The 71,688-nt window shown below is 34.4% G+C and overlaps 7 protein-coding genes and 1 non-coding gene across 10 annotated transcripts; 3 read left to right on the forward strand and 5 right to left on the reverse strand.

Annotated features, from left to right (window-relative positions):
• The first annotated feature begins 5,646 nt into the window (after positions 1–5,646).
• On the forward strand, positions 5,647–13,118 carry LOC133287177 (putative phospholipid-transporting ATPase 9). The gene is made up of 11 exons (XM_061484736.1): positions 5,647–6,039; positions 6,796–8,126; positions 8,969–9,079; positions 9,180–9,456; positions 9,542–9,630; positions 9,718–9,826; positions 10,253–10,465; positions 10,593–10,718; positions 10,827–10,925; positions 11,518–11,709; positions 12,178–13,118. Exons 1-11 carry the CDS (start codon positions 5,647–5,649, stop codon positions 12,808–12,810), a joined length of 3,573 nt encoding a protein of 1,190 aa, XP_061340720.1. The 3' UTR covers positions 12,811–13,118.
• A 1,293-nt stretch (positions 13,119–14,411) lies between these two features.
• TRNAM-CAU (transfer RNA methionine (anticodon CAU)) lies at positions 14,412–14,483 on the reverse strand. The gene has a single exon. It is a non-coding gene; the product is annotated as a tRNA-Met (tRNA).
• Positions 14,484–14,612: 129 nt separating this feature from the next.
• On the forward strand, positions 14,613–17,032 carry LOC133287187 (CRS2-associated factor 2, mitochondrial). Its single transcript, XM_061484750.1, has 5 exons — positions 14,613–15,145; positions 15,661–15,788; positions 15,907–16,132; positions 16,255–16,382; positions 16,492–17,032. The coding sequence occupies exons 1-5, from the start codon at positions 14,641–14,643 to the stop codon at positions 16,615–16,617; spliced, it is 1,113 nt and encodes a 370-aa protein (XP_061340734.1). The 5' UTR covers positions 14,613–14,640; the 3' UTR covers positions 16,618–17,032.
• Positions 17,033–19,386: 2,354 nt separating this feature from the next.
• On the reverse strand, positions 19,387–25,017 carry LOC133287157 (proline-rich receptor-like protein kinase PERK9). The gene is made up of 8 exons (XM_061484714.1): positions 23,483–25,017; positions 22,812–23,222; positions 22,640–22,726; positions 21,101–21,171; positions 20,938–21,014; positions 20,670–20,817; positions 19,949–20,110; positions 19,387–19,849 (listed from the first exon to the last, which is right to left on the reverse strand). Exons 1-8 carry the CDS (start codon positions 24,555–24,557, stop codon positions 19,670–19,672), a joined length of 2,211 nt encoding a protein of 736 aa, XP_061340698.1. The 5' UTR covers positions 24,558–25,017; the 3' UTR covers positions 19,387–19,669.
• Positions 25,018–34,882: 9,865 nt separating this feature from the next.
• On the reverse strand, positions 34,883–42,570 carry LOC133287183 (5'-deoxynucleotidase hdd1). Its single transcript, XM_061484746.1, has 8 exons — positions 42,172–42,570; positions 40,580–40,704; positions 39,408–39,445; positions 38,543–38,653; positions 38,383–38,462; positions 35,606–35,642; positions 35,356–35,397; positions 34,883–35,256 (listed from the first exon to the last, which is right to left on the reverse strand). The coding sequence occupies exons 1-8, from the start codon at positions 42,445–42,447 to the stop codon at positions 35,171–35,173; spliced, it is 795 nt and encodes a 264-aa protein (XP_061340730.1). The 5' UTR covers positions 42,448–42,570; the 3' UTR covers positions 34,883–35,170.
• A 6,250-nt stretch (positions 42,571–48,820) lies between these two features.
• LOC133287178 (transcription factor FAMA) lies at positions 48,821–51,600 on the reverse strand. 3 transcript variants are annotated; one of them, XM_061484738.1, is made up of 5 exons: positions 51,461–51,600; positions 51,167–51,293; positions 50,243–51,037; positions 49,493–49,930; positions 48,821–49,406 (listed from the first exon to the last, which is right to left on the reverse strand). In XM_061484738.1, the coding sequence occupies exons 2-5, from the start codon at positions 51,188–51,190 to the stop codon at positions 49,317–49,319; spliced, it is 1,347 nt and encodes a 448-aa protein (XP_061340722.1). In that variant the 5' UTR covers positions 51,191–51,293; positions 51,461–51,600; the 3' UTR covers positions 48,821–49,316. The 3 variants fall into 3 exon arrangements, with proteins under 3 accessions (XP_061340722.1, XP_061340723.1, XP_061340721.1); XM_061484739.1 differs by lacking the exon at positions 51,461–51,600 and having other exon boundaries at positions 50,243–50,575; positions 50,627–51,291; XM_061484737.1 differs by lacking the exon at positions 51,461–51,600 and having other exon boundaries at positions 50,243–51,291.
• Positions 51,601–55,542: 3,942 nt separating this feature from the next.
• Positions 55,543–55,932, reverse strand: LOC133287164 (uncharacterized). The gene has a single exon (XM_061484728.1). The coding sequence runs from the start codon at positions 55,930–55,932 to the stop codon at positions 55,543–55,545; it is 390 nt and encodes a 129-aa protein (XP_061340712.1).
• Positions 55,933–71,255: 15,323 nt separating this feature from the next.
• Positions 71,256–71,618, forward strand: LOC133287165 (uncharacterized). The gene has a single exon (XM_061484729.1). It carries the CDS (start codon positions 71,256–71,258, stop codon positions 71,616–71,618), a length of 363 nt encoding a protein of 120 aa, XP_061340713.1.
• The last annotated feature ends 70 nt before the right edge of the window (positions 71,619–71,688 follow it).

The raw sequence follows: 71,688 nt of genomic DNA on the forward strand, positions 1-71,688 counted from the left end.
CCAACATCCCTATTGTCATACAATTCCCCAAAATCATTTTATAAGGAACAAACTCATAGAAAGCATTAAAAACAGATAATTTATTCAATTATAAAAATAACAGGATTCGAAGACAATTTAATTCATAAGCATAAAGATTCAATTGAGTTCCTTCTACCCTTAACTACATAAAAGACTACTCTAGCATACTGAATTGAAAAATAACAATAAAGAAAAGAGAACCCCAAGCCTCAATTGGTGTGATGTTGACTTGGTTCCTCAGTGTTCCTATGCTCCGCAACAGGATTCCTCCTCTATGACTTGAATGAGTATGAATGAATTGGTTTCTGAATTGGTCTGATCCCAAGCTCCTTATTTATAGCTCTTGGAATTGTATCTATCATTAAATCTCCCAATGAATCCATATCAGATTTGTGGTTGATTTTGTTTCCTTTTTGCATTTGATATCTTGGAGATTGGTTGACGATTTTGAGTTTTGAATCTTCGTTGCGATCTTCCATCATATCTTCCCATGGATTTATATCAATTCTCAATCAAGATTGATGTGTTTCTTCCTTGTATCTTATAGAATCCTGCTGCATATCTTGATCAAATCTTTTCCTAGAGTTCCTTTGACCGCGTATGGACGTTTTAGCGTGCTGTTTGCGCGCTAAAACGTGCTTGATGTGTATTGTTGTCTGCCTCTGGGAGTTTTGGCGTGCTGTTTAGCGTTTAAACGTGTTGTTTAGCGTTTTGGCGCGCTGTTTAGCGTTTAAACGCCCTCTTCGAAGGGAAATTGAGGTTGTCAGGGCGTTTTGGCATTCTATTGAGCGTTTAAACGCTCTCCTCCAGTGAATTTTGGCTATTTTACTTTTTTAGAGCGTTTTAACGCTCTCCTGAGCGCCAAAACGTCATCTTCGAGCTTGTAAGTAATTGTAATCTTGCTTCTTTAAGGCTTCAACTCATCTTGTTGTATTCTTTTGGTTCCCAAGGGCCATAATAGGTGTCAAAAGTCCATTGAAATAAGAATTATCACAACATGTTAGCAAGATATTCAATTATTGTGACTTTACAGTATAAAACCCTAATTCCCATGCAATTCATGATATATTTCAAGTATAATTAAGCCTAAAAACATGGTAAACTAAGGGTTTATCAGCCGTGTTCTTCAATCTTCTTCCTCACGTTGTTCTTCGTCGTTCTTGTTGACAAAACCTTTGTTGGAGACCAGAGACAACGACGATAGGGGATTTGGAATGCATGGTGCAGACTTTGTGCCTAGAATAGTAAGCTTTAGCATCACTCAAATATACTTTTATAGCCTTCAACTTGACACCTAGGTGGCTGAGTCGGTTGAACCGAAACACCTCTTCCTTTCTTTGGACCGGAGGTGGCAAGAGTAGCTAGACCCACATCCTCAAAGTAATTTTTGTGGTCGAATTTCAAGCCATTGAGGGACTTGTAAGATGAGTTGGGCGAAGAGGAGGGTGGTGGTTTTTGTTAGCTTCTAAACCCATTAACTCAAGGTATGTGGTGGCTAGAGTCCATTCATTGTGATTGAGAAAAGAAATGAGAAGGGTGTGTATGAGTATGACTATGAAAGAGAGAGAGGTTATTCAACAAAGGAATGGCAGTGAAAGAGTAAAGTGGAAGAAAAATGAGAAACTTGATGATGGGCTATTTTGGTAGTGCTCAGTGTAACGTGTAGAAACAAAACACCCTACCTCTTCTCTCTCTCTCTCTTTCTGTCTAAAACCAAAAATATTGGATATTAAAAAAAACCAAAAAATAATGGAGGTAAAGAGCTAGCCACGAGATAGATTGTACCACTTTTATGTTTTATATTTTCTTGTGTCCTTGATGAGTGTATTAAATATAAATTATATTACATATATTGAAATTATTATTTAATATCAAAATGTGTCTAACGTGTTAAAATTTAATATTTTTTGAAATTAACGTGTCAGCGTGTCGTATCGTGTCGTGTCTCGTATCCCGTGTCGGTGTCGGTGCATCATTGATGTGCAGTCTACGAGACATTAATCCAACTGTAGGTCGAGCAGTGTCACTCAAAAACATTCTAAAGAAGATTTTTTTTTCCGACTAAAGTCTCTTTTGAATCCCTAACAAAAAAAATACTATTTATATTTTAGTTTCTTACCAAAAAAAATTATTCCTGAGATTCTTAAGAAATTCAAAGTAAACCTATTTAGTTGAAATCATGGTTCCTCACAAATTCAAAAAAGACCCACATTAATCCTTCAAAATGACTAAAAAACCTATTTAGTTGAATTTCATAGAGATCAGACTACTAATTTTTTTTTTAAATGGACTAAAGTAAGGACAATATTTTTTGTTAGGGACACAAAATTGACTTTACTCAAATTTTTTCAAAAGAATTTTACATACAAAATATTTCATATAAAAATATGATATAAAATTTTTCTGAGAAATATTAGTATTATATTGTAGGAGATTAGTATTTCATGTCATACACACAAAGCATGTAAGACCCATTTATTTATTTTAAAAGAATAAATTCCACATACTTTATATCTATGATATAAGATATTAATATCTTATAACATGTCAAAATAATAATAATAAAGACAATAATAGTTTAGTACATATCATTTTCAAAAATTAGATTGATTAGATATTAATATAAATTTAAAAGTAAGGACATAACTCAACCAGAATTTGTGTTGTATAGTGATTTAACGCACTTCATCTCGAGGGTTATTTATGTACCAAACTTAAATTTTACAAGTGACCTTTTAAAAAGTTTTATTTTTCTTTAATAAAACTGATCAAACAGATTCAGATTTCAGACGAGTCATAATTATTTGCAGTTAATGTCAAAATCAATTAGAAGACATTAACATTAAAAATTGAAAACACAATTCTTTTATTTTGTTTTTTTATCCTACAATGGTCAAAAAGCCTTGCAATTGATATTTCTTTGGTTTGTAATTTTTGTAGGGTTGTTTTGAATTGATTTTTCTGTTTGGGGTGTTTCTAACCCTTCTAGATTACAAAAAAAAGAGAAGAAAAAAAGCCTTGCAATGGTCCTATTCATTATTATACTTGGCTTCTCCTCACTTACAAAAAATCAACACGTAATCCTTTGCATTCCTCATTAAGCTTCATTTTTGTCTCTTCGGTTGCTTCCCATCTCATGCAACCTAGCAAACCATAAACTTCCCCCCAACTCAAAACGAAAAAAATTAAAATAAAAAATTTGTCCACGTACAGAAGTAAGCTAAGATAATTGAAGAAAAAGTATAAAATACTAGTATAATATTTTCTAACTCACTTTTACATATTCTTATTACTAGTTAAATTTTATGTGAGTTTCATTTAAAAATAAGCTCAAATTATTTAATAAAATTTACAAAAAAAATTATTCGATGATAAAAATAAATTTAAAAATTTATCAAAAATTTATATGAATAATATTTTTTTTATTGGAAAATTATAACGTACCTAACAAGGACTGGGTTAAGATTTGACGCACTATGATACTTGGCACAACAGGTTGTGATTTTCCGGCTATGACGCGTTTCTTTTGTTGATCAATTAATTATTTATAAAAGCAGCTTCCCAATTTAATTTTCTTTACCTTTTATAAGTTCACAATAGTGTCCAGTTATACTTTATTAACAACGATGGCTTACCAAAAAAATAACGATCAAATATGAAAAATCTTATACTTAAGCTAATATTGTTATATTATTTTTAAAATTAGATGATATCACATTCACTAATTTATATGTAATTATAGATTCTCGTATTTTACTTTCCGCATCTGGCTTTAATACTAGAATCTTGATAATATATCTCTTTATGACACTCCATCCATATTTGAAATATTAACTATTTCTTTACTTAAATATTTATATTTTCTTACCTTATTTAAGTCAAATCAAATCGCTCTGGATGTTTTTTTTTTTATAAATCACATATATTTTTTTGTTAGATCTTAAAAGACCGTATTGCTATACTGAATGGTATACATTTAGAAATAGGTAGTATCTCAATTATCGCTCACCAGCAATAGACTTATAGTCAAGATGTGAGTGTGTGCACAATGTTAGCCGTAATAATAAATAGGTCAAAAAGTATGTATATGAGATCTTTAATCTCTTATTTATAAGGGTTACTTCTAGAATTTATGCAAATCTCCCAGTTAACTTCTTTTCTGTTGAAATAACGACTCTATCTTGAGTAGCTTTACTACATATTGTTAAGATAATTAAATATTTATTCTTTAGTAGATTCATTGATAAGTAGTTAGAATATGATATATATATATACAAACATTTTTTAATGAGGCAATTTCACGATCAAATCTTTAAACCCTCTTAATATCAAAAATAATATCGAGGATGATCGAATATATGTTATTATTCTCACCTGTCTAGCTTTTCGTGCCGATGACAAAAACCCATGTTTTGTTTCCTGTTATCTGTTATTACGAGCTTATTTTTATTTTTATTATTTTGATTTACACCACATTATTATCATTATTATATAAAATTAGCATCTCATTTTTCTTCTTCCTACGTCAATATTAGTTGTGAAGTTTCTTTGATTAGAGAGAGAGAGAAAGACTTGTCTGACACCATTGACGAACACCATTGACGAGCTCCATACATAGCTTTCCCGCGAAATAGACAGAAAACAGAGATTTTTATTTTTTATTTTTCATTTCATTTTATTTTATGAAAAGAACATTCTCTGTTTACATAAGAAAGTCGTTGTCTTCTCTTCTTCGTGTTTGTCTCTGCATCGATTAGTCTTTTTTGTTTATATACTTTTAATGAAAATGAAAATTCGGTTTTGACAAATTCCAATTTTTTCAGCTTCTCCTCAAAAATTTTTGATGTCCCATTTTCTCATGGCACTGTGGCTTCTGGGAAAGTAGCAAAATTTGAAATTGTCACGGTCCATTAAAAAGAGGGGTAATGCGCGTCCACAACAAACGCTTTTCAAGAATCGAAATGCGAGATCTAATCAGAGTCTTTGTTCAAAGCTATTATCTTCTTCGTCTGACACCGTTAGAGAAATTATCAACCATGATGATTTTTCACTCCTTATTATTGTTTTCGTCGAACATTCTGTTCCCAAGCTGATTCTTTGACCGGTTTTCTAGGCTCTTTTGGACGTTGTCTGCTTCTGGGTATTTTGTCTTTTCAACTCACATTTAACGTTGCTTTTTCCTCAACAGTATATAGATTTTCTCGCAGGCTTGAACGTTTCAACTTATTTTGTTTCAACCTGCATCATCATCTTCTGTTATTATACTAGCCTTTTTTTCTTCTTCTTTTTTTATTCAGTTTCGTTGTCATTCCTTGGTTATTGATTACTGGGGCTTTGAGACTTAATTTTCATCTACTGAGTATCTGTGATAAAGGGGTTCTGAGTTTTTTTTTTTTGGGGAGGGGGTTGTGGTTGAAGAGGTTGTGGTGCATTGAGGGTTTTGCACTTGAAACTTGAAAGTGAGCTCCTTTTAAAGTATTCTGAGGTTTCCTTTGAGACTTGAGAAAGTTGTAAGTTTTGGTAATTGTCTGTGGTGGATGCTAGTTTCGGGAAGAGCACTTAGCTTATCTTGGTGTTGCTCTTTCTTGAAATTGGATTAAAAAGGTTGAATTGAGTTGTAGAAGAATGAGGGGTGAGAGGAGAAGGAAGCTGCATCTTAGCAAGATCTACTCATTCGCATGTGGGAAAGCATCTTTTAAGAGAGATCACTCACAGATTGGAGCACGTGGCTATTCCAGGGTTGTGCTCTGCAATGAACCAGAGAGCTTTGATTCTGTGAATAGGAATTATGCAGATAATTCTGTGAGTTCCACAAAGTATACTCCTGCCACTTTCTTGCCCAAGTCACTTTTTGAGCAGTTTAGGAGGGTTGCTAATTTCTATTTTTTGGTAACTGGCATCTTGGCCTTCACAAAGCTTGCTCCTTACGCAGCTGTCAGTGCTATCCTTCCTCTGATTGTTGTTGTTGGGGCAACTATGGTTAAAGAGGGTATTGAAGATTGGCGTCGGAAAAAGCAGGTACTAGATTCTTCCCTTCCACTTTATCCTGTTGTGAGTTTCATTCTATAAAAGTAAATTTCTTGAACCTTTTTGTACTCCACCCTGCAGCACATGTGTGTGGATTCCACATGAATCTGATTGGTCTTCCCTTTTTAAATTTGATGTATATTTTTTGGCAAGTCAAAGTGTCATAAACTCTCTGTTTGTGTGTGTGTGTAGTAATTTTTTTTAAAAAAGTTGTGGTTTTCTTACAAGGTTGAGGAAGTGTTTGGTTATAAAAGGGAATCGATATTTCTATTTTATGGTAGTTTTGTTAAAATTCTGGACAGAAAGAGTATGTCAATTTTCATGACTTATTCTAGCTTTTTTGTTTAGAACCTTGGTATGACTTGTTGTAAAAGGATGTAGTGCATTTACCAAGCGCTTTGTTCATAAATTCCAGTATTTGTTAACCTTATCTCTCAGATTCAAAAATAGAACGTCCAAAATGGATCTATATATTGTTTTTTCTTCTACAATGTTTCCTACATTTAAGTTCTGTGCTAATTTGATTATAATTTTTACCCTTTTTTTTTTTCAAAATATCTCCATGGAATTCAAATAATAAACCACCAGTTATGTATATTAAGAGGAAAAACCTAAACTGGTAATCATTTAGCATTGTCATTTTGATGGCCAAAGAGAGAGGGAAAAAAGGGGGGGAGGGATAAAGGTCTGTTTATTGAAAGCTATCATGTCAGTGTAAATAATTTAGCTAGTGGAATAATGTTGCAGGATAGTGAGGTGAATAATAGAAAAGTTAAAGTGCATAAAGGGCATGGAACTTTCGAATATATTGAATGGAAGAATCTGAAGGTGGGGCATATAGTAAAGATAGCGAAGGACGAATTCTTCCCTGCAGACCTCCTACTGCTTTCATCCAGTTATGAGGATGCAGTCTGCTATGTTGAGACCATGAACTTAGATGGGGAGACAAATTTGAAGTTAAAACAAGGGTTGGAAGCAACTTCTTCCTTACATGAGGACTCTGAGTTCAGTGATTTTAAAGCTACAATCAAATGTGAAGACCCAAATGCAAATCTATATTCATTTGTTGGGAGCATGGAGTTTGAAGAGCAACAATACGCCCTTTCTCCTCAGCAACTTCTTCTAAGAGACTCTAAACTTCGTAATACGGACTACATATTTGGAGCTGTCATCTTCGCTGGTCCTGACACGAAGGTTATTCAAAATTCTACTGATCCCCCTTCAAAGAGAAGCAAAATTGAGCGGAAGATGGATAGAGTTATCTACTTCTTGTTTTGTATTTTATTTCTAATGGCATTTGTTGGATCTATTTTCTTTGGCATTGCAACTAAAGATGACTTGGACAACGGGTTGATGAAAAGATGGTATCTAAGACCAGATGATTCTACAATTTTCTTTGATCCTAAAAGAGCACCTGCTGCTGCTATATTTCATTCTTTGACAGCCTTAATGTTATATGGCTTCTTCATTCCCATCTCATTGTATGTATCAATTGAAATTGTCAAAGTCCTTCAGAGCATCTTCATCAATCAAGATATCCATATGTACTATGAAGAAGCTGACAAACCGGCCTATGCCCGCACTTCAAACTTGAATGAGGAACTTGGCCAAGTCGACACAATACTTTCTGATAAAACTGGAACTCTGACCTGCAACTCAATGGAGTTCATCAAATGTTCCATTGCTGGGGTAGCGTATGGCCGTGGCGTTACAGAGGTTGAAATGGCCATGAATATAAAAAATGGTTCTCCTTTGATAAATGACATCGGGGAATCTCCTGATAGAAATGCACCCATCAAAGGTTTTAACTTTACAGATGAAAGGATAATGAATGGAAACTGGGTTAATGAGCCTGATGCAGATGTTATACGGAATTTTTTCCGCTTGTTGGCAATCTGTCATACAGCCATTCCAGAAGTGGATGAAGACACAGGAAATGTCTCATATGAGGCTGAATCTCCAGATGAAGCAGCATTTGTGATTGCAGCGAGAGAAGTTGGTTTTGAATTCTATAAAAGGACTCAGACTAGTTTATCGATGTATGAATTGGATCCAGTCTCTGGTGACAAAGTTGAAAGGTTAGTTTTTATTTATTGCTCTGTCGGTTTAGTAACTATTGATTTTGACTGCTGCATTTTTCAGTGATAATCAACATGAAATGTTTTAGGATGAAATCTCACTGAGAAAGGCACATGCAATTGCATATTAACTAGTCTCATTATGGCAATAATTAATTTTCAATAAAAAGTAGCAACTTTTACATTTTGCTGCTGCTCTAGTCAATAGCTTATGGCTGCATGGGGATGTGGAGTCTGATATTGATATTTTTCAAGTCCTTCGGATATGACCGACCAACTTGAACAAAGCTGCAATAGAATAGGTGAACTTGTATCCTTGACTTACTTCTATGGTCCCCAAGTCTTGACTAGACCTCCTCTGATGGGATCTAGAGTGTAATTGATGCTCTGATATTGTTTTAAAATATAAATGGTCGAAAAAACTATTTTGGTTTACATGGATAAAAAACTGGTTAAACTTTTGTCCTTGCCACCTTTTCCACTTTGAATATCTATTTATTATTTTGTTATGGTGTTTAGGGATTTCACTTTATACACGATAACTAATGCTTATGTGATAACTTATAACTTTCAAAAGCAGTATCCCTAATTCGGTTATTGTTTATGGTTACTGCTTTTTGGAATTACTTGCTTCAAGTCAAGTAATGCTGAATGCAACAGATGTACACTAACCAATTTCACTTTATACACAATAACTAATGCTTATGTCATAACTTATAACTTTCAAAAGCAGTATTCCTAATTCAGTTATTGTTTATGGTTACTGCTTTTTGGAATTTACCTTCTTCTAGTCAAGTAATGCTGAGTGCATCAGATGTACACTAAGCAATTTCATTTTGCAGGGTGTACAAACTTCTCAATGTTTTAGAATTCAATAGCTCAAGGAAGCGAATGTCAGTGATAGTGAAAGATGAAGAGGGGAGAATTGTGCTACTCTGTAAAGGTGCTGACAGGTTTGTGATAATTGAACCTGTAACTGTAACCTTAGTATTTTGAGTCACTTATCTTTGCATTTGACCCTATTGACATGCCTTATGTCATACTTTCATGCAGTGTCATGTTTGAAAGGCTTGCCAAGGATGGGAGGGAGTTTGAAGAGAAAACCTTGGAACATGTGCATGAATATGCTGATGCAGGTCTAAGGACCCTGATTCTGGCGTACCGTGTACTAGATGAAGAACAATACGAGGAGTTTAATAATAAACTTTCTCAAGCAACAAATTCTGTTACTGAAGATCGGGAAACACTGATTGAGGAAGTATCAGATAAGATTGAGAGGAATCTAATCCTTCTTGGTGCCACTGCTGTAGAAGACAAGCTCCAAAATGGGGTGGGTTAGGAAAAAATTGTTTACATGTGAAAATTTATCAATTTGAACAGGACTTGAAATAATGCTTCTCATTTTCTTTTGCTAGGTACCCAATTGCATTGACAAGCTTGCCCAAGCTGGAATTAAGATCTGGGTTTTGACTGGGGATAAAATGGAGACTGCCATCAATATTGGGTATAATATTGTAATCATTGCTTTTCTACATTGGCTTCAGCATGAGAATTACTTCTCAAGATGTTTGACATCAATATACGATTGCAGTTTTGCTTGTAGTTTGCTTAGACAAGGAATGAAGCAGATTATAATTCAATTGGAGACTCCAGAAATTCGAGCATTGGAGAAGGGCGGAGACAAGACAGCTATTGCCAAGGTAAATTAAATATCAATCTTTAGTCTAGGTCCCCGGAGCATGTTAACAAAATGGTTCTCTTAACTTATTACAATATCGAAATAAGTTCTTCTGACATGGACAGTGACGTGTGTGTGGAATGTGCCTTACATTGCTGATAATTTGAGGTCATATTTTGAGGAATCTTCACTTCTGATTTTGAGAGCAAAGTAGCTTGATAGTCTGGTATTAATAATTCCAGTAAATGCAGTTGCTTGGCATTATTCACTTTTGTTTCAAAAGATGCGAGAAAGATGGTGCATGGATTGTGTTATCTGTTTTTATCCATTTGTTTTTACTCATAAACTTTTGCCTGTGTCAGAAGGGATTGCCTGGTGTGCAAGTATCTTAAAAGCCATTTAGTTAAAAATTAGGGTCCTGATATTTTTATGCTGACTCATGTTTTAGGCTTCAAGGGAAAGTATCCGCCATCAGATATCTGAAGGTGGTCAACAGATTACTGCCTCCAGAGGAACCTCTGAGCAAGCATTTGCTCTAATTATTGATGGAAAATCACTTGCTTATGCTCTAGAGGATAATATGAAGAACATGTTTCTAGAGCTTGCAATTCATTGTGCATCTGTTATCTGCTGCCGCTCGTCCCCAAAGCAGAAGGCACTGGTATGTTTCAATCTATTTGGTGTTTCTTCTCCTCTAGTTGACATCATGTCCTCATTTTTGTTTTAATTCTGATAAGAGTTCTGGTTAGCTTTCAAAATTGATTTTTTTATTGGTTCCTCTCTTTAAGGTCACTAGACTGGTCAAAACTGGAACTGGTAAAACTACTTTAGCTATCGGGGATGGAGCTAATGATGTGGGAATGCTTCAAGAAGCAGATATAGGGATTGGAATCAGTGGCGTGGAGGGAATGCAGGTACTCAGAAAATTGATAAACTATTCATGTTTTGCTCTTTAACTGGTTTCTGCTTTCTTATCTTGTTTTGTTACAACTTTTTTGTTCCTTATCTTCTCTTCCCCCCAGGCTGTTATGTCTAGTGATATTGCAATTGCACAGTTCCGTTATTTGGAGAGATTACTTCTTGTACATGGACATTGGTGTTACCGGAGGATCTCATCAATGGTATTGCCACTCTCTTATATCTGGATCTCAACATTCTATGCATTTACGGGGTATTTTGGAACTTCAAAAAACTAGATGTCTAAGTGCAATGGGCTCATTTTTTAAATATAAGCTGATTAGTAACTACCTAAATTTTTTAAAATTGATTCTTATGGAAACCAATTTTGTGATTCATTAGTTCTTAAAAAAACCATTTTAAAGTTGGTTTTTCGTCTAACTTTTTCCTATTCTTTCTCTTCCTTTTCATTCTCCCTTTGTCTATTCTTCAGCTAGATTTAATGGTGGTTTTTTTTGGTGTGATATAATTTTTAGGGACCACTCGTTCATCTGATGGTCAATAAGCATGTTAAATTTTTTGAATTTAAATGAATTTAAAAATAAATTAGATAAAAACTAATTTAAAACAAATTTTAACCAAACTAAGTTTAAGTTAAGACTAGTTACAAAATAACTTTAAATTTATATGACTAGTTTATCTTAAACAATTCTAAACCAGTTTTAAGAGTTGCCAACTTGCCCCTTAGGCTCTAAAAGATGATCTGAAACCTTTGTTTTGTATTTATACTAACTTGTTCATTCTTTCTTCTGACAGATCTGCTATTTTTTCTACAAGAATATCACATTTGGCTTTACTCTATTCTTATATGAGGTTTATGCATCATTCTCTGGACAGCCTGCTTACAATGACTGGGCTTTGTCGCTCTATAATGTCTTCTTTTCATCACTTCCTGTGGTTGCCCTTGGGGTCTTTGACCAGGATGTCTCAGCTCGGTACTGTCTGAAGGTAATCTTATTGTTCACCTAATAATGGTTATGAAATTAAAATTTTTCACTATTGTCCTGTTATAAACTAGTATGCTGGTTGACGGAACCACAGAGAGAACTCACCAAAAAAGAAAAAGAAAAAAGACTAGACTAACATAACCTTGCAATAATTCATATGATTATGATTACATCATTCCTACATTAGACATTTAGACCTACCTTAACCTGTAGACATAATTGATTTTACTCCCTCATGGCGGCTTTTAGCTGCATCTTGACATTGACAACACTTAAGAAGCCCATTGTAAAGGGTAGCAATACTGTTTAAACACAGCAGTCACTTATAAATAATTACAGCTTAAATAAATCCCCTTTGGCTGTATCTGAACCCTGAAGTAAAATGTAGCAAGCATTGATTTTATTTATCTGGGGTTCCTGGTTTACTTCTCTGATAATCATTCTTTGTTATTTGTGTTTAATGTGGCAGTTTCCGATGTTATATCAAGAAGGTGTTCAAAATGTCCTCTTTAGCTGGCGTCGAATACTCAGCTGGATGCTTAATGGTTTTATGAGTGCCATAATAATTTTCTTCTTCTGCACAAAAGCAATGGAGATTCAGGCCTTTGATGAGGAGGGAAGAACTGCTGGTAGGGATATACTAGGAGCAACAATGTATACTTGCGTGGTTTGGGTTGTAAACTTGCAGATGGCACTTGCTATAAATTACTTCACCTTGATTCAACATATTTTTCTCTGGGGCTCCATTGCTCTCTGGTATCTTTTCCTCCTTGCATATGGAGCAATACCTCCGAGCTTTTCTACAAATGCTTACAAAGTCTTCATTGAAACTCTGGCTCCAGCTCCTTCCTATTGGATTGTGACATTGTTTGTGGTTATCTCAACACTTATACCATACTTCACTTACTCAGCATTGCAAATGCGGTTCTTTCCTATGTATCACGAGATTGTACAATGGATAAGGCATGAAGGGATGACAAATGATCCTGAGTTCTGTGATATGGTGCGGCAGAAATCATTGCGACCGACAACTGTTGGTTCAACAGCTCGCTTAGCTGCTAAGACTAATGACATAAGAGACAGTTCTTCTAACCATAGATAATATATTATATTTTGACACATTCTTGTTTCAACCAGCATATGATGTAGTTTGTGTATAATAGCCTGAAAGTATATTTATTATGGCCCCTCTCAACCAGAAAGGTATGTTGCTTGCATCCACTTTCATGGTAATGGCAACATGGCATGGCGCAAAAAACCAACATTTGGCTGTGAAGTTGATCAGGAGAATAAAATGTTTATCTGGTTTTTTGGCCATTTGAGGCTGTACAGCGTTTAATGTATAGTCTGTTTTTTTTTTGTATCATAGATTATAGCAGTTACTGTGTAGTGTTTATAGCTTGAATTCTTTGTAGGAATATATAACGTTGCTTACTATTATAGAAATCATAACAGAGTTCCCTTGTTCGCTTTTTGAGTAATTCTTTAATTTCACATAATCATATCTTATAAATCCCTGCATTACTCCTTTATGATTTTCTTCATCTTATACATCACTATTTAGCAAAATAATAGAATATGAGAGCTTTTTTTCTAACATTCTATATCAATCTCAATGTTAACGGTTGATAGTAGTTGGATATAAGATCAATTCAAATTCTGCTTTTTTATTTTTTTATTTTATTCGATATCTGTTTTTTAATCCGTGTAAATAAGCTTAATACTAGTTTCCTTTACATTTTGATTAAGAGGAATAATTTTTTTCATATATATTTATAATTCAATTGAGAGAATAATGAATTAAAAAATAATTAAATTGAAAAATGTCTGATTTAAAAAAGAAAAAAGAGTGGGAGAAAAAAAAGAAAACTCACCAAAGTAAAATAATTTCATTGAAAGGGTTCGCATAAATTTGTGTTTTGATTGGAATTGGGATATATTAATATGCGTGAATATGAATTTATGTTTTGTCTTACAGAATATCACAGGTTGAGACAAAAAATGAAAACGAAAATAGGACAAGTCCTCTACGATTCTCAATGTTAATATTTGATAGTAGTTAATGTAAGGTCAATTAAATTTTAACTTTTTGATCCATATAAATAAGCTTAATGCTTAAGAGTTGGGGTGGCAAGTGGCAACATTTTCTTATTCGTTCATTTTAATTTTATCACTTGATTAAGAGATGAATAGCTTTTTTCACTTGCAATTAGATTGAGAGATGAATAAATTAAAAAATAATTATATTAAGAGATGCTGATTTAAAAAAAGAAGAAGAAAAGGATGAAGAAATATAAGAACTTACGAAAATAGAATAATAAGAAAGCAGTATTCCTTTAAATTAAATTTCTTTCTCTTTAATTTCACAATTTAATGTTATAAAATCATTTTTTATGAAACTATTGTATCTAATTATTTCTCAACATTTCACTTAATGCCCTCTAAAATAATTATATAACAAACATTAAATAAAGAGGTAGGATCCTTTGACACCGGTGTCAAATTTGAAATTTGACACCTCATGTAAGAGCCATTAGATCAAAAAAAAAGCAACGGTGTCACATGCTTACAAATCAGAGCCGTTGATTTTTCTTGATCTAATGACTCTTAGATAAGGTGTCAAATTATCCTGCCTCGTAAATAAATATTATTAATTTATGGAAGAAAAGAGATTGAAAAAAACACAACAAAAGATCAACTTCATATCAGAGCCTGGTTTCGATCCAGGGACCTGTGGGTTATGGGCCCACCACGCTTCCGCTGCGCCACTCTGATATTTGTTATGAAGTATACTTAAAATTTAGTCTTAAAAGATTAATATTATCTTTTCACAATCTTCAATATTATACATAATTGTAATTACAATAACGCAACGCAGGTCGATGGTCAGTGCAACCAGAAAAGACTTTATTGAAGAATACCGTTTTGCTGAATGCCGAACCACCTCTTGGCGTTGTCACGGCATCGTTTACCACTCTCTCTCCGTCGTTTTCTCAGTCAATACATTCCCGATGACCAATACGACCCACCGTTTCCCCCCTCTCCAAAGCCCCACAAAGCAAAGGAGGAGGAGGAGAAGAAGCAGAACAAGAAGAAGAAGAAAAAGAACTTCGACAATGGAGCTCCGAATATGAATGGAGACCCGAATCTTCCTCTAAAATCGGACCTTCCATTCGACTTCAAATATTCTTATTCAGAAACCGACCCCTCCGTAAAACCCATCAGCTTCCGCGAATCACCCAAGTTCTCTCCTTTCGGACCGAGCCGGCTCGACCGGAATTGGACCGGGACTTCCGCCCCGGTTCAGCAGGAAGTGGACCGGAAGCGAATGGAAGAGGAGCGGAACCGGGTCGTCGGAGCCCCGCTTGAGGAGGAGGAGGTGGCGGAGCTTGTCGAACGCTACCGTCACAGTGACTGTGCCAGGCAAATCAATTTGGGTATTCCTTAATTCTCTCAATTTTTTTTTATTTATGAGAAAAAAAAAATGAGAGAATTTTGAGAATATTAAATGATTACATTGTGATTCTCTTTCTCAACATTTTTTTATGTATATATGTATGTGTATATACTTGTGTACATTGTTGGTATGCTTGTGTAAATGCTTGAAATTGGGAAGAACAATGTGAACCCCATTTTCTCTTTCTTTTATTTTGTTTTTGTAAGGATTGAGAAATGCCCAATGTTAGATTTTTTACATTTTTGTTGACGGCTTATATGCATGCCTTGTTTTGCTTCATTATTGTTTTTGCATTGCTCCTATTTTTAATTGCTGTCATTTTTAACATATCATTTTGTTCTTGCTTCTATATGGTTTCCCTTGTACCGATTAGGATAAAAGTGATGTTGATGTTGATGTTGATATTGATTGTAATATATGGTTTTGTTATTTAATATAGATGAGTTGTTATCCATGTCTGATGGCAAGAAGCTAATGATGTTTATGTTGTGCTAGGGAAGGGGGGAGTCACTCACAACATGTTGGATGACATCCATAACCATTGGAAGAAGGCTGAAGCTGTGAGGATTAAGTGTTTGGGTGTGCCAACTCTTGACATGGACAATGTTTGCTTCCACCTCGAGGTCAACATTCTTGTTTTTGCATTTTTTTTTTTTCTGCTAAAGGAATGATCTTTCTAATCTAGACTTTCGGATTGCCCTTTTGTTTTGTTCCCTGATGTGTGTGTTGCTGTGTCTGCAGGACAAGACTGGTGGGAAAATTATCTACCGCAACATTAATATACTGCTTCTTTACAGAGGACGAAATTATGATCCCAAGAACCGTCCAGTTATTCCTCTTATGCTGTGGAGGCCTTATGCACCAATATATCCTAGGCTTGTCAAGAATTTAATCGTGGGCTTGACGAATGAGGAAACAAAAGAACTTAGAAACAAGGGATTGAACTCAATTCCTCTAATGAAACTCAGTAAGTGAATCTGTGTAGTAGAGACTTATTACAAAAGATTATCGTTTCGTGACTTTTGTGATAATCCAGTTTAGAGTAGTATTGGATCGTAACATATGTTGAGTTATGATTTCCATGTTCAGCTAGAAATGGTGTTTATGTAAATGTGGTGGAGAGGGTGAGGGAGGCTTTTAAGACTGAGGAGGTTGTGAGACTGGACTGCACCCATGTGGGTTCAAGCGACTGCAAAAAGATTGGAGTGAAGCTAAGGGTAATTGGTGCTATAGAATTATCAAATTCAATGTTTTCTCATCCTTAAAGTTGGAAGATAAAATGTGCAATTGGTGCTTAAGTATTTAATGTTGTTCCTATTAGTGCAGGATTTAGTGCCATGTGTCCCTATCTTGTTCAAGGATGAGCAGATAGTCATCTGGAGAGGAAATCAAAATCAAGAAAAACCTTCGGACCCCCAATGGAGTATTGAAATTAGAGAGTCTACAATGTGAATCAGGAAATTTTTTCCAAGATGCTATACTACTGACATTTTGATTCAGTCTATGATATGCCTGTCTCCCACATGCCAGGAGGATGTCACTTGACTTTAATGCAAATTTATCTTCGTTGTTACTTGAAATTGTAGTATGGGTACCATAATCATTTCCTTGACTAATGAATCTGGCTTAGATGGATTTGTTTATTCAACTTTTGTATCCATTAAATCATTAAGTAAATACTCAAGTCCAGGTAATCTTTCAGGGGAGAAATGCATTGGTTCATGATTGAAATCACTCAAATCAGCTTGCTACCACTCGGGGAAGGCTTTATGACTTTTATAGTTGATGTTCTTTATCCGAGAGTTGATTATTCAATATATTTACAGTGTTAGATTGCAGGATCCTCATGCCAATACGGGTTAGATTGCAGACTATACATTACAGATTTACAGTGTTCTGTAGTAGGCATCCACTATGTACACTGCCTATGATGAAATGTAATACTTCGATTGCTGAATCAACATTCAACATCCCTGACCATGTAAGAGGCTAAGTCCTTGCTTTCCTTGATATTTAATAGTTGTCTAAGGCGCGGAACACGTTAATAAGAAGACAAGAGACCCGTGCTACATGATACAACACAGTACCTTTTCAAAACGATACTTTACTGAAGAAAGGAACCATGACAAGTTGTTGTCGTACACATTTTTAAGGGATCATTCAGTATAAAGGAAGTGAATGCAATCAATAGCTGGGTTGAACAAAAGAATTGTCATTAAATGGATGGGACAATTAAAGTAATATTTTAAAAAAATTATTATATTTATGTTGTAGTTTTGTTTTACCGCAGGCTAAAGCATTACTAAACAAAATCATAAGCGTGAAAAGAAACCAAACAAAATAGTAAAGTGTTGAATTCTGTTGGTGGAAGTGGATTAAAAACATACAATATGCCTTTATTCACCTATTACGTATAATTGCTTTCAAAACTGCATAAACGGGGTAAGACCTCAAAGATAAAATCACAAAAACTGGTTAGTCCGAAATTAATATCCCATTGATGGAGTACAGAACGCCTTAATAGTGGAGCAATCATTTCAAACACAGAACAATCCAAGGCATCTTGGGTAGAAGTTAAGTCATACTTTCTTTATTTATTTATTATTTTTTTTTAATATCAATTCTAATTATCTTTTTAAAGCGAGTCGATCCAGAATATCTCCCCAAACTTCAACTCTTTGAGCCATAATTAATACCAATAGGGAAGTTGTGACTCAAATTAGATAACATTAAAGTGGAAAACATAAATGAACAAATTAGATAACAGTAAGAGTAAAGATAATTAACAGTGTTCTCGACCACTTGAATCTGAACCTATTTGCCAACACCTAAAATTAACATGACTCCCTATTCAATTGAGAATAAAGGGAATTTTATATAGTAGCAGCAATTTTCACACTTCTTTTTTCATTCCTTGGCACAAAACCTCTATTCTTCATACATCTGACAATGTAACATTCAGTTCAACAACAGGGATCAAATTCTGATGATTTGATTTGAACACAGCAGTTCTTTATAAAGGAGCATGTATAAGCAAGAGCCTTTAAGTCGGTAAAATTTGATTTGTGCTTTTGGTCAGGAAGCACGTAAACTGAACAAATGCGTTAGAAAACCACTCAATAAAGAAGTTAAACACAGCAGAACTTGGCATTGTTTAAGAAACACAATCCCCTCAGGAGTAATTGTTTTAACCATAAATCTTGGGGGGATTGAGGTAACAATTCTTGCATTCAAAGTTACAAGAACATGCTTTGCTCAAGGAACTTGATAGTAGACTCTTTACAAAAAAATATGTTTCAACCATTCAATTTCATGCTTAAAATAATTACAAGATTCTACAAATTAAATAACTCAAGAAAGTAACCCTACACACTCTGAATATAGAATTCTCCCATGAAGTAAGATTTATGGACTTGATTCCCTTACCAACATTAAGTGGGGATTGAAGGACCAGGCTCAAGTATTGTGTCCAAAGCTTTACTCCGAATTCCAATACATAAAAAGAATGCTAAAAGTATTGATTGGTTTGTCAAGTCAATTTGACAAACTTCCATATTTCCTGTAGTAGCTCAAAGCATATATTTGGTTAATGACAGTTTCCAGGGTGGCAACAGGAGTGCTAGCTAGGTCCTGAGGGCTGCTCCTAGGTAGGAGAAGAGGCAGCTGGTTATACTATATTCAGCTCCAAACATTCAATTTTATACTTTCATTACTAGGTCATCTCGGAGGGCGAGCCTTGTGATACGGGTTCGAGTTTGGAAACCAGCTTCTTTGCAAAAATATAAGGGTAAAGTTGCATACAATCCACCTTCACTCCTACTTTCGCGAGTCAGGGAATCTTGTACAGTGAGGGTTTTCCCTTAATAGGTCATGTCAAATCTAATTTCCTTCAACACCATGTCCATAAATATCATTTTTTTATATATATATAACCCTAAACCCCAACTAGTTTGGGATAAAGATGTTGATATAGAAAGTCCATATAGTCACATAATTAGTTTGTTTACCTGGTCAGTGGTCACTAGAAATATTTTCATACCATACTTTAAAAAAGAAATAAGAAAAGGTCATATCTCTAAATTGTTACTTATTATCAGTTCAAATATATGTTGCCAATGTTACAACGAAGTCCATTCCCCCACCTTTCAGATTCACAAAAACATATAACTTCTTTTCCTCTCTTGTTAGAAATTCAAGAGATTATGTAAAAGTCATCCCAAGAGCCACACATCTATTTTATCATTATGTTAAATATGTTAATCTTTATCATCATGAGTATAAAGAGTAACTTTTTACAAATTCTAACTACAAAAACAAAATTGCTGCCAAAGAACAGCTAATGAAAAGAAAAATGAAAATTGGTTACAAGAATGAGGGTTTGAACCTGATGCAGTCAATTCCAAAATCAGAAGCAACAACGCACCTCAGCCATATCTACAACCAACAAAACTCAACCAGTAATCTTTTGGTCCAAAATAAACTCTTCCAGTACCTACAGTGCCTTTCATGTATTTAAACTAGCATGGCTAAAAAAGTCCGTGCTATAATTTTGACTCCCAAATGCCATCCTCCGAAATAATCTTATTTCTTCAGATTGCTGCGCAGAATCAAACGCCTCGCTGTCCCCAAGTCGCATTCCATTAGTTAGATCTGAACCTGCTAAGCTGTCAAAAGCTCTAACAACCTGTGAAACATGATAATTCAAGAAAAACAACACTATTAGTTTGTATGTGTTTGCTTGTTGATAATCCAAGCTAACTTTTTGCTGTTTTCCACTATTTACCTGTCCCATGCGAGGTCTCTTTGCAGCTGAATGCCGCACACAAGCAGCAGCAACTTCAATCATGCAAAATAATTCACTTTCAACATAGTTCTTTTCTAGCCTTGGATCTATCAAACTCTCAAAATCCTCAGTATCAAGTGCATTACTCAGCAAAGGTCGAGCCTGAAATAAAAGGTAGCATCTTTAGCTACAAAAGGTTGATGACCTGAGAACATTGAAGAATGATTTAATTGAAGAAGTTTAACTAATACACGTTCAGATTCAGATAGTAGACACCACAGCCATATATAAAACTGGCAATTCAACTACTCGTTTTGATCCTTTTAGTGTGTCTTAACCTTCCCGGGTCAGTGATTCAATTCTCAACAAAGATGTAACAACACCTAATTAATTAGGCCCAAGTTTGTAATTAATCTCATGTCATAAATTTGAGATTTTCACTCAGCTTTATGTGTTTAACAATATGCCATTCAGATATTTCATTCAACAGCAGATACAGCAAAACATGTATGCAATTTGCAAGATGAATTGCAATTATGGCTATAGTGGAGGTTCACAAAATACTAAGCATTTTGTCATCCTTTCCACACACAAGTTACTATGATAATAGATGGAATTTTGAAAGAGAAGAAAAGCATAATCATTCTCAAACACCAGATTAGCAGAAAGATAGCTACAGTAGCAGAAGAATGATCACAGCAAAACTGGCATCTATATATACCCATTCAACTAGACTCTCGTCTCCCAAGGGTTGGGAGTCATCTACTGGCTTCCGTCCGGTAATTAGCTCCAAAAGCACAACTCCAAAAGAATATACATCAGATTTCTCAGTCAATTTTCCACTTGACGCATATTCAGGGGCGACATACCTTTAAGAGGGAAAAAAAGCAATCGATATGATACAGTTTTTTGAATTAAAAGATTACTAGTCTTGGTGCAATAGTAAAAAATGTAAAGAGAAGTTTGTAAATATACTAATGAATACCCACCCAAAAGTTCCCATGACTCGTGTGGTTATATGTGTATTTGCATCAAGAGCTAATTTGGCTAGCCCAAAATCTGAGACCTATAACATGAAAAACAGGAGTACTAAGATTTGGATATAAATAGAACAAACATTATCAAACTATGAATAAGTGTAGTAGTAGATACTCGAGCTTCATAGTTGTAATCCAAAAGAATGTTTGATGACTTGATATCCCTGTGAATAATCCGAGGATTGCCTGAAATGTGCAAAACATTCAACAGCATAAACAACAATACAACATCTAAAGCATTATTCCACTAGATGGGATCAGCTACATGCATCAATCAACACCACTGTGTTCTAACATATATACATGTCATAAAATATCCATATTCGACCCAGTTTCTCATTGGCTGCAGACTCCCTAACACAGCCCTTCTATTTTATCCAGTCTAGTTCATGATGAATTAGATTTTGGTATTTATAGATTAAAAATCTCCATATTTTTTATGTGATTTTCTCCCTCTTTAATGTTCTCCATATACATCTGTGAACATATTAGCTACATTAAAAATATGAGACTTCCCTTTTTCTTGTCATGCACGTTAGGTAAACATACCTTCTTTGATTCACACATCTGCTTGAGGGAGAATTATTGTATTAAATTTCTGTGTCCACTACACTATTGTATTTATAACAATCAAATGGTACCTCGGATCAGCCAATCAAACATTACCAGAGAATGAGTCAAACCTAACTAGAGATTTTATACAAAATACTTTAAGGGGCCGTTTGTTGGAGGGATAAATAGGAAACTCACATTAGGAATGCTAGTTACCCACGTTTGGCCCAAGGATTCTTAAAATTTTCCTAGGAAAATGAGATTCCTGGGAATTAAAGTTGTGAATAAGAATCCTATGAAATAATACCATCAGGTGAGTGGTATTATTGAATTCCCACCTGGTGAAATTTTTTTACATAATTTATAGGACATAAATAGTCCTACTTTAATATTTTCTTGACTAAAATACCCTTTGTTGTTAAAGACGATTTGAGGGTTGAGAACAATTTGGGGTTGCTCTAGTTTGAGAACGAAACTGATTTAATAACGGTCAAATTCGTTTGAAAAATTTGGGTTAAATCTCCAACGTCGCGTTTTGACCATTTTGTGGCATATCAGAATTTTTTTTCAAAAATTCATCAAAGGTTAGTTTTGTAAAATCAGCCCACATTTCCAGGAATCATTGACAATCAACCAAACATAGAATCAGGAAACTTGAGCCAACATTCCTGGGAATGTTTTAGCCTACCAAACAGCTTTTTGGTAACATTATTGGAAAATTCACTTTTCCTGGGAAATTCACTTTACCCACATATTCTCAGGAATCGTGATTGGAACAAAAACATTTCTCCTCCACCAAATGCCCCCTAATAACATCCTTATTTGTCAGAAAAAAACGTATGCATAAAGTCCAATCTCCTAGCCAACAATTCATATCTACAGTCTACACTACTCAGTATCTATGTCCTACAATTCTGTTTCAAATTATAAAAAAAAAAGGAGAACAATGTTTTTCTAGCACCCATCATCAGTTCACTTTAATGCAAATTCCGATTCAGTTTGTTACTAATTCCAAAAATTCGAATTTCCAAAAGGAAAGTGGACTGATAGGCATTCATGTGCATGTCAAGACCCAAGAGTAAAATAAAGGATTGGTGTTTACAGTCTTCATGGAGATAAGCTATTCCTCGAGCTGCACCAGCTGCGATTTTAACACGGTTTGCCCAGTCTAGCACAGGCTGACCTGCCCCTGCAAATTTAAATTTCAGTTTAGCACAATCAAAGTTAATCAAAATATCATGAAACAATCTTTCATAACTCAGAAGTAGTTTTACCATGTAGATGAAAATAAAGGTTATTGTTAGGGACATATTCATAGACAAGTAGTCTTCTGTTATCTTCAATGCAATATCCCGCTAAAGAAACCAAATGGCGATGATGTACGCGGCTAATAATTTCCACTTCAGCTTTGAATTCTCTCTCCCCCTGACCCCCGCCAATTTTCAGCTGTTTGACTGCTATCTCTCTGCCATCAGGTAGGTATCCTTTATATACAGAACCAAATCCACCCTCACCCAAAAAATTTTGACTTGAGAAATTATTTGTGGCCTTGATTAGTTCTTCATATGAAAACCATGACCTTGAGTTGCCTAGTCCACCAGACTCAGATGGTGTATATACAACATCACTGCCAGAGCCACTTTGTACTAGAGGAGCTGAGGAATGTGTCTTAAAATAGGATGAATCTGGACAAAGTTACAAACTTTAATTAATTTGATGGCATGAAATTTGCCAAGGTTTAATTTCTCATGCAGTCTGGAATCATGGGCATGATAAATTAAGAAAGTCATACAAAGTGGTTCAACAAACCTTGACATATGCACCAAAAATAAAGAGAGCTCGGTCATATTAAATTTCAAAAGTACCAAACCACCAAATAAAGAAAGGTGAGACATAAAGACAACCTATGAAAGAAACAACAATGTCAAAGCATTTGCAAGTTTACCTGATTCAGGTGAAGAGGCAAGATTGGATGGTATGACATAACCACCATTAGCAGGCACCTTTTTCTTTTGCCTCCTCATGCACCAAATAGCAACTCCAATGAAGCCAATCAACAGAATTCCAGCCACTATAACACCAATGGCCACTGCACCACCAGTGCCAATTCCACCACTACCTCCAGTTCCAGAGCTTGAGTTATCTGATACATTCTGTGATGGTGGTGGTGGTGGTGAAACAGGTGAGCGTGGAGGAGGCGCCAATTGAATGATAGGGGGAGGTGGCTTTGGTGTAGAATTTGAAGGTGGAGATGGTTGAGAACTAGGTGTGGTAGGAGGACTAATCTTAGGAGGAGGAGAAGGAGGGGTGGATGCTGGTGGTGGTGATGATGATTGTGATGGTGGTGATGCTGATGACCTTGGTGGCGGCACAGCCACCGGCGGTGGGGTTGAATTCACAGGTGGAGTTGAATTATTCACCGGTGGTGATGCATGCGGTGGAATTGAGTTTCTGGGAGGTGGTGCAGACGGTGGCCGTGGAGGCGAAATTCGGGGTGGCGGTGCTGCGGCTGGAGGAGGGGATGAATTATCCGGTGGTGGTGGAGGAGATGGGTTGTTAGGTGGGTTTGATGGCGGTGGAGCTGATGGTGGTGGTGGTGATGGAGAGCTTCTTGGCGGAACCGGTGATTGAGGTGGCGGTAATGGACGTCCCGGAGAAGATGGCGGCGGCGGTTGTTGTGATGGTGGAGGAGCTGATGGTGGGGTTGGAGGGGTAACTACAGGAGGCGGCAATGGAGGTGAGGTTGACAAAGGGGGAGCTGCAAGGCTAGGCGGTGGTGACGGCGGAGGCGGCGACGGCACGGCGGGAGGAGGAGCCGAAGGGGTGGCCGGAGGTGGGGGGGACTGAGATGGTGGTGGGGTTGATGGCGGTGGTGAAGTTGAACTCTTAGGTGTAGGGGAAAAGGATTGTTGCGGTAGTGGGGTGGCGGCGGTTGACGGTGGCAGACTAGTGTCGGAGGAGTTAGTTTGTGGTGGTGGCGCAGCGGTGGAAGATGCCGGAGACGGCGACGCCGCTGACATCTTTAAAACCAATCAAATCCAACTAGAACCTCGCATGTCACGTGCAAATCTTAAACACAAACCGAAGTTGCAAACTTTTAAGATACCATAAATCACAACGTATGGTGCAAGACCAAAACTTTATGTGCCACAGATCAAAGTCTTGGACCTTAAGATTGAAACTTTATAGTTGATGTCAAAAACATCCCCAACCGAAACCAATGTGAAGTGTCAGAACCAAACTAATATTTTCAGCAAAAGAAAACCCGGTTCACTGAAATCTTGTTACAGCATAACCCAAATCACAAAAAGTCTTTTTGATCAATTACCCAGATCACACCAATATCAATATTATGTTTTGAGGACAAAATCCCAGATGAACAAATACAATCACGTGCCAAATTCTGGATCACCAAGTCATTGAAAAATGTTACCTTTATTGTTCCATACAATCCATCTAGATTCTAGTACTGTTTGTCTGATTTTGTTGATACAGACAGAGTTTCAGAATCTTCTATGTGACTACACCTAAATATGATCACACATTATTATTATCGTCAACGTACTCTACTTGTAACATGAAAACCAAAAGGTCCCTTAAACATCAAAATCAAATACCTTAGTTTCCTTTGAATAGTTCTAACACTTCAACGTGATTTTCTGAACCGTAGCTAATATTTCATAAATGAATTTTCCTCCTAGTCTTCTCATGAACACGGTTACACCACGACTTGTGGGGGGGCCCCAAATCCAAAAACCACGCGAAAGCGACTCCGAAGAATGCTACCTCAACCTCAATAATGTAGAAAACTGAAATTTTCAATCAATTTTCCCCCATACTCAGCATATTAGTAATGTTTATATAAATTATTGTGTAAAATCTGATCTGTTTTTCATCAATAAATCTATTTTAGAAGAAATAATAAAAGACCATTTCTGTCTTCTTCCCATTACTCCCTACTATGACGTAAATTCTGTTCAAGCTTGGACATTAAATTATAAGCAAACAATAAATAAAAAGTGTCACGTAACGTAAGTGCGCCGTTCATAGAATTGTCAGCTATTCCATTTTTCTATATATTTATCATAACATCAAAGTATATGGATTTGCCGTGACCAAAGCTCAACAAGGAAAAAAAAAAAAAAATAGATTAATTTAATAGAGATAAAAAAGAAAATGACCCACCACGCACAACCCATTAATGTTGAATTTGTCTTCAAACTGGATGCAGCGTAGGATACTATTATTTATTTTTGCAAGATTTGTTTGATGCTATGAACAAGGAGTATAAAATTATGTAATTATTAATAAAAAGGTCACCATAAGACACCATCAGAAATAATGCTAATTAATGTCATTTGTCATTTCTCATGACCTTTTGGTTCTTTGTTGCAATTTTTTAGTGCATACTATCTAGCTTTGGTTTTTATACACAGCTTTTATGCTTGTAGGGTTATGTAATATTGTAATAATAACTAAATGCTTTTTTTTTTTTTACTAAAATTTAGCACACCAAGTGGGAACTTAAAAATGAACTTATACATGGATGAGCTTAAGAATAAAAGATAAGCTCTAACGTGAATATGTTTTAACCATTAATTAATTTAATGAAGAGAATAAGTGGGAACTTTTTATTATCTTTTTATTTTTTTTCTAAAATTATTTCACATGTGCACTTAAAATTGGTTATAAATACCACCAAATAGTGGATCAATTGGCAAATAATTATTCTAACTTAATTCGTAGTCTCGAGTTTGAATTCTTATATACAGCTATATTAAAATTTAGTAGGAAAAACTTTGTTCTCTTTATAAATAGTTTATAAAAAAAAAATTGCTTATAAATGAATTAGTATCAATTATTGTAAAAATTGATTCAATAACATCTTTCCAGTAAAAAGAAAAATTAATACTGGTTTCAATAGTGGATAGCCTTGAGATTTACATGGAGAAGAAGAAAGTAAATTATGATTAATAAGATCATTGAAGTGAACCAGACTCCAGAGGACGAGGATTTCACATTCAGGTAAAATTAGAACGTGACCCACAGGCCATGTGGGCCAGCTTGTCCCATCAACAATGTTTGGCACCCCGTGAAGATCAAAAGCTGTTGCAATTTAAATAAGGATACCTCTTTTCTCTAGGAAAATTCTTTTTTTTACTATAAATACTATAAATATAAGATGTAAGGGATCCTATCTTCCATTAAAAAAAATAAAAAATTATTGCATATATTTTGATGTATCATTAATAGCAGAAAAAATTCTCCTTTAACATAATAATTGTTTTCCGCTTTAAATAACGGTGAGATTTCTGGTGAAGAGCTTAAGAACATTTGTCACTGAATAGAAACCTTCAAAAGTGTCCTACTTTTTCTTTTCTACTTTTACTTTTTCCATTCTCTTTGATAGTTATATTTCTTTCTTTCTTTTTTTCTTCATTTTGTATTTATATATCTACAAAAAATATTAAAACTGAAAATGCGAAATTAAATCCTCTTACTGTGGATTATATAAGGTTTTTTAATATTTAATAAATTTAAATTTTCATTAAGTATATACCCATGATTATATTTTTATTTTTCAATTATATACAATCTTGAATATAATTTTGGTATAGTTTGTAAGTACAAATATATTTCTTTAGACGCATCTTAAAGAATAAAAAAATATTTTCACTTATTTTAATTATTTAAAATACTATAAGATTTATAAAATTTAAAAGTAGTAAATGATTTTATTTAACTTAATATTTTTATTTTTGTTTCTTGATCTATGCTGCAGGGGTATACATTAATAGAATCTTTATAATATATTATAAACATCTTTTACATAATTTTTCATATATGATTTACTTTTTTACTGACAATGTTATATTATGATAAAAATATAAATAAAATATATTATTATTTGTAAATTTATTAATTTTATTTTATGTTTTTTAACATATTATTATTATTATTATATAAATAAATAATACGCGGATCAAAATATATATATATTTTTTATTTTCAATATGAAGTTTTTTGAAGTATTTTATTGTAAACTTTTTTCAAATAAAATAAAGTAATTTAAACACGTATTGATTTAAAATTTTAAATTAATAGATATACCATACAAGTAAAAAAAAATAAAGAGTCAAAGTAACGATTAATAGTTTATTATTTAGTGGCTGAGGCCTTGCCACCTTTACCCCATATGTAATTGTCGGTGTAAACGATGAAAAAGGTGACCACTGGATGAGGCGCATGTTTATGCCCTTTCCACGGCACAGATTCACTCGCCATATTATATTTATTTATGCACAGTTTAACACGCAGATAACACAAGCATGAGAATTTTAGACCTGAAAAATCAATGGTTGGTGAATAGTGAATGGTGATTGGTGAGAATTGGGATCCTCTAGTTTTAAAAAGAACATTGGAGGATGTTTTGCTTTCAATCCAATTGTTTATGTTTCTTAAATTATATATTTTAACTTTGGGATAGTATCATGTAACAGTAGTGTCAAACCTTTTTAATTTAATTTCACACTTTATCTGAATGGTTGATTTTGATAATAATTTATTAATAATTAATAATTAATTAATGAATATAATATAATAAATTACAATTATTAGATCGACAAAAATCAATAATTTTGATGAAATGTCAAAAAATTTAGTTCGACACCGATATTAAATGATTCTGTACTTTTAACTTTTATCTTAATGTAAAATAAAACATTTTTTTATGGCTGAGATCTCATACAATTTTTTTAAAAAATGTAAAGGATCATGATCCAAATGGTAAGAGAAGGGTGCCCTGCTAATGCGTATAAGAGGGATGAGAAGATAAAGAAAGGTATTGGGGAGAATCTAATCAGAATGGTATCATAATTAGTACTGACTAGGATTAGCAGCTAGCTACTTCAATACCAAGAAAAATGCAAATGGTCATGACAAGGTCATATATTAAATTATTTCAGACCAGGTGCTGAAGTTTAATAGCCAGGGGAATATTTTTTGCCTGTGGCTGAATATATTCTCTTTATATGCATAAGAAGCAATCTAAAAACGCTTGTAAGTTTAAAAAAAAATCAAAAAATATCTTTGTCGAAAGCAAAAATATGACTCGGGTTTGTATATGATTGATTTTTAATTTGATTTTTTATATATCTTAGCAGATTAAATTTAAGATAACTAAATTATACATCCGGAAATGAATCCGTTTAATTGTTAAGAAAAAAAAAATACAAGTTTACTTTTGTTCGTTAGTCGTTATCTTATTTTACAGATGATATAATAATTACAAAGTCTAAAATTCAGATTATATAAGAAATATTGTGTCGACAGTATCTGAAGGAACAGTAACTATTGTGCCACTGTTCCAAGATTTTTTTACCTAAATGTCACGCCTACGGACTTTTTTTTCCAAACTGCCACGTAGGCAAGTTCGCTGGGAGTGGTAGCGAACTAGGCATGCTGATGTGTCAGCTTCCTGATGGTGCTCAAGTTCGCTACTGACAGATGCGAACTCTGCAGCAATAAGTGCTGACACGTAGGACAAGTTCGCTGCTCTACAGAGCGAACTCTGTGTGCCACCTGTCTGACCCGAACGTAGTTCGCTGGGGTCCAAGCGAACTTCTTACCATCTGTCAATTGGCACACAGTTCGCTGAAATGGACAGCGAACTTGGTGCCAAGTGGCAGCCATTGACACAGTCCGCTGGACCCTGTAGCGAACTCTGTGTCACGTGGCAGCTCCCTGAAAGCTCGCTGCATGGGTAAGCGAACTACCTGCCGATAATTACAGTTCGCTGGCCTAGGTAGCGAACTCAGTGCTATTTAAACACTCCTCCCAAACCCACTGTCATTCTCGTCCGTTTTCCTTTAATGTTTCCATCGTTGTTTTTCTTTTTACTATTTCAGTACATAATGAGTGAGAGTAACAACGATGTAATTTGTCTTCTATATTACAATGGGAGAAGATATTTTGGATCGAACGGTCAAGTGTTTGAAGGAGATACGAAGATGTTCCGTATGAGTCCGCGTTGCAAATATACTGAGCTGAAGAAAATAATATACAAGAAGTTGAGATTACAACGAGGTCAATTCCTGTCTCGACTGATTGCTAGATGCGCTTCTGGTAACCCGGTGCAATGGGTTGCTGTGGAGGTGGTGGAGGATGAAGATGTGTCATTAGTAGTTGATGCATTTCGACAGCATGGAGAGTCCTCATGCATCGAGTTGTATGCGGAAGTAAACACCGGTGGAGAGGCAAGCACGCAAAGTTCCGTCCCTACCAGTTACTCCATAGACATTAACAGGGAGCCGCAAGTAACTCCGGATGATATGCATGTCTCACCCCCACCACCATCACCCCCACTAACAATGCCTTTAGATGTGATTCCTGCCAATTACATGTATGATCCCTCGTGGCGTACTAATAGTTCCAAGGAAGAGGTTGATGAAGGTCTAGTCCCTGACAGTGACTCATCGGATGCAGACGTTGATGGTGATTTCGAAATGGAGCCGTCTACTGCATTGTTTGAATCGATTCCATCACCGGGCATTGTTGGTACGTATGACCCACCACTTGCTCCAGGTTAGGTTATTTACCGTTGTTATGTTGTCTTTTTTTGAAATGGTATTAGTAATGAAATGCGAACTTGTGTCAAACAGGGGAGGATAATGTACCATTTTGGTCGCAAATACCACTTTACACGAACATTAACTGGGCACACCCTGATCAAGAAATTGATGACATGCATGGGGCACAAGTACCAAATTGGCAAATGGGTCAAGAGCTCTATAAGGACCAGCAGTTTGAAAGCAAGCAGGATATACAAATGGCAATCAAACAATATTGTATGGCCAATAATCGCACAAATGTCGTGCTAAAAAGTGATACGAAAAGACTGATAATGATTTGTCAAAATCACAAATACGGTTGTCTATGGAGGATGCAAGCATACCTGAAAAAAGGCGGTCATGAATGGATAATAGGCATATGGAACAACATCCATACATGTGTTACTCAAACACTTTCACAGGATCACAAACAACTTAACTCTAATTTCATTTGTTCATTGATCATCGGTAAGTCAACCAGCCTCTATATGTTTCAATAAATACCGTCTTCATAACATTAATGTGTTGTTGTTTGTCAAACCGCAGAAATGATACGTGAAGAGCCTAGCGTAAAAATTGGCTTAATCCAGGAGAGGATTGCATCAAATCTAGGATTTCATATATCATACAGAAAGGCCTGGAAAGCAAAGCAGAAGGCAATTGTGAAGGTTTTTGGGGATTGGGATGAGTCGTACACGTTTTTGCCGAGATGGTTGGATTATATGTTATTGTTTTCTCTAGGGTCTGCTTATAAACTGGACGTGAATGAACATAGGATTGATGGTCGCCTCGATGGATCGCACAAGGTGTTCAAAAGGGTTTTTTGGACATTCAAATAGGGGTGGCAATTCGTGTCAACCCGACCCGACCCGAATTTTACACGACACGAAAAACCTCAACCCGAACACGACCCGATTAATTATTCGTGTCAAAATTCTCAACCCGGACACGACCCGCTTATTTTACGGGTTGACACGACACGACACGAGTAACCTTATAATATAACCATGACCCATTATTACACATGTTAACACGACTCGACCCGACCCGATCTGACACGAGTTTTAGAATGCTCACATTCAAAACCTGTATTTAGGCACTGATTTTACATCCAATAAAAGCATATACATCCAATAAAGCCACTGCTGAGTGAAAAGGGTTGTTTGAAACCCTAAGTTTATGTTATTTTTTTTATACCACTCCCTAAAATGACTATAATAACCTTATACAAAAATTATTTGCGGGTCAGAGCGGGTTAACGGGTTGACCCGAACCCGACACGAATTTTTTCGTGTCATTTTTCTTCAACCCGAACACGACCCGAACAGTAAACGAGTTGACCCAAACACGAAAATTTCGTGTCGAGTCCGGGTCGGGTTAGCGGGTCGTGTCAGAAATTTCCACCCCTACATTCAAATAGTGTTGTGATGCATTTAATTATTGTAAGCCTATGCTCCAAATCGATGGGACACATTTGTATGGAAAATATCGCGGAACCCTATTGATTGCTACAGCCGTTGACGATAACAATTTTGTCTTGCCTGTTGCTTTTGCTATTGTTAATTGTGAAAATATTGAAAACTGGTCCTGCATGTGACTCAGAAAGATGGAATATGTCTTGTGTTTGATCGACATATCAGTATATTGACTGTTGTCAATAATGTTGACCTAGGGTGGCAACCACCCAAAGCTTACCATGTTTTTTTCTTGAGACATGTGGCAAGTAATTTTAATCATAAGTTCAAAAATATGATGTTGAAGAAGCAGTTAAAGAAGTTAGGTATGGTTCTTGCTCTATGTTTGCTATTTGTTTCCAATTGCTTGTGTGTATATTACTAATTTAATGTTATTTCCAATTATGTGTTGTGATGCGAAGGTTATACTACATCGCGATTGGACTTTGACGCTGGTTTGGAAAAATTTAAAGAATCTAACCCTTAAATTGCAATATGGATTGATCGAATTCCGAAGGAAAAATGGAGTATATCTTACAATGCAGAAGGAAGACGATTTGGCCACATGACTACAAACTTGTCTGAGTGTGTTAACAAGGTTCTTAAAGGTGCCAGAAACCTACCAATGATCGTGTGACGCAACGTGTCTGACATTGAGGACACGATCACGTGCATTTGCGTCATCTGATGCGTTCCACACATGCGTGGAGATGTGTTTGTCCTGCAATGTCAGGAGAGAACGCATGGATGGACCAGGGTCAATGAAAGTCTGGTGCGGGTCCTGCTGCTCCATTGATCTATTTACAAAAAATAAATAATTACTAAGAAATGAATAAATATTCAACATTATTTAATTATTCTATAATCCATATATAATTAAATATTACATACTAAATAATAAATAATAACAACATTAATATACTTAGCACAATTAATAACACTAGTAATGACATACTAAAATTTGGATAATAATGCATACTCAATAAATAATATAACACAAATAATATTCTACAATGGTATTTTCAAACCTATAACAAAATAATGTTATTTGATTATTAGTAACAACAATTGCATAATAAAAATTATAAAATACAATGATTGAACAAGATTAATTGTGTAACACAAAGATTATATAATATATTAAATTATAAAATACAATAATATCCAAATTGTTATACAAAAATTAAATAATATATAAAAATTAAATACTAATTACTAAGAAATAAATAAATCAATATTGTTATTTAATATAATATATTATATTTAAATTATATTATATTTAAAAAATAAATACTTGCATACAAAGAAATATATTATATTATACAAAAATTATATAATAGCTAAACATAAATACTAATTACTAATAAATAAATAAATAGAAACATTATTGTCAAAAAATTTCTAACCTATTTTTCAATCCTATAACTAAATAATGTTAATTAATTCAAATATATTAATTATTGCATAATCAAGAATTTATTAAATACAAAATCTAACAACATTAAAATAAATTTTCTAACCTAGATTTCAACCCTATAAATAATATCAAACAATTAATATTATTAAATAATACATTAATATAAATTACTACTCCTAATAAGATTATCATACATATTATAAGCCAATGTCAAAATTTTCTAACCTAATTTTCAATCTTAGAACTAAATAATTTTATTTAATTCAATATTATTTTTTATTGCATAATTAACAAATTATTAAATACAAAATACAACAACATTAATTTAAAAATATCTAACCTAAATCCTTTAAATAAATAATGCATATAAAAAAAGTTATTAAATAGATTAATTACATTATAAAATATTTAACTACTAACATTAACATGCAATTAATTACTAAACTACTAATATTAAACTAATTAAAATAATAAAACAAATAATATGTCATCTAACCTAATGTTTCATCCTATATATAATATAATTAACAAATATTAAATAACAATAAAAAACTGTAAAAAAAATTAATGAAATCATAAATGACTAACCTCAAATGAAGAAAAAGAATGGAAATGAGAGAAAAAGAAAATTAAGAAAGGAGGAAAGTGAGAGAAAAAAAATGAGAGAGAGAGGGGGGGTATATAGGGCTGTGAAAAATAGCCGTTACACTAAGTTCGTTGCCCCAGCGAACTTGGTGCATATCACCCACGTGGCATTCTAGCCGTTACACAGAGTTCGCTGATGTGGCCAGCGACCTTCCTTCCATGCAAGCCACGTGGCCTGACAGGTGAGATATTAATTGCTACGGAGATCGTTGGTGACTGTAGCGATCTACGTGTCCACCAGAAACGTGACACATCATCACACAAAATTTGCTACGAGCCTTGGCGAACTTGCCCTCGTGACATTTAAGTATATTTTACTGTTGATGTGATATTTAAAAAAATTAGTTATGGAACGGTGACAGTTTGGTCAATCTGAACGTAAGCTATACGCCTATACCTACATTGACATAGTCTGAGTACCCAACCCTTTTCCAAGTAAAACACTATTATAACGAGAGAGAAAAAATTCAACCCAAATCAAATCAAAATTCTCACGAACAACTTTTTGCATGAGAAACGTACACACTGGACAAAATAATATATGCAGGTTTTATTAATAAAAAATAAATTTAAATTATTTAATTAATAAAATAAAATAAAAATTATAATTCGAGCAATTTCCTGAGGAGAAAGGATTAGAATTCATCGTCTTATGCCACAAGCGCTGCAACACCGCTATTTCTTAAAAACGTTTAATAGATGATAAATTTTTCTTTTATTCTGGAATCACTATTTTCAAAAATCTGATGAGAAAATGAGTTTTCTAAAAATGTTATCAAACAATTATTTGATAGACTAACGTATTTCTGAGAATATTAAGTTAATTTTCTTAATGCTATATTTAGTTGTATTAAATTTTCTCTTGCCATAGAAATTCTAGAATACCACCTCCTGAATTATATTCTTGGATGATTTTTTCAAAAAACTTTACACACAAAATAAAATCTCGAAAAAATCAGATTCACGAAAAAAATTTAAAAATATTATACCAAACGTAGGTAAATAAGATTACCACTTTCAATTTTTCGAAAATCCTAAAAAATCCCTTGTACCAAACGCTCCCTAAATTTAGCTGGTGTTCTGAATTACTCTATTGTTACTTCTGTTTAGTAATTTTCTTTTTCTTTTTTCCACTCTGCGAAAAAAAAGAAGTAAAAATCAATAGGATCCAATAATTACAACTTCCAACTCTTTCTTAGAGAACAAATTACAAGAAGTATAGTATTTGCCGAAATATATGATAGTAATTTACACTACATTGTTAACAAAAAAAAAAAAGAATAAAAAGGAAAAGCTAAGTTTAAATGAATCCAAAAAAAGAGGGGGGAAAATAACTTATTACTTATAAGGCAGGGACAACAGAAAGATATCATCCCAAATAATGTCAACTCCAGAACCCTGTTATGCATCAAAGAGTGTTTATTGGTTGGTAGTTGAGTTAGCCATTGTGTCATTCTAACCAACCACAATCACTCAAGCTACGATGGCACCACTTGTTAGCCACTATATCAACTCATCCTATTTGCTGATAAAGATTTTCTTCTTGAAATGATCTCAGCTGCCCAATTTTTTCCTATTTCAGTTTGAAACTTCCCTGAAGACCAAATAAAAGATGAAGTGGTTGACACAGGTTCAAATAAAGATATGATCATTCATTTATGAGAAGAGAAAAAAAAAAGGGTTTCATCTCTACCTGCAGTTGAAAGGAAAAATTCATCCAACACTTTTCCATGTTCTGCCACAAGGTACAATATCATTTGAGATACTTAGCATTATAAAGCATATAATGAATAGTATTCAGTAAAAGTAGTATTGACTTTAGGAAGAACTATCAACTTGTCAAAAAGCTTGAGAAGTTCAACTGTTTTAAGAATTCCAAACTTAAGGTGGTATCATGGTATGAATTCAAAGGCCACATGCAAATGTATCCATCTATAACTTACCCATTTCATATTCCAGCGCTTGTAGAATCATTTCAACCTGATCAGAATTTAGAGGAGCAAGGCAATGCAATTAGAAAGCAACCACAAGATCAAGATATTACAGTTCCATGTTATGATAACAAAAAAAATAATGGGCAAATTACACTTTTTTTTGTGAAATTTTTGTCTCAATAAATTTATCACAAAAAAGTTTCCTTCTCATGTTTCAAAAACATGTACTTTACTCCCTTGAACGTCTTGAAGATTAAAAAACACTGGGATATTAAAAAACTGATCATGTAGAGGTCATTTGTAATGTCAATGAAATCTTTTTTGCCAAAACTTTGCCAATAGAGTACATAGCCTTTTTTTGTGCTCTGTAATTTATTTTATACAACCGGTATTCAGACCATTTCCCACTTTTTTTTGTATTGTTTATGCATGGAACTTACCATTCTCCTAGTCTCCTACCAATTCACTTCAAAAGACAAATCTAAATAAAAACCCACTCCCCATTAAACCCCGACTAGCGAGATTGGGGTAAGAGCAATCCTTGTACGCAACCTTACCCTTGCATATTTGCAAAGAGGCTGTTTTCCGGAACTGCAACCGACAACTTGGGTCTTTCCAAGTAAACATGTCCAAAACCAAACCCATGTACTAACATCCCCTCTTTCAGAAACATCTAAGATGATAGATTTCCTTGGTCTAGATAACAGGATGATAACAAGATCTAAAATTCAAAATTCATAACCAAAATAGTTATGGAAAAAATTAAAATTTATAACAATCAGCCCTAGGTTAGGCTATCCTAAGCTCATAAGAAAAATCAAATTCAGTTCAAGAGAGCATCCACAGAATTATCATCGGGTTTAGCTCCACAACTGTTATCTATGAAGCACATACACTTCAAAAAACCTAAAGAGTCGGTGTCGGATATCCCGACACGATCCGACATGCTGCGACACATGGTCAACATTTCCAACACGTTGATAGATCCAGCATGCAAATTTGTTTGTGTCCGACACGGTCAAATGTCATTTTTGTAATAAAATTATAATTTAAAAAAAACTAAAATACATTAATAAAATTATGATTTTGAAAAAGTTAAAATACATTTAATAAAAACTTAAAAAAATGTTTATCAAAAAAAAAAAAAAAACTTAAAAAAGTGTTAATCACTTAATCTAGATGAAAATGCTCCATGAATATAGTCTACATAATTTATGGTTTTCTATGGATATTTCAAATAGAAGATTAAAAAAATAGAATATTAATAAAATAGAACAAAATTGGAATAAAAATATATAATTTTATTACACATATTAATATTGTACATATATTATAATTATATATATATACAATCAAATACAATAATAAAAAATGCGAATTCAAAAAAAGAAAAAATATAGTGAATTTTATTAAAGAACAAAATGTTTGTTATGCTTAATATCTTTAATTTTGTCTGTATTTGTATTCACCCTACTCTTTATCCAAGTAGTTTGTTCTTGGCTAAATTACCCGAAGCCTACACTTTTTTGAATCCAGTTGTAGATATTATGCCAGCAATACCCTTACTCTTTTTTCTCTTAGCTTTTGTTTGGCAAGCTGCTGTAAGTTTTCGATGAGATTGTTAGATTTATTAATTTAAATAATGTCCTGGACAGCCTGAAAAATAGACATCCACCGGATTTAAATAGCGCCATTGCAACACCCATCAAAGGTGTAGTCCCCCACCCCGGAGCGACTTTACCATATTCTGAATTCAAAGGTTTTAATAAATCTCCTACAACAGTTTGTCTTGGACCATAATTTATGGTTTTCTATGGATATTCTACTCTTTTTGCTTTATATTAACGTATCAGAATTGTGGAAATGATTTATTTTCTTTGAATCTTTTTTAGTTAAATTGATGAATATTATCAGTTTTGTTTCATTTGTTTGTTAAGTTATTAAATATAAAATTGACGTGTTTGTTAAGTTATTAAATTCATTTGTTTGTTAGGTTATTAAATTGATGGATATTATCAGTTTTGTTTCATTGGGTGTGCCCTTATATATTAAAATGTGTCCGAATATGTTGAAATGAATTGACGTGTCGGAATGTCGTACAGTTTCATGTCGTGTGCTAGTGTCTTTCATCTCCTTCTTCAATATTAAGAAGTGACTTTGGGCCATATATTGTTAGTTTGGTCTTGAGTTAGCCTTTTTGGCTTTGATTAAAGTGGAAATTTCATAGGTCTCACTACTTTTTGGGATCCCTAGCGAACCATTGCGTGTGCCCTTATATATTGAAGCAGTTTCTGATGGTTTGCTATAAAGGTTATGGTAAAAACAAAGCCCAAAATTTTATGGGTCTTTGGTGCATTTGGCTTTGGAGTGAATTGCCAGCATCTTTAAATGGGTAGGATTATGTTCATGCGTTCGTTTTGGTGATGGCAGTTTTAAGAGAGCTGCCCTTTCTGACCAGCAGAGAGAAGGGGCCTACTTACATGTTTTTATTTTCTCAATTTTGTTCTTCTATTTTTTTTTTTACATCTTCAAGCATACCTTACCTACTTCATAGTTGATATTTCTACTTTCCTTCTGTCTCTAAAAACCCAAGAAAAAAAGGAACAAGAACTTCAATACATCTATTGCCCCCCTCCTTGTTTTCCTGTTGCCAATATTTAGTTTTTCTAAATCTAACTTTTCTGCTACTGCCAAATAGTCGACAACCTAAGAGACATGTTAATTTTAGTTACAATATCCATGCTCACACATGAAAGTTCCCTCTGTATCAGGTAGCACATGTGTACCTTGTCAAAATCTTTAACAAGATTAGCCTCCAAAGAAGAATTGTTTTCATATTCCGACCACAGTTCTTTGATCTCTTCAGCTGCAAATAAAAAAAAAAAAAGTGACCACAAGTGAATTTGATGCCAAATTTGGAAACTCCGTGAAAATAATTTGCAATACCTCTCATCCCTCCACCAAGAACTTCACACATTTTATTCAAAGCTTCCTGCTCCATTCTGCTCTTCTCAGCCTTGGGCACACCATCAGATGGTGTTATGTCTCCTACAATAGCTATTGAAAGCAAAACCAAAATCAGACTTCAATATATATTATAAATTAGCAATATATCAAAGAAGACTTGATGCCTCAGCCAATTTCCTTTTTATCTTTCTCTTAGAAATATAAAGGGCAAACCCCGGAGCACTTTCTCTTAGAAATATACTCGAGGAAAAACAATGTGTCCAGTGTCCACAATCACATAAGACTAAGTCACAATTTGGGGAAGAAAGTCAAATAATCCAACACTCGTTTATGGATTTTTGCCTTCTTTATACATGTTATAAACTCTAACTTCCACTGAATAACAAAAATTAATACAATCAGTTTTTGGAAATGTTTATCTAATTATTCCAGTTGGATATTTTAGCATATTCAATCATTTAATAGGCGGAGTCAATATGAAGTAATGATTACCTAGCAACGTTCATTCAACATGATGTTATTAATCCACTGATTATCATTAAGGTAGAGAACTGAATTGTACAAAATTGACAAAGCCTTGGAAGTGTTCTGCCTGGCAGAACAGGACGGTCACATAATATAAAATGAACACACATCCTCTATAATTTATGCTACAGAGCCCTGTGAAAACTATCAATTATTGCAGCTTTCAAGGACATGACTTACCAGCCAGTTATTTTGATGAAATTTGAAAATTTTGGTTTTGACTCAGTACAACAGATAGCAAATCATCTAAAATTTGATGCTTAAGATTTAATATAAGTAACTGCAGAAAAAATTCTTTCAGCGGGAATAAGACAGATACCTTCTGCAATATCATGCACGAGGGCTATTTTAATACATCTGCACAGCAGGAAACATGAGTTTAAAAGAAACTCAAGGGGATTACCTAAAACAAATCCGGTAAATATAAGTAACAGGAGCAGGGGCAAGTAAACAAAGTAAATTACTCCAACAAAGATAATATATGGAGATAAGGAAGTTTGGGACCAAAATCAGTGAGCTGAGATATAAATATACTGACTCACACTATTAGACAGATAATATTCACAAGGTCAAAAAATTGTGTTATTTTGGCTAACGACCATAGTGCATAAATTATATACTCTGATACAATCTAGACTGAGTACAGATTTACAAATCTCACGGACAAAGAAATATCTCGCTAATCTGTGACAACAACAATTACCTAGCTAGCAACTTTGCAACAATGATTAGAGGAGCTAGCTTGAACAAGATTTTTGAAACAGGCAATTTACTGTCCAGTCACAATTAATGCCAGATAGAAGTGAAGTGCCACGCTTTTTTTTTCCTTTTTTTTTTTTAAATAAAAAGCAGGAAGCAGTGAAATTAAGCTCAAGAATGGACCAGAAGTGGAAAGATGTGGCCCTTACCTAAGTCAATGTCTCTAGCTGCAAGAGTTATTTCTATTTTCAAGTTGTTCTTTCTAAGAAACACATGACCCAAAGTCACCTCCCTACCCACCATGAAAAAAGATTATTTATTGCAGGATGTGCAATATAAGCCTGAAAACAAGCTCATAAGGTTCAAGTGTTATTAGTAGCTACAACTGTTCCCAAGATTGGATAAGTGCAAGAAACCTTTTAGTCTTTATTGATTTTCTAAAATTATATCTAAAATATGCTAATATAGTAAACCATATACCAAACTGCATATCACAAATTGTGTAGAACAGAAAGATAGTAGTGGAAAATAGAAAGGCCACAACTATGTAACACCATACACTCCAATAAAACCTTTCAACTCACGCCAAAAAGGTCACATGATCCAAGCAATGTGATCTCAATATCCAACCAAAGTCAATAATACAGTAGGATCAATGTACTCTATTTTAACAGTTTCACTTAATCATGGAATCTAAGGATGCATCTCAAAATATAACAATCCAAGGGACTGAGACCAAACAGATATAAGCATCATACAAATTCAAATAAAAAAAGAAATTCAATGTGAAACCTTTCTCTATTCAATCCAGGAACATCGCCAGCAATTAACGCCATTAAAGCCATGCGATACATATGGTCAGCAATTGATTCAGCACCTTTTATCCCATGATTAACCCATCCTTTCCTTTTTGTGGTCTACAAGGCACATATGTATGGCAAGAAGAGAGTATATTATTATTCAATCAGAGTTGAAGAACCAGTCTACATCCACAATTTGTCAATTCATATTGCAGCATCATTTTCTTTCAATATGAATAACAAACCTAATTATAAACAGTCTACACAGTAACCAGATACAAAAGTATAGTAAGAATGAATGGCAAAAACTCTCAAGCTTCGAAAGCCAGCACATTCATGAAGATATGTATTGAGTCAGCGTATGTAAACGAAATTGGTAACAAACAGTTCCCCAGGATAATCACTCTCTTCTTAATTTATGGGGTTTTAGCAAAAAGACATCTGCCCCATTTCTCAGGCATGCTGATTAACGAATATGGAAAAAGTCTACAATGGAAAGTTGGAATGAATGTGCAAATAGACTAGTCAGTCAGATGCTAAGGTAGGAACAGTAGTGGACGCCCAGTCGGCTTTTCCTCTCCCTTAAGAAAATTTCATCTCACTTGAAATTTATAGAGGAAACAAATTGTTCTGGCCAGTCCACATAGGCCCAGTAAGATGGGCACAATAAGGGTCTAGCCCATAGCACCCCACAGGTGAGCTCATAGACCTCACCTTAGGGAATTCCCCTCTTCCTACACAACTCACCACCGTACACACCGTGGTGAGGCAGTGCCTCACTGCAAGAGTGAGGCCTGAGCTAACGGTTTTTGGCTCATTTTCTCTCTCTCTCTTCATTAGGGAATATTTTCCCACCTATATAAATTCTTCTTCTCCCATAGAAGTGGTACCCAATATTACACATTTTTATAAGCTATTATTCTGTGGGATTTTAGAACCACCGCGACCGTCACAACCCCCCAATTCACAGCCTCCTTTGTGACTGTTTACGGTGACTCTCTTTAAGCTTTGGTCTATGTCACTGCCTCCTTGAGCACCCATACTTTGAGATACCATGCCCCTTGAGGGATACAGACCTAGTTCTTATTCCGCAACAGTTCACAAATGTTGCTGTAATTGAATATCTGACAGAGAGACTTTCCAACCTCTCAAGTTTGTTCTCCTTCACCTTTTTCAACCTTCATGCTTATAATCCAATTAGCTGTAGCCAAAAATCCCCCTCCTCTTCATGTATGATATTACAAATTAACATTGCATAAACCTTCCCTGACAGAAGCAGGTTTTTCCTTTGCTTTTAAACCAATAGAAAAGTTAACTAACCTATCCAACAGAGGCAGCCACCAAGAAATATCATCATATCTTTGATCACATTTTCCTCTCACAGGTTTCAATAACCACCAGAATCGTAGTTCTTTTTTTTTTACTCTCTTTTTTGTCATAAAAAATATCAAACTTTCAATACAAAAAAGAAAGAAAGATCAAATTGGGAATTTTAGGATCCCAATTCGAACCTTAAAAAGTACCAAACTTTCAATACAAGAAAAAAGAGAGATGAAGAAAAGGTGAGTGCTTTAGCGTTTGTACCTTGAGCCGGTGGCAGAGAGTAAGAAAATCAATCACAGACGAAGACGAAGACGAAGTGGAGAACCCAATGGAGGTATGAGAGTGTTCCAAGCCGAACCGTCTCTTTTGTGAACCCAACTCCTCCGAACCGGGTGCGTGGGACCGAACCGAGACGAGCCTCAGGGTCGGAGTTTGGTGGAAGAAGATGGGTCTGGAAGTGGGTGCGAGAATGGAGCGAAAAGGTAAAGAGCGATGCAGAGATGGCACGCAACAACGAGCTGGTGAATTAATCGCCATTTTTTTTGTAATTTTTTGCTTTTCTAAATTTTGATATTATATTGATCAATGAAGAGAGAAAGAGAGGAGGAGGATGGAGAATTGAAGGCAACGACAGAAATGAGGACAGTGTTGTTGTGTGTTTGGTCTCGTATGTTGTTTGTTGCTATGATGTTTGATGATTAGTTTAAGATGGATCCCTTATTTTTTGCGGGTTCACCTGTGGTCCCGTTGCGAGTCGTTGAATATACATGATATATAACGGATCCCTTACAATTCACTTTAAATCCAAACAGGATGGAAAGAAAGAATTCAACGGGAATCAATTATCTTATGCTTACCTAACTTCATATTTATATAATGGAAAATATGGGAATATGACTCTGATTAGTTCTCTCACACTACAAAGAAAAGTTAATACGGACCTACTATTAAAAAAAGCAAAGAAAAATGGAATTTTTTAAGTAAGAGAACATGTAAAATGAAAATAGTATTTGTCATATAAATTATGAGTTAATCTTTTTTCATTTTACATGAAAGAAAAAGAATTCATTCACAAACATATGATGGGATCCACCAATTTTTCTCATTTTATTTTGTGTGTAGAAAAAAAATTTCTCTTATATAACATGAAAAAAATTAACCTATAAATTAAAGGGTTATTGATTTCTCATGTTATAAGAGAAGATTTTCTTCTACTGCATATACACAACCAAACTGAGGTCCACTGCATAAAGGCAAGCATTGTTGTCAAAAACTAGTGTGAAAACGTAAAAATTTACGTTTTTACTAGAGTGATGCGTGTTAAAACTCAAGTAAAAACTGTTATTGATAAAAACTGGTAGAAACGCTGCGTAAAAAATTAAAAATAGTAAAAACTTACGTTTTTACTTAAAACTAAAAATTAACAACTTTTTTTTTTTTTTTTTTTTTTGATAACAAAATTTTTTTTTTTTAAAAAAACTAAGTTTTGTTTTTTACAAATCATATTCACAGTATTTTAATATCTTTTTATTTAGATATATATTTTTTATAATTATTTCTTATAAAGCTGTAATTCTATTATAAGTTATGCTATGAGAATCGTTTTGTGTTTTTGGATCATTGTGTGCATTGAAAGAAGTGGAATTATATCATTTTTTGTTTTTGGATCATTTTGTCTTTTTAATATCGGTTTGGAATTTTTTTCAAATCTGATCCGATCCAATCCAATCTTTTTCGGTTTGGATTGGATCGGTTTTCGGTTTTTTGAAAATCCTAAAATTTGTTTTATGATTTTTGTACAAATAACATTTTTTGTATATATTGGCTTTGTAATTTTTTTTTTAAATACAAAAGCATCAGTAAATAATAATATAGTTTTTTTTGGACAATGAGATATGAAGCTCTAGATAGATGAAATTTTGTTGATGAGATGTGATTAGATTTTTTCTTAGATTTAATTAATGGATTTTGAGTTTAGAAATTTGTGGCCTATGATTGGGAAAAGATCTAAGTAGGTATAGGGAAATTAATATATTGGATTGGATCGATTTTCATTTACCAATCCGAAAACCGATCTAATCCAATTAAAATTTGCGATTTTTTTTTCGGTTTTTGGTTTTTCGATTTATTCGGTTATCGATTTTTCGGTTTGGTTATTGCAGTTTGAATCGGTTGATGAGCACCTCCTAGAGATTGGACGTGAAATCATATTTATAATTAACAACTTTAGAAAAGTTTTTTTAAAAAATAATTTAAATATTTTATAGTTAAAAATTATCATAATGTGTGTATTATACTAAATGAATAATAAGTGTGTCGAATTTAACAGATCAACTCTCTAAGGGGGCATTTGGTTGAGGAAATTTTTTTGGAATAGTAGGGAAATGTAATAGATAGAGAAATGATCGGAAAGATAGATAAAGTGAGATAGGTACAAAAATGTAAAAAAAAGTTGTTTGGTGGGGAAAAACTTTACTGGGAAAATTAGGTAACTTTATGAAATCAACAGTGTATTAAAAGCCAGATAACCGGTTTTCCGAAAAATCCCACCTTCAAATTGGGTTTCTAAACAGTGCGGATATCTATGTTTCTCATAAATCCATACAAATTGGATAGATAGATTTTTGGTGAAAATACGTTGAAACAAACATGGTATTTCTAAAAGCCATACTTAAAAAACATAGATATCCGCTGAAAAGCTCCCAACCAAACACCACCTAAAGCCTTTCTCACACTCGTTGGCTTCCCGTCACACATGGTGAAGAGAGACACTCCATATCATGCAAAGCCCAACTCTTAATTCTGTTCGCTAGATGAGGAAGGTTACAATTTAATCCGGAAAAGAGTCTTTTCTTATCAAGGAACATGGACCTTAAAGTCGCTTTACACCTACTCGTTCAAGGGCCACAACCAAGGCCTTACACCACTTCGTGGAACATGGCTAAACACAAAGACCATGAATGAGCTACGAGCCAAATTGGAGAAATATATTAATCTCCAATAATATTTCGAGAGAGCGAAGAGGGAAACAACAAACCCAATAGAAGAACAAAATGGTTAATGCCACCAAAGGAAGATACGAAGAGTTTACTTCCCGAAATGATAAGTAGAAACATTGCAAGTTCCATGAAGCGGTATAGGCATAACAGAGAGGAGTACATTTACTTGAGAGTCACATTGAAAACCTAGTCTTGGATAGACACTTGAGCACACCGTGAAGCTCAAAATTCTGAAAATATAAATGATGAAGTTCGCAAGCACGACCCCCACCCTATAACAAGAAAAGAACTTCACCAAAGAGCGAACCCTAAAAAGAAAAATCCTCCATTGTGGACAAATAATTATAGGAATGACCACAGAGTGACAGAGCCACGTTGAGACCAATTGAGGCCTTGACACTGGTTGATTTCAAAAAATGATACAGTTTTTCTTTAAAACCATAATCAATGGCTAAGTTTTAAAAAATGGTATAGTCTTGACACTAATTGGATTTTATCTAATTGGATTTTTTTACACGAGTTAATATTATTTCTCATTTCGCCACTAAATCACATCCGTAGGAATTAGGGATGTGCATGGGTCAGGTCAGGTCAATTTTTGTGCCGATCTGACTCAATTTGGTTTTTATAAGTCAGGTATTTTGACTCAACCCGATTTAATTTGATCCAAGTTAGGTTTAACATAGTTTGAATTTTTTGGAACTAGTTCAGAAACGGGTCGGATCTAACCTGACTTGGTTTCTAAAGTGAGTCTGATTTGGTTTCAAAATCGGGTCAAATCCAACATGACCCATTTTTGACTTTGGTTTCAACATATGTTTTTAATTTGATTTTTTTGTATACTTATTGATTTAATTTTTAAAGTCATGTAATTTAGTTATTTTTTAAAAATATATAAATTATATAATAAATTTGATATTTATTGAATAAATAAAAGAATGTAATTTTTTTTAACAAAAAAGGTTATTTAATTTTAAAATCCAAATACAACGAGTTACATCAGAGAGAAGATGAACAACAAAATTCAAGAGGAAACAAAAGCTACGATGTAAAAACCATTAAAATAAAATAAAAAATGAAGAAATAGTGAGAAAGAAAATCTAATGCTTGTTATGAAAATGAAGGAGGCGATGTTAGGCGATGTTGGAAGGATCAGAGAGTTAGATCCAAAGCCAATAACAAAGACCATTATAGCAAAACATGACAGCAATAAGGTATTTAGGCATATTATACCATATGAGCTTAAATCAACCAATCAGCTCGAGATTGAGCACAAGAAAAATTGAGAAGCATACCTTGAACTGCAATTGTAATTGCGGTGGCTGATCCTCTTGGTGGAGTGGAAGAATGTCGACAGAGAGAAGAGAGAAGTGAGAACCCTAAAAATGAAAACTACAATTGTGATTGTTTTTTTCACATAATGGGTATGAGTCAAGTTTTGGGTCAATGGATCAATTATTAAAATAAGTCAGGTCTAAAACTGACCCAAATAAAAGTGGATCAGTATTTAAAACTAGTTCAAAAAAATAGATATTTATGAATCAGATCAAGATCAGATCAAGAACAGATCAAGTGAGTCAGATTTTTTGCACGCCCGTAGTAGGAACCACCCAATACAAAGATCATTGGGAGACCAGGTAAAACACATGGCATTATTGGCTTTATTGGACAAGGCTTTGCTGGGGTGGAAAATCTAATGTGGTTAAAAATAAATACCTAAAAGTCATTAGGGTAGGGACCTCTTGGCATATCTAAAATAAGACGCATACCAAGGAATGCCCCACTGTTGACTTTGAAAGATAAGACTTTGATCATACTATCCTTTGACATGATGATCTATCATAAGAAGCATTTTAGCCAACTTCAAAGTTTGGCAAATTCTTGTAAATAAGGGGAGCTCAACATATGGATCTTTTCAAGAAGGTGGGGGCAGGAAGACGTAATCCACACTGTAAAGAACTTTGGAATACACTACTTCAAAAGTTAGCTTAAAGAGTGAGAGTGTCCAAGACACATAAAACCAATATGGGACTATATATCTCAACACGACCCCTCACACGAGAGCCCATTGGGCTTGAAGAATGGAAGATGCAACAGGCCCAGCTACCTGTGCTAAGAAAGTCTACAAGAGAAAGTGGGGGACGGCGAGACTCTGATACCATGTTAAGAACCTTAAGTAAGAACCATGCATCACCCCAAAAGCTAGCTCAAAGGGTGAGAGTGCCCAAAACCTTACAAACTTCACAACACATAAAACCAATATGGGACTATATATCTCACCACACACATTGGAGAAATGATTCGATTCATTGGTATGGAGTCAAAGACAAAATATAACGATTAAAATAATGATAAATTAAATTAAAGGACCCGTCTCGATTTTTAATGAAAGGTATTTTCATATCTATTTTCGACAGAAAATTTTTTGATCGGAAATTTCTTCATTATTTTCAATGGAATTTTGTTCCGTCAAAAATTTCTGTCAATAATAAGTCAATTTCTAGTTGTGGATCTTATTTTTTAACTATGTGAATAATACCCTAAGTCTTAAATATATTCAATTATTGATTTTAAAATTAATTTCTTTTAATCGAATCATCATTCGAGTAATAATAAGGACATCGTTTTGCTACATATATAAAATTACAAAAATTCTAAAACTTTTTTTCTTTTTCTGTTTTTTGATTTTAGCTTACAAGACTTCTTAAAAGTATCTTTTTGAAAAATGATTGTTCCGCAACATATATATAATGCACGCTAAGGTAATGTAAAAGAAAATTTGTATAGTTAAAATTTAGATTGAGAGAAGAACGTCTCTCCAACCTCAAACATTTCATAAATGTAATAACTATTCATAAGCCACAGAACCTCCACGCAAAAATACGATTTAACTAAAGAGAGACCCTACAAAGGATGGCTATGTCTGAATCCAGCCTAATAGCATCAACATAGTCACTTCTGAGTTCTGACAAGTCAAAAGACCAAGGGCAAAAGAGATGGTACGGGACACACGTTGACTTTGCACCTCAGAGTCATGTACTTGCAAGCTAATAACTTCTGAATCTGATAGAAACAAACACCAAATTGAAGATTTTGTCTCGTAGACTTTCTGCCACTGGCCATATTTCCCACGAGCTGACCAGTGATGGAGTGAGTGCATGAAAATTTAGATAAGTCCATCGCCAGCACCAATCATAAGCACAGGATAAACTGGTAAACCTCATCTCTAGGATTCGAATATGTGATTGAGCTAAATGATGTTTTCCTAGATATTCTTATGCATACGTACGTGAATTTGTGTGCTAGACTAATGCAAACATATATACTAATTTAAACTAATCCTGCATGACAACCCTATATATATATATATATATATATATATATGGGTAGGATCTTTTGATACTGGTGTCAAATTTAAAGTTTGACACCTCATTTGATAGCCGTTAGATAAAAAAAGATCAATGATGTCACATGATTATAAATCAGAGTCGTTGATTTTTTTTTTATTTAACGGCTCTCAAATGAGATGTTAAACTTTAAATTTAACACCAGTGTCAGAGGATCCTACTCCATATATATATATATACACACACATGAAGTATGATCCTTTGACACCTCATTTGATACCCGTTAGATAAAAAAAGATCAATGGTGTCACATACTTACAAATCAGAGTCGTTGATCTTTTTTGATTCAACGACTCTCAGACGAGGTGTCAAATTTAAAATTTGACACCAGTGTCAAAGGATCCTACCTCTACCCCTCTCTCTCTATATATATATATATATAAGCTAAATAAATATTAAATTCTCATTGAATGGTCACGAGTTTTTTTTTTTTTTCTTTTAATTTAGGTTTATCCTATATACTCATATTAGAGGTATTCAAAAACTATACGTACATATGGTACTAGTAAATTGAAGCTTATTATTTTTCTAATATTTGGTATTGAGAATACATGTGGATTGTAGGGTGAGGGAGGGGGATAAGTGCAATGAAAAGTACATTAAAGCATTCATTTCAACATTGTGGTATACTTGGTTGGAGAAACCAAAAAAATAGAGAATTAATAATATAAACTAATGACGTCTATATAATACTACATGCCTAAATTTTATTACTCCTCTCTAATCCTTCTTCTGCTTTAAAATTAATTCATCTTCAACGCGTCCGTAGTTCTGGTGCAATGTGATACTTTTCGGAGAGAGGAAGATATGGTAGAGTCTATAGCCATCCCCTAATTTAAATAATCTTGTTCAAGCACCACTTGCTTCACTGCGACCATAACAATAGGAAATCCAAACGACATATATAGGGTGAAAACAGCAGTGAAAGATCAGTATCAGCAACTTGTAAAGACAACAAAATATAGGTTCCAAACAACATAATAGCAACATATAATAATTATCACATGCTAGTGTTTGCATGGATAAAACTGAAAATCTGCTGAACGGAGCTGGCTATATCTTCTGCACTGAACCTTGAATCACTAGCCACCTGCACATGCATTAGACAAATTAATTAACACAAGCATCTCAAAGTAAATACCATATTTTAATTTCTAGGTATCATCATATATAGACCTTGACATTGAATGAATAAAGAACAGTTTGTTCAATGGTGGTGATGTTGGTGTGAAGGATAATTAGCTGGAGATCTTCAAGTGCAGCAATGGTCTTGATCAACTGTCCTGGCCTCCTCCTTGATAGGATCTTGATCATGGCATCGAAACCTAGAAGCTTCACTTCTACATCAGCCAAACAAGACTTGCTCTCCGCGGTTTCTTCTCTAAGCCCACTCTCCAACTCCACAAGCTTCATCTGATCATTTGGCAAAGGTGGAAAAAATGGAGGCTGAATTAGAGGTTGCTGTGTTGCAGCATTAACACCCGAATCCCCAACCTGTCTTGATTGTGCTTCTCCGAGTAATCTCCTCCTCTTTTGTGATTCCAAACACTGAAGAAGTTGCTCCAGTTCCCTCACAAACTCTATAGCTCCCCCAATAATCGAAGCTTGATCTCCCTGTATATATAAAAAAAACCACATTAGTTAAATCCCAACTAATTAATGTGGATAGGATGTAGGACAATTTCTGTACGCAGTCTTATTCTTACATATTTGTAAAGACATTGTTTCTCGGATTCGAATCCGTGACATTTCAGTCACGAACAGCTTTACCATTACTCCACTCTTTCCTTATATATATCAAATAAAATGAAAAGACAAACTAGTTCACTATTACATGTGAATTAGAGTTATGTCACGAATCATTAAGTCGTTATGAAGACATGCGTGAATGGTTTTTTATATTATGTTTTTAATATGATTACTTACCCTTTGGACGTATGAACCAGGCATGAGGGATCTGAGGACACGAAGATGCTCATTCATTTGCTTCCTTCGATTCCTTTCAACTGCGATATGAGTCATGCGCTGGCTCTCAACTTCTTCACTTGTTTTAACGGTTCTTGGTCTCTTCCTTTTGTTCTTGTTTTCCTGCACTGTAGAATTCTTTTGGAGGTCTTCATGGCCAAGAAAACGAAGCTGCTGCACCGAGTTATTGTCATCAGAAACTCGAGTTTCTTCTTCTTCTCTGATTATTCCATCTTCTAATTCTGCTGTTACCCCTACCCTTGACTTATCTTCCATGCTCACCAAATTGAACCTCTCATCATTTTCTGCTTCTCCATCATCACCACCATCAGCATCTTGGTTCACCATCAAGTTTTGTTCCTCCATCTTGTCGTTTAACACAGGGAATTTTAGAAAGTAAACCGGGTCGATCCCTGATTCTTCACAGTTCTTGGCTTGGTTTAAGGCCAACTTGGGTCCAAAATCTGCAAACTGCATCACATCTGCAAAACTGAGCTTATCAAAAGAAGTGTTGCCATTACCATAAAACCCTGATGATGTTATATGTGACGGAGGTGGTAGTGGTGGCGGCGGTGGTTGTGTTTGAGGCATGTAATCCACCATTATGTTGTTGTTTTCTCTTGAAGTTTCGCCTATGCGAAACTTCATAAGCTGTTGCTGGTGTTGTTGATGTTGAAGTTGATTTTGTGGATAAAGATGTTGATGATGATGATCAAGAGAGTAGTCTAGTGTGTTGAAACTTGAGGGTATGGCTGCCTGCAGTGATTCGAAATTGGAGCAAAACAACATGGTGTCTCTATATGAGAGTGATGAAAAGATCTAACATAAAAAACTTGAATGGAGCCAAACACATAAAAGAGCCACGGAAGAGAGATATGTTTGTACCGAATAGTCGTGATCTTTCTCCATTATTATTATCTTATAAAGAAGATAACTTTAATCGAAAGAAACCCTAAGCAACCTCACTTCATGTAAGACAAAACCCCACCAAAGTTTCTTGAGGGCCCTCCACCTGAAGTATTGGTAAATCACTAAATATATCAAACATCATGTTACAAAGTGTGTTAATGATGAAGAACAAAGAAAAAGACAACAAATTTATTAGTTTTTATCTTATGTAAATGTATAATTAACAACTAAATGAAACAGTTGTAAATGATATGAGCTAAGAAAATAAACCTGATAATTTGGAGTGAGGGAAATTGGAAGAAGACAAGGGTGAAAGTCAAGTGGGGTCTTGAAGACTTGTGTAGAAGAGAATCATGAAAGGGTGTGTACCCCACATGAAGAGGACGATGGAAATGGGTGTTTTGATTGAAGGGTGGTGGTGGTTTTTTGTGTATATAATGGGACAAGGTGTGGGGCGCTGGGGATGATGGGTTTGACTTCTTAATTGTCACAGAGAAGGACAAGAGAGAGAGAGAGAGACAGAGAGAGCCTAAGGATGATTAAATTTACACCTCACAGGTTCACCACCTTTTATTAATGTTTGTCACAGGCTAGCAACGCTCTTGTGCTTACTTTACCGCCTTGTTTCATGAGTTTATGCTGAACATTGTACATTTTTGTTATCTAAACTTTGAACTTTGAATTTTCAATTAGGGTCACATTCAGGTATGCTACGTAGTTTCTTTCTTTTTCTTTTTCTTCCCCCAAATTTTTTGGTGGATGAGACTCACGTGGCCACATGAAATAGTTTTAACAAAATAGCTAGACAAAGCATTTATATGTTTTAACATTGTTTGCAGATCTCACAGTTTTATCCTTAGAATTACCTCACATTGGAAAATTGGCCTCCTCTATGCAATTTTCAAAACTAATATTAACTTCAAATAAAACTGATCAATTTTGTACGTACAATTGATTAATTGTAGTATTCATGAATAGCAATAACTACTTTTTTTTGCAACTACGACTTAAAATAATTGCTATCACAATATTTCGTATACGTAGTATGTGACGGAAGGCCACAATTCAATTTGGAGTGAAAGTTGAACATAAGCATGATCTAGATACCTTAGATTCGTCTTAAACAAAGTGATAAAAATATTGACATGGATAACGCACATAAAATTCAAGCTACGTGAATGAAAAGGGAAAAAAAATGCTTCATTTGTAACTTTAGCGGTAGAAGGAACGGAGAGGACATTCGAATCTCAACAAATCGAGAAATTAGTCAATATTCTTAGGGTTTAATTAATAGGAAATAAATTTATATATATATATATATATATATATATATATATATATATATATATATATAGGGGAGAGATCATTTGACTCCAAAGTAAGACTTATAAATCTTACTCCTCATCCTAGCCGTTGATTTCCGTCCATCCAACGGTTATAGTTTAAGAAATTAAATTAATTAATTAATTATTAATTACACCATAAATGACAACCGTTGATTTTCGTTCATCAACGGCTGAGATGGGGAGTAAGACTTAAAAGTCTTACTCTAAAGTCAAAAGAATCCTCCCCATATATATATATATATAAGGGGAAAAAGATTTCTCATGTTGCATGAGAAATCTTCTCTCCTACCACTCTCACTTCGATGTCCGTGCCAATCATTTATCTATTTTTTATTTTTTTCTTTAAGGTGGGCCTCACCCCTTTATCTCTCTGTAGGAAAACTTGCATTTCTCATGCAACATGAGAAATTGCAAGCCCTTATATAAGTGTGTGAGGTTTATGTGGACTCATACGAGAAAAAGTGAGAGAGAAAAAATATGAACCTCACGCACTTTAATGTGTGTAGGCCACGAGAAACATTAAACCCATGTCCTATTCAAATTTGGATCCAAATCCTATTGTTATATAGTTATGCATTTTTCTTAATCATTGATATGACTAGCGGCGGACCTGCACTTGTGTAAGTGACCGTAAGTGCAGACACAAACTTTCTTTAAATTTTTTTTTCGTAAAATATACTTGAAAAAGAAACTTACATGTGAATTCTATGAAATAATGTCCTAAAGATTAGAAAAAATAGTGTATAACACAGCTAAGAATACGAATCTTGTACTCATGAAAACATCTTGTAAGTCTTTGCAGAAAGAATAATTGTTCGAATTCCTCCTATAAGTGCAAGGGTTGCTATTAAAATGCCAACAAACGTGCAAGGGTTGCTATTAAAATGCCAACAAAAAAAAATATTAACGACTTAGATATCTATAAATTCTTTGCTATGAACATTGAAATCAGTTTAGTATGAAAATTGTACCACGTACTGATGCAATCCAATGGAAGCTCCATCGTTTTGGTTTTTTCAACCCAAGCCATAATATACAAGGTATATGCATCAAATGTTTTAAAACTTAGTAGAAGAACACTAGTAATTGTAAGATTTAAAACACAGACACAATTTTTCCTGAGTCTGCCACTAGATATGACTTATGAGGTATCCTTACAAATATCACTCAATATTATAAGACTAATTATTTAGGTACTCTTTAAACCGAGTATTAACTAAGAGGTCCTTCAAATAATCATTGTTTTCAAAGTTCGAACTTTTGGTCCTCCTACTTTAAAAATGTGTATCTTGATTGAATGGTTTGATTTCCGTCAAAGAAGTAACATAAAGGGTAATAAGTGATCACGTACGTACGTGATTAATAATAGCTTCCATTTAATCACCCTATATGAAACATATCTGAAACACATAGTTAAAGTATTGGAATAATGAGGAAAAAGAACGCAACATTGGTATCCTACGCATTGTACGTGGAGACCTTCTTACTTCTTTTCCCCATTGGTCATTGCGGGTCACAATGATTGTCCTTGTAAGTTTGAGTTTATTTGTGCTAAATATGAATTAATGAGATTTTAATATGAATCTACAGAAGTTATGGACCAAACTGTATTTTGGTCTCTAGATTTTTCATATATTCAGTGCATGCTAATGACATTTGTTTAGGTTACTCTACTTTTGGAAATTAAATGAGTGTTTCAGACGATTTTTCATAGTATAATTAGAACAAATTAAGAAGGAAATCACATGATTACTTAATAGTTTCTCTATGAATTCCTTGACAAAAATCAGAAACTAAACTAAGACACACTTTCGAAGTTAGAGACCACTTCTTCTTCTTCCTTTTTTTTTTCTCCAGATCAAATCCTACGTATAAATGGCTACAATAGAGTTTTTCCTTTTCTTGTAGGACGGCCACGTACTTAATTACGTTTAGCATTTGGACTTCGACTACTCCACACATTGATTTTAAAGTTTTTAGATTAAAATGCACAATTAATAAAATTAAAAGTACCGGCTTCTAGAATTTAAATTCTCAAAGAGATTGAGGTTTGTCCTGATTCTAGTGGAATACATGTGTTTAACATCACCTAAATTTTTATGTACCAAAATAAATTAAAAGTAGTTTTTTTTATTTTTTAAATAAAAACATTTTTGTGTAATTTTTTTAATTATATATTATAGTAAATGAGATTAAAAAGTGTATATTATTGTGATTATCTCCTTTTTTGATAGTTCGTTATTTTTAGTTATACCATCTTGATTTTGACATTATTGTTTTTAATATAAAAATAAAATAAAAGATAAGAAAGATAAGCGAAAAATTAGAAACATGGTACTAATTAAGGTTCGAATTTATAAGTTCAAATAAACTACATGTTGGTGAGATATTATCCCGCCTTGTAAGGCTTGGTGTGGGTAGAGTTAAATTGAATCACGTACGAGTCATTACACTTCACTAGGTATTAAAGCTGATCGATATCACGAATTCGATTCCTTGAAATGATACTTTGTGGAAGAAAGATGTTGAAAAATGGTTAGTAATAGTAAGAAATAAATCTTTGGTATTAATGTTGCATCAAGATTCAGTGCATTCCATCAATGAGAGTATTACACATTATAGGAGAGAAAAAAATTTGGCAGAGAAAAAAAAAATTGGCTGACATATAATATTTCTATTGGTGGGATATACTGAATCTTTGGTGCAACAGTAGCAACAAAAATTTATTCATTGATAATTAATAAGGACTTAGCCTTCTTAGTTTAAAGGTGTGATAGTGACCCTTCTTGCTAACGTGTTTACACTAAGGTGGTGTTTGGTTTATGGTTTTTGGAAACTTTCCTATGCAAATGAAGCAAGTATTTCAGTTTGGACTTGTTTGGTTCGAGAGATTCACTCAAAATTCCCATCCATCCAATTTGCATTGCTTTTTCAATTTGTATAGCTTTCGACATTGTTTAGAAAGACAAAAGGTAGGTGGTTTTATTTGAAAAGCAGGCTAAACCTTTATAAAGACAAAAGCTGTGCAATAATGGTATCTGCCCTAGATCTGAGAACCCCAAAACACCCTCTCAGATTCTCCACTCTATCCCTAATACCAACCTCATTTTCCCAATCCATCACTCCTCCCTGTGAACCCCTCCTCTCCAATTCTCCTCTCAGCTCCTCCATTGCCACCTTCGATCTTCTATACTCATACAACATCCCAGGCCCCTCATTGATCTGGCTCATCTTCGCCGCCACCCTCTGTTGCAACCTCGCCGTCGACATCATAAACGCCGATCCCAGGAACAAGCAACCCTCGTACCCTCCCACCACAAAATCCGAGGATTCTGGCCAACAGTACACCAACCCATATACCAAAATCATCAGCAACAACGAACTCACGTTTCTCATTGCATAAAGCACAGCTCGGAACCCGTTGAACCCGTTTTTCAATTTTCTCCACCTCTAACCTTATAGATGAACGCGGCTCTCAACGACGGCGAGTCTCTAAAACAATGAGGTTGATTTAAATGTAAAAAACACATAGATTAAAAAAATAAAAATAAAAATAAAACGGGGTTATTTTCGTAAAAACAACTTTTTTTTCCATCTATATTTTACCTACCCCTAACATAAACTTTATAAAAATTACATAATTTTCCCATCACAATTTTATCCAACCAAACAACTTTTTTTACATTTTTCTATCAAATTCACATTTCAACAATTTTCCTATCAATTACATTTTTTCTAGCATTCAAAAATTTTATCCTCAGCCCCTTTAAAAGAAATGCATGTGTCTTTCCATATAATATCTCGTAAGAAAAAATGATTGTGGCATTTAAAATGAGCAAGATGAAAGTTGCTTTGATAGATGGGAGGGTATAATTGGGTTTTTGATGGAAGGATCATCTTGCCCACCAATATGACACAGCCATACATTATTTCCTATCACGGTCTCTGTGGAGCTCGTCCAGCTGCCATGGAACTTGCAATGTTGGAGTATCGGCTCACATTGGAGCAGCACAGCACACGGGAACTGGGAACATTAATGCCCATCACTTCATGAAATTCATCAATCCCAAACCTCCTCACTCTCTTTATTACTATGTTATTTTTTCATCAATTCCCTTTTCATTTTCTTATTTCTTTAATAAATTTCGAATCTAGTTTTTTTAAAATTAGCGATTATTATCGCATTGTTTATTAACCTTTTTTAATTATTAATGCCAATTTAATTCTTTACAAATTTAATATGTTATCATTTGATTTTTTATAAAAAATTAAAATAATGATACAAAATATAAATTTAATAACTATTCAATATTTTTAAGAGACTAAATAATAAATTTTTTGAAAAGCTAATACGGGGATATGGTAATTTTTAAACAACCTATTTAAATTTTTTTATTTACTTTTTGGCTACAACATTCTTTCATTTATCTATTTAATAAAATTTTATTTTCTACTGATTTATCGATTTCCCAATTAATCTAATTCAGTTTAAGTCAAAGAGGACACAGGGAAGATTATAAAACTCTTCCTATCAAATTTTTAACATTATTACATATTTATTACTTGAACTCATAACCACTAATTAAGTTGGAACAATTTCATACAAGTTAATTCACGTACACTTACTCACAAGTGATGTCATGAGTCTATGCCTCGCGTTGGGATAAAAATTGTATTGATCTGCACCAAAAGGGCGGCTAAGACAAAGGTGCCAGCAGCTAAGGAAAGCCTGTCGCCCTCTTTGCTTTCACTTAGCCTTATCTTAGTTGCCTTGCAAGGAGAATTCATAAAACAAACTCTTTTTATCCTTCTGATGAACAAGCTTTTGACTCTGGATTTTCGTATCCTCTCATTGGACTTATTTCAAACAAACTCTTTACACTCCGGTGATTTCTTTCTTTCTTCCTTTCTTTTATCTTAGTCTATCTCCTTCCTTTTATGTTATCTTTACTTGATGAATTACTAGTGAAAATGCTTCCTCTAAGACAAAGATGAAATGAAAAAATAAAAAAAGTTAAAAACAAAACCTATAGTTTGCTCTACAATTATTTATCCCCTATATTTTTTCCCTTATATATATTTTTTCACCAAATCCTTCGTTATATATTAGGCTAGTATGTTTATTTTGCCTATGTGAACATTAAAAAACCTAAGTGATTAAAAACAAAAAACAAAAGACAAAAGAGGGTGAGTGATGAAATAGTAAATCACATAAGCTTTTTAAACTTTTCTCTTACAAGAATTAAAAAAATAAAAAATAAAAGACTTCTTGTGAGAAATGATGTGGTACTAAACAAGCTACTTGAGGTGTATGACCTTAGAGGAGTTATATAGGTAAAACATTGTCCATTATGTTTGCAATTTATGTATCTTTTATTTTTGTTAATTATTGTCTTTGAATATATATATATGAGGTAGGATCATTTGACACCAGTGTCAACTTTGAAATTTGACATTTCATCTGAGAGCCGTTAGATCAAAAAAGATCAACGACTCTGATTTGTAGGCATGTGACATCATTGATCTTTTTTGATCTAACGGCTTTCAGATGAGGTGTCAAATTTGAAATTTGAAACTGGTGTCAAAGGATCCTACCTCACACACACACACACACACACACACATATATATAAATAGTATAAATTTCAATATGAAATCATAAAAAATATGGCTAAACCTATACCAAAAATTGGTTCGCGTAAAAATGGACGTATTGGTTCGCAGAATCTAAGTATAGTGTTGAACAAGTAGGTGTTCGGATGATTTCTGATTTCAATTATGAGAATGATGCCTGAACTGTTGAATTCATTAAATGTCGATTCCTAAAAAACAAGTAAGTGTAATTCTCCCTAAACAATAAAATTTGTTGACATGAGGAGGAACATATTTACTAGTTATATCGTCGGCAATCGACTTATATATATAGAGAGGTAGGATCCTTTGACACTAGTGTCAAATTTGAAATTTGACACCTCATCTTAGAGCCATTAGATCAAAAAAGATCAATGGTATCACATGCTTAGAAATCAGAGTCGTTGATCTTTTTTTATCTAATGACACCTCATCTAAGAGCCGTTACATAAAAAAGATCAATGGTGTCACATGCTTACAAATCAGAGTCGTTGATCTTTTTTGATCTAATGGCTCTCAGATCAACGACTCTGATTTGTAAGCATGTGACACCATTGATCTTTTTTTATCTAATGGCTCTCAGATGAGGTGTCAAATTTCAAATTTGACACTGATGTCAAATGATCCTACCTCTATATATATATATATATATATATATATATATATATATATATATATATATATATATATATATATATATATATATATATATATATTTCGTATCCTATTGTCTTTGAATATATTACTAGTATACAAGTATATGGTTGCTAAAGAAAAGATTATATTACATGATCGGACACATCTATATGCTCATTACCCTAAGGTGGTGTTTGGTTCCATTCTTTTCAATATTTTCCTAGGCAAATGAAGTTTAGTTTTTAGAAAATCAATGTTTGTTTCAACAGCTTTTGACCAAAACCCATCCATGTGAAATGCATAGTTTTTTGAGAAAGATAGGAATTTGCACTGTTTAGAACCGAATTTGAGGGTGGTTTTTTGAGAAAACCCGGATAAAGCACTGTTGACACACTTTTTGTCATATATATCCCTGGTAAAGTTTTGTCAAACCAAACTACTTTTTCTTAACTTCCCCGTCTATTCAACTTTCCCTATGGATACCTAGTAATTACATTTCTCTAGTATTCTTAAAATTTATCTTCAACCAAACGTCCCCTAATGGTTTTCTTTTCAATTTTAACTAATTAATATATTTTTTAAATAAATTTAAAAACAATATGTAAAACAAATAGAAGATGAAAATAATAGAAATAGAGCATCTATATGTAATAAAAAAGAAATAGACCATCCATTAACAATTTTTTTTACTTTTCACAAAAAAATAGAAATTTCGCACTATCTAATTCTAATTTAAGTACACTGCAAGAATACCCAAAAATATAGTGGTAGAAAAAACATAAACAGATAAATAATTTTGAACAAACCATTGGATTTTTTTTTATCTTTTCGCTAAAATAAATGGCTACAAGCCTACAACTTCAAAATGCTAAAAAAAGACAGTACGCGGAAATAGAAGTGATCATAAATCAATCTAATTCATGGAAATAGCAAAAGTAATCAAAAAAATTGGAAAATTGTTTTTTTATTAGACTAGATCAGTTTCCAGTTTTGATTTTAAAAATTGATCACATCCAATGTTATCCAATGTTGGAAATCAACAATCACACAAATCGCAAATGAAAAAAGAGAGAGAATAAACACGGTGATTTATCATGGTTCATCCACAATAGGTTACATCCATCTTGTCTGTACTATATTCACCTCACCGTCACTCATTACAAGTCACTCGGTTTACAAAAAAAATATAAATAAGATTAGAAAATCCTAACAGCAGCTATTCATGGGCCCAATTTCCTTTCTGTTGACCCGACAACAAGGGCCATCATCAGCATGCGAGTATGAGCCATACCCAACACTTTTATATATACATATATGGAATTTATACTTATATATATGGGGAATGATCCAGTTACAAACTTTTTAAAATCTTTGATAAAATAATTATATTGAGTGGAATAAAATACAGGTCTAATAGATAAAATATATGTAATGTCCTCATTGCGCATTCCATCGTGCTAAACGACGGGGAAAAAATTAAAGACTAAGAAAGGCCATAGTGATTTGATAAAGTCGGCCGCGCATAAGAGCCAGTATAAATGAGACAACTCCAGTTTGCCACTACTCTAAAGAGACAGACTAACATTTAGGCTTGTTCATCAAGGAATAGCTTGAAAGGTACCGACTTTGACAGAAGGACAACCACCCTAAATAATCAATAAGAAGAGATGCTGCCTACAAAGGACAACATATAGCACACTAGAAATATAGAGGATACAAGCTCAGGTATGGATATCTCTCCATTACAAATGATATACACCTTATATTGATACCGACTTGAGTGTTAGATTATCTTTGTAGGTACTACCCCCAATCACTCTCATTACGTCAAAGCTACAACATAAACACTTCAAGGAGAAGCCCATCCACCATCACGCTATATTATCTTGCAACAGCCTTGAGGCCCACAACCTTCAACTGTATGTGATTTGAACCATTCAAATTACTTGGACCGGACAGATCACATATCTCTTTTAGTTTATGTAAAAACATATTTGCAATATAAATTACAGTTCATAGTGTGTTTGTTTTTTTTAATTCTTCTATTCTTTAAATTTATGGTATTTTTTTCAAATACATAGTTTTCAATTTTGAATGATTTTTCTAGCCTGTTGTTGTCTACTCTAATTTTATTTTATTATTTTAATTTTTTTTACAAGTTTATTAGTTTTCGATTAATTTTAAATATGTTTTTATGTTTCCTATTCTCCTTTATCAAATAACTTTTGTGTTTTACACTAAAAAATAAGTTGTAATAAAATTTTATACCGAATAGATAAAAGAGAATAAGATACCCATAATAAAGTCATAAAATAAATCACATAAAAACGAACAAGTTAATTTGTGATTTAGATATATTGGTTATAGTATTGTGTAGAATTAATCGAATCCAATTTAAATTTAGAACCAAACATATTAGATCATAAAAAAGAGAGGCTAAAACATAATTTTTTTTTGATAAACAAGCTAAAACATAATTTACTCCCTTAAAATTTGATCATGTTTCAAATTACTATATCGTGCTTTTAATTGTTTTAATTAACCCCTTATACTTTGTGATTATATCAAATCAATATTATTCCTATTAAAATTTTTACAAACATGTTAAATGTCATATGCCCAAATCCCAATTAAGGAAAAGGAAAAACTAAGAAATCAGAAATTGAGAACTTATAGTAATAGATAAAACAGAGGGGGAAGTTCCCCAAAATATACAATTATGAGACAAATTGAGCTGATTTAGCTTCAGATTCTGCAACCGCCGAAGGGCTTTCGCTGTAAATTGGTTTATCAAAAAATCAAAAAAATTAAGGATAGACAAACTCTCAATCACGAATCTTCCCACAAATCTCATTGTGAACCAAATTCAAATCATTAAGCTTCTTTAAAGAACGAATCCCCTTTGGAAGCTCAACAGAGAGCATGTTGTTGTGAAAATCAAGAATCCCAAGCTGCCCAAGATTCACAATACTATCAGGCAGTGAACCACTGAACATGTTATCACTACAAGAAAATTTCACAAGATTTTCCAACCTCATCGGGGATAATATCCATAAAGTTGTTCTTCGACAAAATCAACAACGACAGGTAACTAACTCAGTCAAGTTTGAAGTTGCAAAAGCCTAGCATATATGATACAAAGATAGTCTCTGTAACTGCATAACCGTCTCAATATATTTCTTCAATTAACAATGATACCTGTCTCATTACACATGTCAGCATTTATACATGCAAACTCTCTTAACTTGACACATCAACCAGCACGTGTATAACTGCTGCTTACTAACTAGTTACACTAATACAATGACAATTATATGATAAAAGACCCGTGGACTTATTCTATTGCATCACATGGTCCACAGCTCATGAGGGAAAGCCTTTCACCCTCTGTCCTCTTCTCTCTGGTTGTATTCCATCTCTAACATCTTCCCTCTCTTCGAAAGCCACCTTGTCCTCAAGGTTGGGATATGTATGAAGCAACTCCTCAGCATTTTCCCAGGATGCATCTTCAGGCACAGATGAAGACCATTGAACTAACTTCTGAAGAACAGATTTTCCTCCCACCACAGTTGATCTCGAAGCTAATATAGCAGCAGGAACTTGAACTGGTTTGTTGTCAATGCTCTTGGTTGGAAAAGGTTCAAAACTCGGACCTGATGAACCATAAAATGGTTTCAAGACTGAGATATGAAAGGTAGGATGAATTAAGCTGCCTTCAGGTAAAGTGACCTTATAAGCTACAGGGCTGATAACTCTTTCAATGGTGTAAGGACCAAAAAAACGTTTGGCCAACTTATGATTAGCTCTTCTTTACACTGAAACTTGGCGATATGGTTGGAGCTTGATTAAAACTTTATCACCAACTTGAAAGAAACGTTCCTTACGATGGCGGTCAGCTTGAACTTTCATCCTGTGTTGAGCATGCTGCAATTGAACCTTAAGCAAATTCAATACCTCACCTCTTTGTTGTAGCATCATATCCACTGCTTCCATGCTAACTGTGTCCTTCTGGTATTGAGGAATCAGTGTTGGAAGCTTGCCATAAACCGCTTGAAAGGGAGACATTTGTATGGCTGAGTGCATTGAAGTATTGTAATGCAACTCAGCCCAACCTAACCATTGAGACCACTTTGTGTTCTGTTCAAAACAGAAGGCACGCAAATATTGTTCCAAGTAGCGGTTGGTTACTTCTGACTGGCCATCAGTTTGTGGATGGTAGGAAGAGCTAGCCAACAAATGAGTTCCACTTAATTGAAATAATTGCTTCCAGAATTTGCTCATGAATATAGGGTCCCTGTCAGATACCAAAGATATAAGAAAACCATGAAGTTTAACCACCATATCACAGAACAAAGTAGCCACAGAAGCTGCTGTGTGTGAAGTTGGCAATGGTCCAAAATGACCATACTTAGATAATCTGCCAACTACGACTAATATCGTTGTATACCCATGAGATTTGGACAATGCAGTAATGAAATCGAGTGTTAAATCATCAAAAATAGCATCAGGTGTTTTCAATGGTTGTAACAGTCCAAGGGGTACCTGAGTGGAACTTTTGATCTGTTGGCAAATAGAACATTCTTTGACAAAGGCTTTGACATCCTGCCTCATGTTCTTCTATATAAAGGAAGTGGATAAACGAAGAAATGTCCTGTGAACCCCTGCGTGTCCTCCCAATGGAGTGCAATGAGCCTCTGTCAATAACAAAACTTTTAATGTGGATGTAGAACCCAACAGACATCGATTATTGTTGAACAGTATGCCATCTCTCCTAGATATGGCAGAATTGGCCTGTGATCCATCATCAATTGCTTTGTGAATAACTATAAGTTCTGTGTCAGTGGAATTCTCCTCCTTGATTTTTAACAATATATCAAATGAAGGTTCAGATCGAAGGACACAACAGTGAGTGGCTTCCTCTTTTGAGAATTGTCTGGAAAGAGCATCAGCCACTATGTTAGAAGAACCTGATTTGTACTCTATAGTAAAATTGTACCCCATTAACTTGTAAGCATACTTTTGCTGTTCTGGTGTCTGAATTGTCTGCCTCAAAAGTTCTCTCAAGCTTTGGTGGTCAGTCTTGATTATAAAATGGGAACCAAGGAGATAATGTGCCATTTTTTGATTGCTTCTGTTATAGCATACAGCTCCTTGACATATGTAAAAGCTACTGCCATTCTTGGTCTTAAGTTCTCTCAATGAAAGCACCAATGATACAGAGATAGTCTCTGTAACTGAATAACCGTCTCAATATATTTCTTCAATTAACAATGATACATGTCTCATTACACATGTCAATATTTATACATGCAAACTCTCTTAACTTGACACATCAACCAGCACGTGTCTAACTGCTGCTTACTAACTAGTTACACTAATACAATGACAATTATATAATAAAAGGCCCATGGACTTATTCTATTGCATCACATGGTCCACAACCCATGAGGGAAAGCCTTTCACCCTCTGTCCTCTTCTCTCTGGTTGTATTCCATCTCTAACAATATAGCTAGAACACAATCGGCATTGGGGTTTAGGCATGTAAATTTAACACTGTTTGTGAAGATTTGAATAGAGAAGTTGGTTTGATACAATCACAATGTACATGGAGTTAATAAAAATAATTAAAAGCACAAGCTGGTAATTTGAAACATGATCAAAGTTCAACGGGGTAAGTTATATTTTAGCAAAAAAATTATAATACTAAAACTAGTGACTTTTCTTTTTAAGATCGATCTAATTAAATCCGCCCATAAACTTGAGCTACCACGGGTTTTTATTTCTTAACGGTGCATAATTTGAAAGTCCAAATCAACCTATCAATTTACTATGAGATGTTGATACTGATAAATCAAGAGCATGAACTCTTGTTCATAAGATTAGGATAAGGGTACATTCCTTCTCTTCATTCTATTAGAAAGATATAATACCCATTATTTATAAACTTAATCTTTTAAATAAGTTAATTATTTATCATGATATCACAGCTTTGTGATTATGAGTTATGAGTTCGATCATCACTGTTCTTTCACTTTCTAGTGGAATTAAGTAAGTACAAGGTAGAAACCAAAAAATAAGTAATGTAACATCCCGAGCGCTGACGAGGGCGGGAAGTGATTGCCACTGCGAAAGGGCATGGACAAGGAGCGGCTCCTGACAGACTTCCAGCGGGAGGGTTACATGAATGAATCGAATCGACACCCGAAAGAGAGGGGTTCCAAAGACTGTGCAGGTATGAGACTACATAGTTTGGGATAACTTATAAGAATTAATTGGTATTACCTATATTAACAAGATGCATCTACTTTTCGGTAGCCCGGAACAGAAGAACTATATAGTTATGCGTGCTTGACTTGGAGCAATTCTGGGAAGGATGACCTCCTAGGAAGTTTTCCCAGGAACTATGCGAGTGAGGAAAAAGCACACTGAAAAGTCTCGTGTTAGTATGTGGGGATAGTCATTGATTCTTGAAGTGGCCAGACGTTACAAGTGGTATCAGAGCAGACCTCTCTTCCAGTACGATGTGGTTGGAGGACGAACCAGGCGAAATCTGGTGGGCATGTAACATCCCGAGCGCTGACGAGGGCGGGGAGTGATCGCCGGTGCGAAAGGGCATGGACAAGGAGCAGCTCCTGACAGGCTTCCAGCGGGGGGTTACATGAATGAATCGAATCGACACCCAAAAAAGAGGGATTTCAAAGACTGTGCAGGTATGAGACTGCACATTTTGTGATAGCTTATAAGAATTAATTGGTACTACTTATACTAACAAGATGCATATACTTTTCGGTAGCTTGGAACCGAAGAACTCTATAGTTAAATGTGCTTGACTTGGAGCAATTCTGGGATAAGTGACCTCCTAGGAAGTTTTCCCAGGAATTGTGCGAGTTAGAAAAAAGCACACTGAAAAGTCTCGTGTTAGTAAGTAGGGATAGTTATTGATTCTTGAAGTGGCCAGGAATTACAAGTGGTATCAGAGCAGGCCTCTCTTCCAGTACGGTGTGGTTCGAGGACGAACTAGGAGGAAACATGTGGGCATGTAACATCCCGAGCGCTGAAGAGGGAGGGGAGTGATCTCCGGTGCGAAAGGGCATAGACAAGGAGCGTCTCCTGACAGGCTTCCAGCGGGTGGTTACATGAATGAATCGAATCGACACCCGAAAGAGAGGGATTTCAAATACTCTGTAGGTATGAGACTGCACAGTTTGGGATAACTTATAAGAATTAATTGGTACTACTTATACTAACAAGATTCATCTACTTTTCGATAGTCCAGAACAGAAAAACTCTATAGTTAAGCGTGCTTGGCTTGGAGCAACTATGAGATGGGTGACCTCCTGGAAAGTTTTCCCAGAAGATGTGCGAGTGGGGGAAAAACACACTGAAAAGTCTCGTGTTAGTATATTGGGCAATATCCACAAGCTCAAAAAGCTCTTACGTAGGAATTGGTGGCATTGATTTAGAACTTCTCTTTAGTTGATTTAGGATGACTGTCAAAGTTGATTTAGAAAAGTTGATAACTGTCAAAGTTTGAACTTCTCTTTACGGAAACTGATTGGAGGACACTTGGAATTGGACAGTTGATTTAGGATGTTGGGCAATATCCACCAATTCCAAGTATCTACAATGGATGACTGTCAAAGTTAATTTAGAAAAGGCTTACGACAAGATTTCTTTGGAGTTTCTGAAAGACACGCTTGTGGATGTTGGTTTGCCTGAGAATATTATTTCTCTGATCATGTGTTGTGTCTCGTCATGTACAATGAATTTGTTATGGAATGGATCAACTACGACAGAATTTTCTCCTAATCAAGGTCTTCGTCAGGGAGATCCTTTGTCTCCTTATCTTTTCATCCTTTGCATGGAAAAACTTGCTCATTTGATTAATGTAGCAGTTCAAGAGGACGTTTGGAAGCCTATCAAATTGAATAGAAGGGGACCACTGCTTTCTCATCTATTTTTTGCAGATGATCTTCTGCTCTTTACAGAAGCCACAGAAGGGCAAGCTGTTATTATTAATAAGATTCTTGATTGTTTTTGCAGGTGCTCTGGTGAGAAGGTTAGCAAGGAAAAAACAAAAGTCTTCTTCTCCAGAAACGTTAATCATACCCGAGTATAGAATCTAAGCCAGTTGATGGGCTACTCTCCTACAAATGACTTGGGTAAATACTTGGGTATTCCTCTTCGTCATAGCCGTGTTACAAAGAGTACGTTTGGCTATATCTTAAATCGGATGCAAGCTCGCTTAAATGTTTGGAATCATCGTACTCTTTCATTGGCAAGAAGATCAACTTTGGCTAGGTCGGTTCTTACCGTAATTCCTCAATATCCTATGCAAACTTGTATTATTCCTAGTGGTACGTGTGATCGTATTGAGAGTGTAACTAGGAATTTCATTTGGGGTTCAACTTTTGAACGAAGAAAAGCTAACCTGGTTTCTTGGGAGACGATCTGTTTGCCGAAGAATGTAGGGGGACTTGGTTTTCATAAAATTAAAGAGAATAATATGGCTTTTATCATGAAGCTAGGTCACCGTATCATGACTGATTGTAATTCATTATGGGTTCGGGTCCTTCGTAGCAAGTATAAGGTGGAGGAGAGGCTCATTCCAAGTATCTTGGCTTCAGCAAATGATTCTGGTTTATGGAAGGCTGGCTATTGTTAAGTATTGGCATCAAAATCTAGAGAATTCTCGTATCATTTTAGGGGATGAGGTTCATACGTCTTTTTGGATGGATTCGTGGGTGCCAGGATGTCCTCAACTTGTTTCTCTGGCCGTTCAACCTATTCCTCCTATTATGACTCATTGGTCTACGTCTCAATTTGTAACTTGTTATGGTAATTGGGACTGGCCTTTATTCCAGCACCTTCTTCCTACTTCAGTATTAGACAAGATTCGTAGTGTGCTCCCTCTTACAGTGGATCCTTCTCCGGACCGTGTTATTTGGGCAGGTAGCCAAGATGGGGTTTTTTTTCAGTGAAATCAGCTTATAACTATCTCATGGGTACCTCGCATTATCATCAGGATAAGATTTGGAAGGTAATTTGGGCTTGGCCTAGTCCTGAACGTATTAGACAATTCTTATGGCTTCTCTACAGAGGTTCTCTTTTAACTAATGTTCGTAGAGTGCATCGTCACATGGCTACAGATGCATGCAGCGTGTCTGAGATGTCATTATAATCTTAAGGATAGTTTACATGCTATTAGAGATTGTCCTGGTGCCAGGGAATTATGGGAGCATTGGGTTCCTTCTGATAACCGTAGTAACTTTTTCTCCATGGATCTTCACCTATGGATTCAGACAAATCTAGGATTAAAAGGTCCGTTTCAAACTGATCGAACTTGGCCTTTGTATTTTGGGGTGATAACTTGGTGTTTGTGGGGGGAAAGAAATAAGACGATCTTTGATCAAACTAGCACCTCAAAGTATGGTCTTATTAGGCGCATTACCTACACTTGTGGTAATATTCAATTGGCTAATGAAACCCTTATTAAGATTGGTCATCAGGAGCTTAGAAGAGAGGAACGTCTTATTCACTGGAATTTTTCCTCTGAGGGTTATGTTAAACTTAATGTGGATGGTTCCAGCATAGACAGTGGGTAAAGGACGGCATGTGGTGGAGCCATAAGGGATGCTGCTGGGAACTGGTTAACTGGTTTTACAAAATTCCTTGGGAGTGGTACTTCTACTTCAGCGGAAATTTGGGGGTTCTTGACAGGTATGGATCTAGCTTGGCATAAGGGATTTAGGAGAGTCTTTGTGGAGGGTGACTCCAAGGTGACTTTGGAATTTATAAGAAAAAGGTGTGACGTAAGTCATCCTCTTTCTGCTTTAATCATCCGAACTCGTAGCATGCTTCAAAGAGACTGGATTATTCAACTTAGTCATACTTATAGAGAAGGCAATTTTGTTGCTGATTGGCTTGCTACTCATGTACCTCATCAAGATGGACAACTGATTGTGCTGGATGTCCCTCCAACGGCTTGTTTGGAATTGCTTCGTAATGACTTGAGGGGAGTTAGTCTCCCAAGATTGTGCCCAATATAGGGCTTTTTTTTATGTTGCTTTAATTTTCATTGTATTTTCAAAAAAAAAAAATCCCCCCCCCCCCCCCCCGCGGTTTAGACTGTAAAGTTATTTAAAATTTTAACCAGTTTTATGGTAAGAAAAATGATATTAATATTTCTCATATTGTAGAAAATAAAATTATTTTATATATATATATATATATATATATATATATATATATATAAATGTGTGAAGTTCATACGAGGCCATGTGAAAAAATTAGAGAAAAAAAAATATAAATCCTACACATTTTTATATATGTGTAGAAAATAAAATTATCACTCGTAATAAAAAAGAGAGGAGAGATATTCTTACTACTAAAATTTTCTACTACTAACCTACTACCTATTTAATCATCATTATATTAACATTTTCTCTCTCTTCAAAAAACTTTTTAACATTCTCTCTCTTTGATCCAATGGTGATGTGATGGGTAGTAACCTAGTAGTAAAAATTTTTGATAGTTAAAATATCCTCACTCTAAAAAAAATACACATTTTAAATTTCGAAACATGAGGGATAATGTGAGGCTTTCGTTGTTCCACCACGAGGGAGTAATATGTGGCGTATAAGCGATTGGTACTGATGGGTAAGGGACCACACACTGTTCCCTAGACCCTGGTGGTTTGGATTGTTCTCACTGTGTCGGTAGTGAAAACAATGAATTTGGTAAACAAAATAAAAAAAAAAATGGTTGGATTTCGTACGGCATTCTGCAGTTGATCAGGACTAGTGTGTGGGGTTTTGCATGTTATTCTTGTGTTTGATGTGTTTTAATTTAGCTGTTCATGAGCTAAAACAGTGGTACTTCAAATTCTTGAGCTGAATTGAAATCGCACAATTAAGTGAAACTATTATGGTGCTTAACAAGAATAAACTAAGACATATTATATTATTCAATAATAGCCGGCCATCGCAGTGTATTTGCACCATCCATGAGACCATGATTGCGTTGCAAACATCTATTCGGCTTATTCCTCTCAAATTAAATATCTAGTAGCTTTTTACCAAAATACATAAATAAATATGTAGTAGCTTTTTGACCAAAAAGAAAAAATATCTAGTAGCTTTTTACCAAAATAAATAAGGATTTGATATTTCTCATATAATAAGAGATAAAATTATATTCTATATATATACATACATACAATTATATGAGGTTCATTTTGGATCATGTGAAAAAAAAAAGAGACAAAAAAATAAGCCTCACACGTTTTTATGTGAATATAAAAAATAATTTTACGACTTATAACATGAGAAATATTAAATCTAATAAATAAATAAATATCTAGTAGCTTTTTACCAAAAACAGTAAATGTCTAGTAGCTAAATATTCAATAATTGTTAAGTATCGGTTCATGCTAGAAATATATTAATCTATAAATAAAATCTTTAAACAAGTTAATTATTTAATGAAGTACTTATGAAATGATGTGATACCTTATCTGCTGCAGTTATGTATTGTAATTTATTACAACTTTAAATTTAATTTTAAAAATGATGCAAATTTTAATAAGTTGGAGTCTTAACCACTACTTAATTAGTACGAATTGTTTAATATCTTTTTACAATAAAATCGTGAATACGAAATATAATTCGGATTTGATATTTCTTATATTGTAAGAGATAATTTTATTTATTATAATATAAAAAATATTATACTAATATAATTCATGTACAAATTTAATTTTTGTTAACATTTTCTAGCATATACTAGTGATGTCATAAAAAAGCACTAGGGTTTAATTTAATGGTGGAAATTGCAGAAATAATTATCGAGAAGGGTTTTATTATTTTTATATTATAAGAAATAAAATTATTTTTTATACACATATAAAAATATGCAAAATTTATCTGGAGTCATGAAAAGAGAAGAAGAAAAAAATATAAGTGCTACATAAATTTTTTGTTTATGAAAAAGATAAGTTTATCTTTTTATAATATAAGACACATCAAAACTTTAGAGACAAATGCGCATGCCTGAAATGACCAAGACATGCGGAAGCGGCATGACTAAAACATTTTTAAATTGTTAATTTAACGAGGACCCTGTGCGGTCTTATTCTTGCAAGTTACAAGGTTTATTGACAATTGATTTTTCTTGGGAAAAAATATTTGTCTTTTAAAATGACAGAACTTATATCTTTTTACTCTCTTTATAAAAGAGAGAGGTGAGACTCATATCTTTATATTTTTTTGTATACTTTTTTCTTTTTATCTTTTTCTCTCACTTAAAATAACAAAACTTTATATCATTTAAAATGATACATACTTTTCCTTATAAATATACAATATAAGTTTCAACATTTCTTCAAAGCAAAACAAGAGCCTTTCTTATCATACTCCTATTTCTCAGCTAAAACCTTCAGGCTTCAGCATGATAATGAAGTACTCAACTCTAGTTTACACTCATCTGAAATGGGTGTTAAATTTCCTTGTATATTATCCCTTCTACAGGCTCCATCATTCTCAAGTGAAAAAGATTGGAGAAGAGCAGAGTATGTGCCATTGTGAATCCACCCCTGGCTCAGAGGAAGGTGTAGATTGTGCTGAGTGTGAATGCAAAATTGGAGGAGGAGAGGAGATTAGAGAGGTGGGGTGTGACAAAGTCTTTCACAGAGATTGCCCTGTTTGCACAGAATCGGTGGGACCAAGAAGGGCTATCAGTAAGCTTGGAGCTGAAGTTCTGTTGTTTAAGTTTGGTTCTATCCGCACTGATGACCGTGATAAGTGGTGGCTACGCTGAGTAACGCAATCAGCAAGTGAAGCATTGAAGAATATATAATTGTCTTGCTGGTTTTGAAAATGAGTTATTT

The sequence above is a fragment of the Gastrolobium bilobum genome, unplaced genomic scaffold, assembly GCF_033153095.1.
Source record: "Gastrolobium bilobum isolate Gb01-03AN ecotype WA unplaced genomic scaffold, APGP_CSIRO_Gbil_v1 utg3288, whole genome shotgun sequence".
NCBI classification, from domain to species: domain Eukaryota; kingdom Viridiplantae; phylum Streptophyta; class Magnoliopsida; order Fabales; family Fabaceae; genus Gastrolobium; species Gastrolobium bilobum.

Coding starts and splice junctions, on each gene's coding strand:
- LOC133287178 (XM_061484737.1), bottom strand. CDS start 51,070: ATGTTGTTTTGCTCCAATTTCGAATCACTGCAGGCAGCCATACCCTCA. Junction 49,931..50,242: donor CTGGTTCATACGTCCAAAGG/GTAAGTAATCAT, acceptor TTATATATACAG/GGAGATCAAGCTTCGATTAT. Junction 49,407..49,492: donor TTTATTCATTCAATGTCAAG/GTCTATATATGA, acceptor ATGCATGTGCAG/GTGGCTAGTGATTCAAGGTT.
- LOC133287177 (XM_061484736.1), top strand. CDS start 5,647: ATGAGGGGTGAGAGGAGAAGGAAGCTGCATCTTAGCAAGATCTACTCA. Junction 8,127..8,968: donor TCTGGTGACAAAGTTGAAAG/GTTAGTTTTTAT, acceptor TTCATTTTGCAG/GGTGTACAAACTTCTCAATG. Junction 9,631..9,717: donor GAGACTGCCATCAATATTGG/GTATAATATTGT, acceptor ATACGATTGCAG/TTTTGCTTGTAGTTTGCTTA.
- LOC133287187 (XM_061484750.1), top strand. CDS start 14,641: ATGCCGAACCACCTCTTGGCGTTGTCACGGCATCGTTTACCACTCTCT. Junction 15,789..15,906: donor ATGTTTGCTTCCACCTCGAG/GTCAACATTCTT, acceptor CTGTGTCTGCAG/GACAAGACTGGTGGGAAAAT. Junction 16,133..16,254: donor AATTCCTCTAATGAAACTCA/GTAAGTGAATCT, acceptor TTCCATGTTCAG/CTAGAAATGGTGTTTATGTA.
- LOC133287164 (XM_061484728.1), bottom strand. CDS start 55,932: ATGAGAAACGTGAGTTCGTTGTTGCTGATGATTTTGGTATATGGGTTG.
- LOC133287165 (XM_061484729.1), top strand. CDS start 71,256: ATGAAGTACTCAACTCTAGTTTACACTCATCTGAAATGGGTGTTAAAT.
- LOC133287183 (XM_061484746.1), bottom strand. CDS start 42,447: ATGGCGATTAATTCACCAGCTCGTTGTTGCGTGCCATCTCTGCATCGC. Junction 38,463..38,542: donor TCTTGGTGGAGGGATGAGAG/GTATTGCAAATT, acceptor TTTTATTTGCAG/CTGAAGAGATCAAAGAACTG. Junction 35,257..35,355: donor ATTTTTCCTTTCAACTGCAG/GTAGAGATGAAA, acceptor TTTGGTCTTCAG/GGAAGTTTCAAACTGAAATA.
- LOC133287157 (XM_061484714.1), bottom strand. CDS start 24,557: ATGTCAGCGGCGTCGCCGTCTCCGGCATCTTCCACCGCTGCGCCACCA. Junction 20,818..20,937: donor CGAGTCATGGGAACTTTTGG/GTGGGTATTCAT, acceptor TCCCTCTTAAAG/GTATGTCGCCCCTGAATATG. Junction 20,111..20,669: donor ACGAGAGTCTAGTTGAATGG/GTATATATAGAT, acceptor CTTTTATTTCAG/GCTCGACCTTTGCTGAGTAA.